This window comes from Melozone crissalis, unplaced genomic scaffold (assembly GCF_028551555.1).
Source record: "Melozone crissalis strain CALT ecotype California unplaced genomic scaffold, PUWL_Pcris_2 ptg000002l_1, whole genome shotgun sequence".
NCBI lineage: Eukaryota > Metazoa > Chordata > Aves > Passeriformes > Passerellidae > Melozone > Melozone crissalis.
The window spans coordinates 28,758,570-28,830,658 of NW_026535780.1; the positions used below are offsets into that span (position 1 = coordinate 28,758,570).

The following is a 72,089-nucleotide window of genomic DNA, read 5'->3' on the forward strand; positions in this document are numbered from 1 at the left end:
TCTCATTCTTCTACCTGCCAAACAGTAACAGTGAGCTCTGATTCCCACTGAGGAGAGGTTTACATGCCAGGGAAATGGAGGGGATAGCAATTTGAACTTGTGTCCCAGGTCTGCAACTAGTGGAAGCAGTCCTTACATCTCCTGAACAACTCAGTCCAAATCCATGGAAGCAAAGGTGCTAGTTTATTCACCAATTGGCACTGGGGAGGACTCTTGTCCAGGTTCACAAGCTGTGTTATGACCACCACTGGGTAAAGCATTTGCATTCAAAAAAAACAGAGCAGGGCACAGGAATATTAAGCTGGGGCAGGATAAATGCAAGAAGAATGTCCCATGGATTTGAGACTGGTATTTTTCCCAAGAGTGCTTCAAGTAAGTCTGCATTTGCTGTGCCAGAAGTCCCTTAAGGATCACAACATAAATGTGCAAACACTGTGGCACAGGATCTCTTGCCAGGGTGTTCTTCAGAAGCAGCTCAAGGCAGTGTGTGTGATGTCCCAGTATCTGCAAGGCTCTGTCTCTGTGGAAGATACTGCAGTTCCAGCACAAGCCCTCCTGATTTAGGGGCCCAGGTTGCCAGTGGTGGGCTAGCATTCCCAAAGAGACCCCTAGCTCCCTGCTGAAACCCCCATCCACCTCCTGAAATGTCCCAGTCACACAGTCTTACCTAAACACATCTTCAGCTGCCTAGCACACAGCCTTGCCCTAATCTTAGCCATACACAGACAAAAGGCACTAAATTCTATCATCTGGAGCAGGAAAGATAACAGATAACTCTGGGTGTGACATACAGAGAAAATGCCACAGCTTCTCAGTGCCCCTATAAAAACACATTAAATAAAACATGCGGCAAAATGGAGCTCTGTCTGTGGAATAACTTGTGAATTACTGGCCAGTTATTTTTCCTTCCAAAACTGTACAGCCCAGAATTCCAACAAATAAACCAGGGATAAGAATGAAGAGATGTGTAGTATATTTCTTTAATACCTCTACAGAGGAAGGGGTTAAAAACTGCAGAATCAGGAAGCCTTTACTATTAATATACCAACCTTTATTAGCTGCATCTCCTATTGGTATTGTTTCTTCATAATTACATGCCTTTTTAATGAAAGAGAAAGAGACCCAAATCTTCAACACATGGTGTGACATTCAAGAATATGTTTCTGAAATCACAACAGCCTATTAAAGACCAAGTAATTCAACAGTAGTAATTGAGGATGCAAGGCATGGAGAGTCTCAACAGTCATGTTTAGCTCGAGTCTTCATCACCATTCTGAAAAATGTCACTCTTGAATATTTTGGGAACAATTTGTTAATGAAATTTAAAACAATAAGAACAAAGATCTACTACTGGCACTCACTTTTTTGATCCATTTTCTGTAGGTTAGAATTATTTCAGGTCTTTTTTTAAAGCTAGTGGTGTTATCTCTGCTGAGGCAAACAACACAAACCAAAGGCAATAGAAGTCCAAACATGTCAGAACAAGCACACACATATCCATTCAAATTTAGCCCTTTAAAATGGATGGATAAAACAAAAAACACAGTACCTGCACACTGTCCTTACGAAATACTGTGGCTAGATCTTCATGTAATATATAAGCATACATTGTTAAAAAAAGAAATTCAAGTCTCAGCGTGCACTGACTGTTTTGATTTGCCAGGTGATGGTTATTGGGCAAACTGCATTATTAGATCATATCTTAATTGTAGTTTTTCTCTTTCTTAACCACCCCCTCCCACTGTAACCACACACAGATCACACACTCAAGGAAGAAAGACCCATTTGTAATGGTTTCCACTACTATTACAACATAATTTGTAGTCTTCAACAATAGAAATGTGTTTGGAATTATTTCAAGGCAACTCCAGGCAGCAACAAAATAATTTTAAGAAATAATTCAAATATTCAAAGGGGAAATCTCAAAGTTCAAGTTTCAAATCTGCAAATTAATCTTTTGCTTACAAATAAGCTAGGTACGGTAAATTGGGGCTAAGCAGGCACAGGTTGCAATATTAGGCCCACAAAATCCACACTTACAATAAGAATTCTCTATTTAAAACCATTGTATTCAAACAATTTGTATAGATTTTTTAAAATTAAATAAATTTTACTTTAATTAAAAATTAAAATTAATAAAAAAATTAGGTTTTAAGAACAGGATTCCTCTTCAGGATAGTTTACCATCATGCAATAAAGGCATCTTCTTGATAGTTAAGTGTTCATCTCATAAGGTTTTTCAAGTGGATGAATTAGAATCAAGTAAAAGTTGATAAAGTAAAACCATACCAAGGCTGGAAAGGTATGATTAGCAAAATCAAAAAGCCCTGAAGTTCACAGAATTCATCATATTTAAGTAAGATTTCACACTGTGAAAAAGGAGTCAGGTTTATGTTATGTAGGAAGGACACAGAATATTTCTTCCTAAAATAAACATTTAATCAGAGAGGAGATTTCACAGGAAAAACAACAGAAAAACTAACAAACTCTCCCCTCCAATACCTCTTTCAGATGCAGAAAAAATGTCTTTTAATTAATTTAGGAACAGACCTAAACCCTTCATTGGATCTGTAATTGAACACAGACATTTATTAATCCAAAGCAAGGATAAAAATAACCTTCAGCACTTGTATCACATTTCCAAGATTTAAGACCTGGTAATAATTCCTCAGGTAGTCTTCTGGTTCTAAAAAATTTGTAGATATTTAATTTTACTCCCTATCACAGTGGCTCCAATTAAGTTGCTGTGACTTTTCAGGTTGATTTTCTGGCTGCCTTTAAAACCACCAGTTCTTTTAAAAAAAATAAATTTAAAAGCATATTAAAAGAAAAAAAGGAAAAGCTAAAAACTGGAAGAAATTGAGTATTATTTCAGGGACAGTTTGCCTGAAACCAACTCACTAACCACATTTTCTCAAAACAAATAATGGGCAATGAAGGAGAGGAGAAAATTAAAAAGTTCAATAAATGCGTTTCTGTACTTGTATATATAACATTTTAAAAAGAAAGACCACTAAGACACATAGGTTTACTCAAATCATCAAATCATAAAAAATATTTTATTATGATTTTGGAAAATAAACTCCTTAAAGCACAGCACCAAACTGAAAGGAAATTTCACAACCCTGAAATACAATGAAATTGTCATAATTTCAATAAGGGTTAATATCGGCAATGACTATTGCTGTTACCAGAACTCCCCTCCTCCCTAAAAAGTCACTTATTAAAGTAGGAAAAGTAGAAGAATATGCACTGACAGAAACTAACAACCAACCCCTTCTTTCTTCTCTGACAGCAACTAACAACCAACCCCTTCTTTCTTCTGTGCCTCTCTAAAGCAGGAACAGGATTTTCATATTTTTTCCTGGCTGAAATATTAATTTCTCCCACATTCAGCCTCATCTGAGGCACTGAAACAAACAAGAATCTGCTCAGAACCTGGCGTGGTGAGGAGCACGGTCCCGCTGGAGCTGCCACCAGGCAGCGATGTGACCCGGGGCACAGCCCCGGCTGGGTTTCGGGCACACCCCAGCACCAGCAGACACCGCCCTGGGGAGCTGGGGCACAGCCTGATCCACGCACCGGGCTGGGGACAGAGCCCTGGCAGCCGGGAGTGAGGAGCCTCAGTGCCGCCATCTCCTCACCACCGGCAGCGCTGCCCTTGGGAGACCTCCCCTTCCTCGTGGTGTTTTCTCAAAACACAGTTATTTGGCATATTGCTCTTGGTAAAATCTTTATTGGCATCATCCTGCACAGCAAGACAGGAAGGGAAAGTAATTACCCCTTCTATTCTGCAGCTTGATAACAAAACATTCCTGTGAGTTTCCCACATGCCCACAAATCTTATTTTAATAGTTTTCCAGAAATGGTTTTTCTCTTTAATTCTTGCCAAAGAAAAAGAGATCCATACATTACATATGAAAGAACTGAAGATCTAATTCCACATTAAAACCTGTTTATCAGTCAGTTTGTGTGGTTTTTTCAGTGCTCACCTCAATGACTGGCAAATGATTTGAACACAAAAGGTACCAACAATAATTTATAAAAAGTGAGTGTTCTAGTGCCAGGATAATATTAGGTCCTTTGGTCTAGCCCAAATGCAGCAGATTAGAACTTACCAGACCGGAGCATCAATGAGAGTTTTGGGTGCACAATAAACATAACTCTGAATCCCAGCTAAGTAGGGATTCTCCTGTGGGTTCAGATTTATTTAGTGGAAGGAATAGGGGCCAATATGTCTCTTTTTCTCCCCACCTTCCCCCTGTTAGTTACAAAAAATTTAACAATCAGACATATTTATTCTTAAAAATAATAGCGTAACAGTGGTCATACTTTTCTGAACTCCACCAGTTTGCGGCAACTGGAGCACATATTTTTTATTCCAAAATGACATAAAAATATTTATGGCTTTTTAACTAATGTTATTCAATAATACTAATGGTACTGTAAATTTGCAAGAAGCCTAAAGTCAAATCTGAAGTCATGATCAAAAGAGCTTTTCAAGCTGACAAGCAACATCTGGAATAAGACAGCAACAATCCCAGACATACTTAGTCTTTGGAGAACTGAATCGTAACAAGAAATTATGTGCTTTGCAATCATGTAGTTCTCATGTAGCAATATCAGTATTCTGGTAGAGGTTAATATGTAATGCCTGCTTTTCTAAGAATGAATTTGACCATGTCAGCATGATCTCTAAATTTAAACTCGTTTGGAGAAATTGTCCTCAGGAAATGTATTGAATGTGACATATGTTCATACACAAACAGCTAAAATTACTGGTGCCTTTCAGTTGTTAGATACACAATTTGCAGTACTCTCTTTTATGGCTTAAAAAGTTATTTTCAAAAATAGTGTGAAAGAGAAAACTACACACATTTGCAGCAAAGCCCTGTGTTGGACTACATCTTTCCAGAGACTGCTTATTTGGTATCTTACTTAGTCAAATTATCTACGTTATAAAGCTAATATATCATCTACTATTAAAACAGTCAGCTCTGTAAATTCTCCAGGTATGAAAGTGAAAAGGGACACCTAATGCCTTGGAAATTCTACAGAAATATTTCGGCTTTATTCTACCTCTAAAGGTTTTACCCACAGCCCCAGACAAGCTGCACCTAATTCCACTCCAGAGGAAGAAGTCTCTATTACAGCTCGGCATCAACTGCGTTTTGCAAAATAGGTAAAGAGATACCAGTCATTTAAACAAGGTAAGACTCAGCTGGGACAGACTTTTATATGTTCAGGACTCTTTTCATGATTTCTTGATTAAAATGAGTTGTTAAGACAATAGTCAGATAATCAACCTTAAATTCTTTCATTTAATTTTTCAACTGGTTGGTGTTTGGTTTTTCCTTTAAAAACATACAGAATTCTTCTGAACACTCGAATTTGATCTTTTGGCAGGTAATCTTTTCGGAAAGAAGCCCCAAAATAATCCTAAATAACTAAAAGAAACACTTTGAAAACCAAATGAATATAGGGATTTAAGATATTTTTAAAAACACGTAAAAGTTACAGACAAAGTTTGAATATTTTGCATACAAATACATCAAATACAAGTTTATGCCACGGTCCAGGGTTAGGTCACATAAGAGGGATTGACTGGATCTAAACACACAATATGGGGCAAAGTACAGATTACACCATCTATTTGACACTTTGACTGAATAAAAAGTTTCCCATACATTTACCAGACTTCATCTTAAAAAAAAAAAATCAAATCCTGCCACTACTGAAGAAAAGAGCAAAACTCCTGTAAAAGACTCCAGCACCACCTTTCAGTCATGTTTTCATTAATGCATTAAGCTATTATACTGGCTTCTTCCATCAATTACATTATTAAAAGAAAAAAATTAAATTGAAGCAATTACCAGTCTTTCTGATGTTTCAGCCAGAAAACTAACATAAACAAAGAAGTTAAAAAAAATATTTTGCACCCTGACAATCTGCATAAATGATCTCATTTTGTGAACACACACGTACTGTTGTAAGAAATTGGAAGAACTACCTGCCTAGAAGGAAAGTTGATTTTGGTGACACAGTTTTGTGTGACTGGAGCTTCATAGTGCAGCGTTTTCAAAACATTTGACTATTGAAAGTGCAAGTCTCTAAGTACCAGACCACAGAACTGATATTCACAAATTTGTTTGCATTACACCAGGTGCTAAAGGTGCTAATCTCCCCCCATAAGAAGAGTCCTGTGGCATTCTCTGAGTGGCACATGCCAGCAAATTGAAATGCACAGAGATGTTTTCAGACAATATTTGACAGAAGAGAAAACAAGAAAACAGTAAATGAAAACAAGCAAAAAAGCGACACTTTAAGACACAATAAGAACTAGATAATTTAGCCATGAAAGAGGAAAAATCCTTGTTCAAATTCAAGAACTGAACACTACATCACATCCAAGCTGGCACTCATTTAAGGAACAAGCAAGCACAGGCGCTCCTTGTGTTGATACTGATCCCTGTTCTCTGCCCAAATCGTAGTCACAGGTAATCATTAGTGAAATCAAGCAGCTCAGAGCTGAAGGGTGGAAAACCTCCTCTCTCTTGAATCTTGACAGAATACTTCTGAAGAAGAATTGACTAAATTCTTTTTCAAAGAAAAAGAAATGAGAAATGTATAGCCAATCTAAAGCAGAGTCTAATTCACAGACAATAAAGGGGACGAAGGACCTCCTCACACAGGAAGGAAGCAGCACAATTTCAGTTCAAGAGAATGGGAGGAAGCCATCCTGAGCATTCCACATATTTGCTCCTTAATATTCTCACCTCACTCTCTATCTCCCCTTAGAAAAGCACTCATGTGAGAAGAAAGAGAGGTTAGGGAATCAGCTCTCTGTGCTCATGCAGAGCAGGAAAAGTGATGCAGAACTCAAAACTCAGAAAGTTTTTGGGCAGGATATGTGAAGGGAACTCTACTAAGATATTTAATACCCTGTTTTATTCCAAGCCTTTTGAACTGCACATGAAAATTTTTGCATTTTGAATTTACCAAGAAAAGCACATCTTTCTACATGTTTGCCTTAGAGAATTTGGGTGTCTTCCAGGCTGAAACACCTTCCTGAGCCATCCACCATTCTTTCTCAATCCTTTCAGATTCCACAAAATGATTTTGAGGGGGAAGAGAGCAGGAGGGTGGGGGGGAAAGGGTGCAGACGACAAACTGTGCAGAAACCGTCCATCTTTCGCTTCTGAGCCCATGCCAAGAGCCCGGGGTAACCCTTGACCGGAGACAGAGCCCTCTTGGCAGTCCCGCCTTCCACAACCCCTCCAAGGGCAGCTGAGGGAGCGAAAGGGCAGCGCATCGGCTTTCAAGCTAAGCCGCTCCCCTCTGAAAAAGACACTCCACAACACGCAGTGATTTTTTTTTTTTCTTTTTTTTCTTTTTTTTTTTTTTTTCGCAAGGATATCCTCCCCGCGGATGAGCGGCTCTTTCCACGCGTAGTGCCAAGATCCATCCTTCCCTCCCCGGCCGCACACACGGCACTCGCTGGGCGTGTAGCCGGGGCTCTATGTAACCCCGAGCGGCACAGCCCCTCTCCGCCACAGCCGCTCTCGGGGATGCCGCCCGCCCCGGGGGCCGCGCCGCCGCCCCTGCCCGCCGCCGGCCCGCGGGCAGCACCGCCGCGGCGGAGCAGAAAGTGAAAGTGCGGCTGCCGGCGGAGCCCCATGGGAAAGGCGAAGCGCGGCCGTGCCGCCGCCGCTCCGGACAGCGCCGCGGTGCCCCCGGGCGGGCGGGCGCCGGGGGGCTGCTGAGCCCGGCCCGGCCCCTCCCGGCCCCTGCGCGGCGCTCCGCGGGCTGCGGCCGTCATGGCCCACGCGGCGCCGCCACTATGACCGCGGACCCGTCGGCGCAGCTCCCCGACAGCCTCCGCACGGACCATGTTCCATGGTAAGGAGCGCGCCCCGCACCGCACCGCCCCGCTCCGCTCCGCAGGAGGCGCCCGCCTCACCTGCCCCCGGGCCGGCCGCGCTCCGCTCCGCACCCCGGCCGCGCTGGCTGCTCACCTGCTCCGCTGCCTCCGAGCCGGCCCGCCCGCTCTGCCGGCGCGGTGCTTCCCGGTGCCTTTTAAACCCTTGGTGACGGCTGGGGAAATTCCCGGTTTTGCTTTTTTTTTCTCTTTTCCCCGTAGAATGAAAGTAAAAGAGTCCGGTTCCCATCACGCCTGCTGCCGGGAAGGGCGGCTCGGGAGTGGCAGAGGCAGCGGGACAGCGTGGGGCGGGGGAGGTGCGGGAGGCACTGCTCCGCGCCGGTCCGCGCTGCTCCCACCGCCCTTCCCGAGGGCACCTGCCTTTCCATGGGCACCTCCCTTCTCGTGGGCACCTGCCTCCCGTGGGCACCTGCCTCCCGTGGCCACCTCCCTTCCCGTGGGCATCTGCCTCCCGTGGGCACCTGCGTGCCGTGGGCACCTGCAGCCCCGCGGGTGCCCGGGGAGCAGGTGCGGCGCAGCGCCGGGGGTGCCTCGCCCCCGGGCGGGAGCGCTCGCCGCTCGCCCCTCCGCACGGGTGCAGCAGGACCAGGAGGGAAAAGAACGGCAGTGACCCGTCCCGTTCCCTGCGGGAATTGCGGGCTGCGGAGAGGGAAAGGGGACAGAGGGAGCGGCCCCCGCCGAGATTGGGGTTGTGAGACACAGGGGCTACTGCGAGGATCCCGCTGGGTGCCGCCGAGGACGTGCCCCCGGGTATATGCACAGGAGAATGTTTTAACGTTAAAAAGCCAAGAGGTTTTGGTGTTTTTTTTGTTTCCTTTTTTTTTTTTTTTTTTTTTTTTTTTTAATATGTGGAAATACTGGAAAACTAGCTCTTCCTGGATTTTCTAGGAGAATTTTTGGGGCTTTCCAGATATGACTTTTGAGTTTCTGGGAGTTTACTGGAAAAATGGGTTTTTACCAGTAATGCTGTCTTTCTTTTGAATTGCTGGCCATATGGAGCGCCATAAACTCCCATTCTTTCGAAGTTACCCAATTTCAAGAAAATCCCTTTCAATTTTCAGTCTAGATCTCATAGAATTTTTTAATGACACATGTCTAATATTTTTTCCAGAGGACTCATTTAGGAATGTCTGAAAAATTTTGATTACCATCCTGCAGTGGCTCAAGGGACCTCATGAGTGGGCAACATGTGATCAACTTTTATTCTGTAATTTCCTCATTTAAAAAAGATTGGTGATCTGTACAATATTTTATCTCTTATCTGTACTTGTTGCTGGGCAAGCCAAGTTTAAAGTGATGGAGTCAGATTGTTTTAATTTAGAGGATTGCTATTTTCGTCCCTTCAAGTATGTTTGTGAAGCAGCATATCCAAATTGTTTGTATTACCCTACTGGTGAACAAGCATTGCAGTTCATCTTTTGCACTGGAATCAAGAGGTGCAATGGGAGATTGGAAAAATGTTGCCCTATTGTTGAGTTCTTCAATGTTTTTTGTGTCTTTTAAAATACTAAATCTTAGTCCTTCAAACTGTTAAATCATTCAGCAGAGATACAGTTAGCATAGAGATTTACAAAGATAAAGCTCTGTGGAAGTCAGGTGTGTCCACTTGGAGCTTGAAGATCATAATAGTCACCTTACAGAGTTTTAAAATTTACTACATGTAGCATCCATTTAAGATTCACTTAGCCCATCAGGTTAGATTTCTTGAGACATTAATAGACCTCGGTTGATCAGTATGTGAAAAGGTCAGAAAATCTACTTTTCAACCCATGAAATTTCCAATTAGAATTTCTCAGGCAGCTTGCTCAAGAATTCTGTGATTCAGCTTGTACGGGTAAAATTTTTCCAGTCCTGTTTCTAGGACAGAGGTGTACATAACCACACGTTCACATGCAATCTATCAGAAAGAGAAGGCTTCACTAGTCACTATGCATTCTTCTTTGAGGATTCAGTCTGCTGTGTGTGGTGGGAGCTGGCTGGGATGGGCTGTAAGGGACTGTGTTTCTTTTAATGGCAGTGAGTATGTGGTGTGCCTGTGGTTCTTGCATTGCAGAGGATAAGTGGGTCAATGCAAACTATCGTCAAGTTTCATTGCTGTTTTATTAGTTGCTCAAAATTGCTCTCTGAGGCCATGATTTACTAGTGATGCCCAGGTCCAGAGGTGCCCATCTCTTGAGTGCTGGACTGGCTGTACCCAACAGCCCATGCCTGACAGAGAGGAAGGAAAGCAGCAGCTGGAGCCAGGGCATCCCCTCTTCCTTTCCTGGCTCCTGTCCCACAGCTACTCTGTGTGCAGTTGTTGTTCTTACTCAGTGGTGAAGATGGGCAGAAACACTACATACTCCTCCAGGAACTTGCTGTGATCTTTGCTAGTCCTCCATCATAAATTTCTACCTTTGTTTTTCCCAAACCTTCAATTTAAGCATTCTCCTAGCCAGACTAGCAATAGGCCAGAGTCCAGTTATTCCTGATCATGTATTATCACGTACTCGGTCTCCTTCTTTCCCAGCACCAGGTGAGTCACCTGCGGCCTCCTGTCAGTCTCTTCAGGCTCTTTTGATGTTTTGGTCTTTTTTCTCTGCCCATCCTCACAGAACACATAGTTTCCTGGTTGTCATGCAAAGACAGAAGACCAGGGGTCAGAGCAAGGGAAAGCAGTCCAGTACAGGGACAAAGAAAGTGATGGGCAGTGAAGTTTGCTCAAAAAGATTGCAGAAATCTTGTGGAGAAGGTTGTGTTGCTGCTTTATCTCATGTTATGGCCAGTAAGCATGGATTTGTACATTTGGTCAGCCTGAAAATGTGTTTAAACACGCTTTTGTTATGGAGGTGTGTTCATGGGGATTTGTAGAAGTTGTCAAAGGAAAAATGGACAGTCAAGATCCAGCTGCAGGTTAAGACACTTGAATGTCTGAACATAATATGATTAAACACTCCTCTACATGTGTCCAATGTGGTTACGGTCCAATAAAATACCATGTGAATTCAGTCAATGCTGAGGATGAATTCAGCCCAAGCAGTCACCAAGTAGCTGGTCAGCTCAATAGCTGTAGTCTCTTATCTTTCACCATGACATTTTCTGAAAAATCCCTTCGCTAGGATTTTTCTCCTGAGAAGCTGAGAAGCCTCAGAAAAGAAATGTAAACAATAATTATCTGATTGCTTGGAATGTGGTCTGGAGGTGGCTTACCAACAGGTGCATCTTTGATTGGTTCCATGTGAATTGATTTTAATTAATGACCAGTCCCAGTCGAGCTGTGTTGGACACTCTGGTCAGTCATGGGTTTTTCTTATTCATTCTTGTCTAACCTTCTGATGTCTCCTTTCTCTTTCTTTAGTATAGTTTTAGTATATAATTTCTTTTAATAGAGTATAATATAAAATCATAAAATAATAAATCAGCTGTCTGAGAACTTGGAGTCAAATTCTCATCTCTCACCTGATCCTGGGGACCCTCAACAATGCCACAACACTTATCCACACTGGCTGAATCATCTTGTGGTATGGGGGAGTTTAGACACCCAAAAAGTGTCTTAATCTGGAGATGAATCCTTCCCTCTAGCAAGGCACAAGTCATTTGGTTGTACAAAGATCCCTTTTAAACTATTTTAACAGATTACAGAATGTATTTGTTAATACAGCACACAGTCTGTGACATTAACTAACATGTACCTTACTGTTCTTACAATCCAGCCTTTTTTAGATCTACCTTACCAGTTCTGCCACTTCTCCTTGTTCTGTCTCCAGTGAATGCATCTACTTGTGCAATGGGAAATAAAACAACAGAAATCCGTGTGAAGTATGAGAATATACTAAGTCACGACATCAATGAGCTGGTAGGTAGCAGCTCTTGGGCTTCCAAAACATGCTGATTATTTTTAGATGCTAACAATTATTAATAAAAGTTCTAATGTTAAAACATGATAAAAGACCAATTTACAGTCACACATTATGCTGGAATGGTGGTTTTGTTTGAGGAGGTGCAACAATTCAGTCTCTTTAAAATCTCTGAAATCTGTGGATAGTGCCTATTTGCATGTACAAATAATGTGATACAGTTTTTTGTGCCTGTGCATTATGTAGACACATGTACTATTTGGCCATACATCATATATTTGATTAGAAAGTACTTTTTTCTAAAGTAATTTCATTACTACTTCTCTTTATATGATTTTATCAAGAGAAGAAAGCATTACAGCTGTAATTTGTTCTACTACTTAGAGTTCTTGACTGAAGTTTTGTGTTGTCCATTGAATACAAATGCACAGTGGCACAAAATTCATATGACAGTAAAAGTTTGTTTGTGTCCTAATAGGTTTCTTTGTACCTATTAATATATCTTATTTAGCCAAAACAAATTATCTTTTCTAGATGGCAGCAGAGAAGAGCTTAACATTCTCATGTGTAAATCTCCTCCATTATGGCTTTATCAGCCACATTTATTATAGCTTTGCAAAATAGTTTCTTAACAGTTTACCAGTCCATGCCCAAAATTTACCTTACAATTCTTCCTCATGAATTATTAGCAATTAAATTAATCTGTCAAGAACAGTTCCATGGGGGAACACTTAAAACAGTTGTATTAGTAGAGGCATTCCCACAAAAAATGTGATTTTCCTGACAGATTGTCACTAAATGAGAATTCACCATACTGTTGCAGTCTTAAATCAAGATCTATTTGCATGAAATACAAATAATATGCAACCTTTTTCCAAGGGAAAAATCAGGGAATCATTGCATTTCTTCACACGTATGAACTACCACCATCCTTCAGAGCATTATGGCAGTGGTCTCCAACCCAAGACACATCAACCCTCATCTGGAAACAAAATACCTTTAGGGTCAAGGAATGATCTTTTAACATTTTGATCATGTTATGTTGGTTGAGGATATGAAGAGAGAAGGGTATTTCTCTGCAGATAAATGACTTTATCCTGAATGAGGCATCAAATTTAGAGAGAATATTAATGGCCATATTAGAATAGAGGAGTATTCCCTTTAGTTTGCTGTTGTATTTCTGACAAAGAACAAGTATTCCCTAGAGAACAAAACCAAACTCTCTTGGTGAGCAGTTAGAAGATAGCTGACCTGTAAGAGGAAATGATACGAAGGAATAACATCCTCTGGGAAGCAGATCCTGCTGCCTTCTGGTGCTGGGGATCCATGAGGTGCATCCTAGCCCTGCTCAGGGAGGCTGGGGGACTCTCCTGGCCTGGATAGGGCAATGCCTTGCCACTGTCCTATTGTAGGATGGAGCTTGATGTTATATATCAAAATAAATACATAAATAAAACCTTAATGAATTAATATTTGTGAAAACTAATGGGAATGTACTGAGCTCTGAAGCTTTTACTTCCTAGAAGACATACACAAGCAACTACTATGTAAGTTTCTTAATTTTTTCTGCCTTTACTTTTCACTGTTTAAGAGAAATTAAGAGTTGTTTCCTGCAACTGCAGAGCCAAAGTCAGTAGCTTTCAGTTCCTCAGCCAGATGTTTGGAGCAGCTGTGGGTTTGCTGCAGAGCAGGATAGTGAGTCATATCCTAGATCTCTGTAAGGTAATTAAATTTTCACTAATGCCTTTTCTGAGCTCAGGATTTCCCTTAGGTTGGTTTAGACACAGCCAATGAACTACCTTCAGATGTGGTTACTGTACATTATACTAAAGGTGATCTGAGGAAGCTAGAGAGGATGGGAAAATCTCATGGAAGTTAGCAAATAAAGTGACAGATCTATAGCTTCTGTATGATTATATATATACATATATATATATATGTAATTATAAATTTTGGTGCTGTGACTGGAGCAATACCTGTTGTGGTGCAAGAAAAGATGTGCATTAGCTTCCTGATGTTTGTGGTTTGGGCTTTTTAATTTGGTTTTGCTCTTTTGTGGTTTTTCCTTTGTCAGTGAATATTTGATTCCCTACACTCTTGGTTTTAAAAATGCATTTTGGATAAAGTTCTGTTTATCTTGGGTGACCTTCTGAAATTCAGGCAATTTCTGCAGAAAAACTTTAGGAATTAACTGTCTGATGTGCTCATACGCATGGCTAAGTGAAGAGATCTAAAACAATACTGTTGTGAGCTGCCTTTTTTAAAGCCTTTTGGCTTAACTGGAATGTCTGGATACAGGCTGAAGACAAAGTTTCTATTGAGTTGACTTCCATTGTCATCTTGATGACAAGTGTGAAAGTGGAACAAAAAACTACAAGAGAGGATAAAGTGTTGATAAAATATTATAATCAGGCAAAAGACCATGTGATGTTGCTTAGGCCATCTTCTGTTATTACATATACAAAGTGGGTGCTGCCATCTGTTTAGAGCTGAGACATGTATTTATTGAGACAAACATTGACAAACACTGTATTCAATGCTACAATTCAATTGTAAGATTTAAACATTGCTCTGTGTCTCAAAATTTCCAAAGAACAAAGCAATTTAATAGAATGTGAAGATTTAAATTGAACAGATTTGTGTCCATTTCTGGGCTCCCCAGTATGAGAGAAATATGGAGCTACTGGAGAGAGTCCAGCAAAGGGTCATGAAGATGCTGAAGGGACTGGAGCATCCCTCTGATGAGGAAAGCTGAGAGAGCTGGGGCTGTTCAGCCTGGAGAAGAGAAGGCTCACAGGGATTTCATCCATGTGTGGAAATAACTCAAGTGAGTGGGCAAAGAGTGCAGAGCCAGGCTCTCATCCACAGTGCCCAGTGATGGGCCCAGGGGCAGTGGGCACACACCAGCACACAGGAGGTTCCTTCTGAACATCAGGAAAGAGCTTTTTACTGTCAGGGTGACTGAGCACTGACACAATACTTCCATGTCTAAACATATATGATATTTTACAGGTAAATATGTCTGCAGAGAATTATGACTGGTGCTGCAATAAGAAAAAATATGAAAATATCAAAGTGTTTTTCTGCAATGATACTGAGGTAAAATTTAACTTTTCAGAATGTAGAGAATACAAGCCCAAGTGAGTTCTTTTTACAGTCCAGGATAAAATAGGGTGATAGGTTAGTATTTGGTTTTAAAAGTCAAATCACAGTATTCAGGGTGGTTTGTTTTTTGAATCTGAAATTATATGTGTTGAGTAAATTGATATTTTAAACATTTAAATATTAAGCAATTCCATATTTAAGAAATATGGGGTTTTATTGCCTACTATGAAGATTCTTCTATATTTTTTAAACAAAATAGATACTTTTCTTTTTACCAATGGAAGTAAATATTTCAATTTCCCAATCTCTTTTTAAAATTTTTTTACAGAAAGTTTTATTAGCTAAACTTTTCACTTCAGACCTGAAAGCTTTACAATAGTAGTTTGGGCAGATCTCAAATGCCAGAAAGCACAATTGTCAGCTGTTGCTACAGATGTTTTCACGACTTGGTAAAAGGACTGCCTGCATAAATCATTTGTTTTCCTAACTGCATCAATTGATTTGATTACAGCTGTGATTTCTCCCTAACATACTTATGCTACTATTATTACTACTAAAAATTGCTGCTTTAAATATCTCAAAAAGATGGCAGGTAAGTCAGATTACTTATGTATTTTATTGAAAAAGATGTATACTATGAAAACAAGAGAAACCAATAGTAATTGATAGAGAGTTTGGGGTTTTTTAAAGATAGACCAACATTGCAAATAATTAATGGTGCACAAATGTTTCAGGACATATTTTCAATGCTCTCTTGACAGGAAATAGAATCACTACAGAGCATGGCGTGCAACATGCTCAGGTTCTTTTATAAGCAGAGGATCAACAAAGCCTTTAGACAGAAAGCAGCATTTGTCTCATGTGGGACATTACAAGTTCTACAGTGTAAATGTGAAAGACGTAAAAAAGAAAAGGTGAGTTGTACTCAACTTTAGTGAGTAATAGTTTAACTACTTGCCTTATTTTCTAGAGCTCTTCAACACAGACTGCTCTTCAACACATCTGCCTCTAAAAGATACAACCATCTTGCACATGTTCCATGCCAAAGGAAGTTTCCTCTGTATAGTATTTGTCTTGTAATAGACATTAAGCCCAAATCATCTGGAGGTCTATGGTGAAGATACCTGCTCTGGTCCAGTGGTGAACTGAATTTCACTAACTAATTCTCCAGTGAGAGACAAGGACCAGACATGTGCAAAGAAGGCATTTAAACTTCTCTGGAGTATTGTCAGAGTTGTGACTTCTCACTAACTCTAAGAGTAATGTTTAATTTGGTTTCTCTCAACAAACAATTAGGGTGAGATTCTCTATTTTCTGTAATATCTTTGGTCTTTATTTTAACCACAATCTCTCAAATTCAACAAGAACAATTGGGTATGATAATATTTAGGTTTTTAGTCTTTGGCAGAATCTTCTTTTTGAGGTGCTACTTAAATGTAGCACAGTGTTCTACCAACTGCTGTAGCAAAGGAAGAATGTTCTTTTAAGTGTGGCTCAGTGTTACCTATTGAACACAAAAATATTAACCAGCATCAAAAAGTCTCCTCATAGGCACCAAAAATATAATGTTTAAACAGATGGATTGAAGGCTTCATTTAGCTTTTTATTTTTCTCTTTGAAGTAGAGAGACAGCCTGGGACACGATCTTCAAAGAAATGTTGGTGTTTATATTTTGCCTTGTTACCTCTGGTGAATCCAACATTTGCCTTACTTTAAAGGTATCCCAGTCAAGTCACAGAAGTCAGTGTCACCCTTGCAACTTCTGCCTAACCTTATGGATTCCTGCTTTTATTTAAAGATTTAATTTTAATTAAAGTAATTTAGAAAAAAAATATGAGCAGTCATTGAATATGAACAAGAACTACAGTAGTTTTGTCTGGCTGAGATCTTGAACATTAGAGCACAGCATCAGCCCCTTTAACTGTTCTGTCTTGTTCCATTGGTCTTGACACATACAGTCAAAGTTTAGCTCACAAATTAATTTTCTCAGTCCTTCAGACAATGGAGGATAAATTTTAATCTGTGATGGAGGATGTACATGTTCTCGGTTGGACACGCTTGTTTCAGATGTCCTTATTTGCTCTGAGTTAAAGCCACATTCTCACAGTCCCATGGGCAGGGTCTCTCCAGTATTCAGGTGTAAAGCAATTGGTTTCCTTTGAAAGGTGGCTACAAAAATAGAATAAGCAGTTCTCAGATAACAATTCAATCTGTTCTCTTTCAGGTTTGCTCAGATGTATTTAGTTTAGAAGATACAGAGACAGGTGAACAGTCTAAAAAGAAATGTAACCAAGAAGTTTGTGAACTGAAAGAAAATATATCTAGCCTTCGATCCTGCTGGAATAAATTTGAAAAAATAATTTCCAGGTGATTCCAGGTGAATCCTGCTCTTTTCTTTCAAAGTGGCATTACTTGGTACCTTTGCATTTTATATGCATTCTTCAAGTAAACTTGCTCGCTTATATGAACACTTTATGCCAGAATTCTGATGGGAGGCTACTGTACCTTGTTCCTGGAGATGACAGAAACAGAAATGGCTGAACCAAGCTGCCGAAGTCCGAGAAGTGGAAATATAAGACCAGCATTTGAAAAAAAGAACTCTGCAGAAGTCTGTGTCCACCTTTTGTGCTCTGGAAACTACCCTGAATTTTCCAATTCTTTGAGTAACTTTATAGTACTGTCATATGAAAGCAGCCACTTACATGTCTACTGGATTTTACAAAAAAATCATGGAATCTGCAGGTGAAGAAAAAAAGAGTATGAAAAAGTAGCTGGTTTCTTTATATCTATGCAAAACACACCAAGGATCAAAAGTAACAATTTACCAAAGCAGCAGATTATCTTGGATATGTTCTCCTGACACAGAAGTGGTTTTGGTGTGGGTCCGATGAGTCTGCTAACTGATTTGGGTTTGGAAAAACAGGGAAAAAGTTAGCTTTTTGAAAAACTGAAGAAGGGTACTGATTTTTGAGAGGTGCAGCATGCCTCTGCTGGCTGAAGCACAGGCAAGACTGAATCCTGTGGAAGAAGAAAAAGATGCCTGAATGTAAGCTGTTCAGTTGACTGGAAACAGCACTACACTCATTCATTTTATCAACCCAGTGTTAGCTGCAGGAGGAGCTAGAATTCCTTAGCTTCAGATTGTGATTTCTCATATGCAAATATTTTATGTAACATGTTTTAAGATGTTAGGCAAACATGACTTAAAATATGTGAATATTGTCAGAGAATAATATATTGGCATTTAACTAATAAAGTGCTCATATTTTATTTTGAATAAATAGAAGTATTTTTATAGTTATTACACTTTTGCAGTTTCTTACTTTGATATAACTCCTTTGGTAATAAAATATTTGTCTTCTATGAAATTGGGCTGTTCACTTTTTGACTACCATTACTCGTTTTTTAGGTTTTATTCAGAGATAGTCAGTCATTTGAAGCCCAGTTTCAAGTTCTTATCCTGAAATACCCATTTCTTAGCTGCTTGTAACCTACCCAATTTAGGTAAACATTTTCATACCTGCCTTGGACTGAATACTTCAGGAAAGCTTTAGTTTAGTCAGCCTGTTGTTTCCTGGTTTGAAGTAAACTAACATAAATTGTTTTATCCGTGCTAAAAGAATTTTTCTGTAAAACTACTCTGTAAAAATGTTGGTATTCAGAACAAACACCCTAAAAACCAGTAGGATGTGCTTCAAAGACATGTTTGCTCAGTTGATTGTAAACAGCACTAGTTTATGTATTTTACTGGAATAAGATTGCTGTACTGAATCTGAGAGGGAAGAGGTTAAGAGCAAAGCATGCCATGCTTTCCTGAAATACACCCTCTCCAACCCCCCATGTATTTATGGTGACGATGAGGCAGGAGTGGTAGCTTTGTAAACTGTGACTGAGAATTTCACATATCCTCTAGCTCTTTGTACAAGAGATAGCAACTTGCTCCAAACACCTTAAAAAACTGAAACCAACCCCAACCCATAAATCTTTTATGGAACAGGGAAACATTTCCCAGTATCAACTACAGATAATGTAACCACAATTGTAAGGACTTCACTGGAAATCCTTTCTTCTGAAAGAGGACCCAGGAGACTGCGGATTCAGTTCGTCTCCGAGACTGAAGAACAGTTGTTTTGCTATTTTTTTGGAAATTCAGCAATAGTTCAAAGCCAGCACTTATTTCCTAATAACCATTTGGCAAGCAAAGAGCAGTGTGAGTTAAAACAAAAATACACAGATGCAGTATTAGCTACTACAAAACTGAAAGGTCAGTCAGTTTAAGTTACTTATGCAGCAGTCCACAACTTAAGTCTTGAGAGAAATAAAGCACTTCCAGGACTACCCTGGGCCAAAGACCAAGGGTAGATCCAGAGCAGAAATTTAAATGAAGTGATTATGAAATTGTGGATTTCTTCTGATTACTTCTCTTAATAAATATCCTGCCTGTCTGATTTTTGTTGCCAAATTTCCTGTTCTCACCACTTACATGTAAACATTAACTGCTAAATGCATTGACTTGTGCTCTTTGATTTGTTCCTTCAATTTGAGAACTTCCTCAGGTTTCCTGAACTTACAAATGTGGCACTAAAGCGCTTTTCAGCAACTGGCAAAGGAATGAAAACCGTGCATGGTATCAATCACCATCATGCCTACCTCCCTGCCACCTTCACTTATGCATTTAGTTACTTATTTGGCCACAGAAAAGAAATGAGTAGGTCAAAACCATGGTTTAGAAGTACATGGAATTTATGGGAAAGTGTCAAGGATAAAAATAGAGGTATTTAAATGGAAAGGATTTTCACAATGTTGTTGCAAGAGGTTCAGGTTTGAGACCATCTAAAGAACCTGCACAAGTCCATGGGACCTGATGTAATACACCTGTGGGTTCTGAGGGAACTGGCAGAGGAAGTGTCCAAGTCACTATCCATGATATTCGAGAAGTCCTGGCCCTCCAGTCCCTTTGGATGGCATCCTGTCCTTCAGCTTGCTCAGGGTACACTCAATCTCACTGTGTCATTGATGAAGATACTAAAAGAGCACCAAAACAAGAGTCTTAAAACAAGAGTCCTGAGGGATAGCACTCAATACCAGCCTCCACTGAACAGTCTACCCTTCAAATCTGTATCTCTCCAAGTACATTAAAGAGCTCAGTAGAAGGAAGTTTCCCCTAAAAAAAGAATGATAAAAGGCATTGATCTCTATTCATCCATATTTAGCAAAAAAAAAAAAAAAAGGCAATCCAAACCATTATTGAAATTTCTGCTCACATAAATGAATTTCTGAAGAAAAATATAAACAACTTTCCTTTTTTTCTTAATAATTTCATCAATACAACAGTGCTCTAATGTCATGAAGGAGAACAAACCCAGATCAAGCTAACTATCCCTTACAGTTTTATTATTAAGAAGAAAAAAAAGAAATACTAAAGATGTCGCAGTGATGGGCTCTACATAAAGTAAATTCTCAGTATAGCTGGGGAAATAGAGGAGATAGAGGGTTAACTTTATATAAGCAGATCACACTGATTTAAATATCTGGTATGTTTTTCAAGGTGACTTAGGAATTCAAATCTCATCTCACTCAATTAAAACCCCTATTCTTTTTGTACCTGAGATCAGACATCACAATACGACTGAAATTATATTACCTACCTGTATGCTATGTTATAGAAGGTAATTTTACATGAAATTATATTACCTACCCGTATGCTATGTTATAGAAGGTAATTTTACATTTGACTACAAAAAATTGCACATCACAAGAAGCTTTATTGGCATATTTGCTTTATTGTTAACAAGTGCCAAATTAGCATTAGGTGGTGATTTACATTTATTAATTAAAACAGAACTGACACTTTAAAATAAACATAGTATAAAAAGTAAGAGGCAAACAAATCAAGGAATTCTGGCAAAAAAAACACCTCACTGGATGGTCGCAAACAAATATTCCATGTACTGAGGGGCAAGGCAAACATAATAAATGCAATGGTGAAAAAATTAATCACATCCAACACATGAATGAACACACAATTTAAAAATGCAGAACATTAATAAATAAACTTATGAAGAGAAACATTTATGTGTCATATGAAGGATGAACACCAAGAGTTAAAGCAATCAAATAAAGTAGGTTTTGTAACAGTTGTACTGTACTCAGCACTTTACAGATCCCACCCAAATCCATTCATGGTTCTGCCAGAAAGCCAAACTGAAATACAGAACTATGGTAAACCATGCACTTCTGTTTAGAACATGGGTTCAGTATTCAGCCATATTAAACTGAGCATTTCATTTGCTGACTAAAATGTTTAGATTAGGAAAATATAATTTCCCTATTGATTATTTTTGTTAAGAACGAACACTTATTAAGAGAAAATATGAGGAAGCTGCTTTCTGGCAAGATGAAGTAGAATGGGACTGAATAGGATCCTCCAGAAATGTATATTATTCTGGACTGATGTAACACCAAAAAACCAAACCCAAAACAAAACAAAAAATGAACTAGTATGCAAGAGTAATCTCTTATACTGTGAATACTGGAACGAAAGAATCAACCAAGTAACTACTGAATTCAGCTAATGAAGTCTTTTACCTAACACTTCTTCCAACAACACAATTAGGTCACTCAAACCTTACTTAGCAAGATGGAAAAAAAACAACCAAACCAACCAGCAACAAAACAATCACAAGTTAGAATAAGCTGTACTTGAAAGGCTATTAAACTATTTTCACCAGTCACTGAAACAAATTTTACCAAAGATGAAAATTCCACCTTCTCATACAACCCATTTAACTATTCGTAGCTTAGTCAAACTGGATAGAAATAAAATTGAAAAAAGTGCTCTTACTAAACACAATTTCTTCAGCCAAGATTAAAAACACTCATAACAGGTTTGTTCTTTGCAGATATACAAAGTCTATGTGATGGAAACTAGCACTTCTTGTGACCTTTGTAATACATAGACAATACCATTCTATTTTATATGCAGACTGTTTACACAGTCTACATCAGTGTGCACGTATCTTGTTTATTTAAAGTACTGCAGTCACACCTCCTCCCTCCTGCTGACTCGGTAAGCAGGCATCACCGAAACGCTCTCCCTGCATTTTGGGCACCAGCTCTCAGCTGTGATGGTGAATTAGGAGCTAGTCCCTTGCAGATGGCAGAGCACTTCCATGATGCATAAAGCCTGGGTCAGGTGTTACAATACACCCTGTGCCTTGCCCTGCTGTGAAGGCACAGGACGTGTGGCTGCACTGGAGCAGCCGCTGCCCCAACACGCGGGAGAGGCTCAGAGCTGGAGCACCAAGGAGAGCTGCCCCTGCCTGACCCCCTCCCAGCCAGGGAACGCTCAGGCGGAGCTTTCCCCCTCCCTCCAGTCTCTTTGGCAAATTTGAAAAATTCTGCCTTTATGTCAATTTCATAGTTACAACATGAAATGGGGGTGAAGCACTTCCCTGTGCCCACCTCCCTGCAGTGGTGTGTAATTATTCATATAAATACATATTTTAATTACTGTATATTTGGAGATTCCAGTTCTGAAACTACCTAGGGTGTGGGCATCATGCATAAATATAAGCCAGTGTAAGGTACATTATATAGCAATTAAGCTTTATGCTATGCTGTTTTTACTACTGAAGCTGGCATTTTTCATAACTCCATTGCATTTTATCAGCATAGTTCCAATGATCTTGCACTACTTCCTGGCACAGAGAGGTCCTTCGTAAAAGAGAAAATCACAAAAGTAGAATGGGAATGCAAACTCCCTCAAGCCAAACACCAAAAGCAGTCTCTTCTTTTTTCTATAAATGGAATTTTACTGTTGACCTTTTACCCCCCCACCTTCTTTAAAGAATGGAAGAACCTTAGTAAGAACATTAGGAAGATAAAATGGCAGACAGTAAATCTGTCATAAGGTTATACACTGGTATGGGAATCATCACAACGATTGCATCACTATATTTCACTATAAACAGACAGTGCATAGTTCATGTTTTTTCCTCCCATGAAAACCAAGGCATAAGGGTGTAGAGAAGACTAGGGCAAGAGGGTTTGGATGTAGATCACCAATAAATTAAATTTGGGAACTTCCTGACACATGTAATATACTAAAGATTGAAAATTCAGTCCAACTCCCTGAATTTTTTTTCTTTAAATATAAAAAATTTGTTTCCCACATTCAGTTCTTTGGGGATGTAATGAAAACCAATCCACTGTATGGTACAAACATCCACTGAGATGAAATTACACCGATCTGTGCTGATACCTTGAGTAATACAGGCTAGGGTCTGGAACATCGCAGAATTCAGAATACTATGTCATTCAGTAACAAAACCAGTTGATAAACACAAAATATATTGGGCCTTGTAAGTTTTACCATACAGCACCAAACTACACAGTCAAAAAGAATTTCATTGTCTGCTTATATTTACTGTGGATTACAACACAAACACATTATCCAGTTTTACTATCAATAGTCAATTTTGTTTCATAGACCTTCTTTGTAGGGCCAGATAAAAAGATCAGTCTTAAAAACTTTTTTTCTGTTCAGGTTAATTCCCTATCTAATCCTCATGATAAATCACATAAGTGTAAATGAAACAAATTATGAGCTCCTCAAGTAATTTACTAAATGCTGCATTGAAAGCAAAGAATCTCACAGAAGCTCACAAAGCAGAAAATACAGTAACTGTATGAGTATTGATTTGAAATTAGGAGATCTGCCACATACAATTCAAAGGAGAAAGAGTCAATATGTTTTTTCCTGGAGTTACAATAATCCTGGAAAACCTGAAAGATATTTAGTGCTGTACTAAATATTCCCTTTGTAGAAAGTATTTTTAATAAATGGAAAAATGCATTTTACAGCAGAAACAACTGCAGCTTCATCAGGCAGGAGTAAATTCACTATCTGATCAAACCTGTTCTGGATTGGTATCTTTGCTGTTGGACTCTCAGCTCACAATACACCAGTCTGCAGACCTCCATGGCCCAAGTCCAGGGCAAGATCTCCAAAGCAGGCTTATCTAAGTAAAGAATGTAGAATTCCAGTTTTTTCTAAATACAAACATGAATGTGCCATAATATGGATCCTAGAATCTAAACTCCTAGAAAATAAACTGGCCAGGATTTGTCAGTTCTAAATATCATTATCAGTCATCCATCCTATCATGCTCAGTAGCCAGTTTACACCAATTGTGAAAAGATTACACTGAATGAAGTATAATTTATTTAAAAAAATGTATAAAAAGTGCAAGATATTCACTGAACTTATTTTAAAACATGAATAGCTTGTGGCCTGCAACAAAACTACATAAAGTCTCTTGAATCACTCACTCTTAGATTGGTATCTGCTTTGAAGATGTTTTTCTTCAATTATGCTTTCTTCCAAATTGGCACCATTGATAACCACAATTTTTGAGAATGTAAGCAAGGACCATAAAACTATCATGGAGCACTACATTATATTTTATCTAAGTTGTAAAGAAATTAAATTAATTGAAACTAATGGTGTTTGTGAGTTGAAAGTACCAGTTTCTGACAAAAAATGTATTTACTGTGGGAAAGGCACAGTTAAGTTATTTCAGATTGTTCTGTTACAAATAATGAAGATGGTGCAAGTACTTCAAAGCAAAACTTCACAAAATAAATTACAACATTAAGATACAAGTTAAGTGATTTGGCTTGTGAATGGTTTTATTACTAAATGTGTAATTTAGTAATTTACTGAGTAATTAGTAAAAAACCCTACAACTTTGAGTCTCTTCCCTTCTTCCCAATGGATTAATGTGAAGTCTATTACTAACTTGAAGAAACTGCTGTTTTGGGATCAGAAATACATAAAATTACCAAAAAAATTAAAATTCAGGTATTGACACATATAGCAGTGAAGCACAGTTACTCCCCTATTCATTCAGATGTGTAAGCTGTGTTATTTTCACAGGAATAAGAATAAAAAAGACTCACTACTTACATCAAGACCTACTGCTCTAATAGCATTCCTTTTTATAGAACTATAATTTTTTTGGTATTGGATACATCAAGAAGGCTGTTTTCAAAATAAGAGTTCAACATGTAGGTAGGATAAGCATAGACTTCGACTTTGCTTGATGAAATGAGGGAAAAGAAAAAAACTAGGAGGACCTTTGGAAACAGGTCAAAGCACAACACCTTTAGATATGGTGGAGCACAGAAGGAGGAAGACAAGTATTTTGAAACAATAGGAACTTAATAAAATGAATAATAATAAAATTAATACCATATTTTTCCTTATAAATACATAAAAATATTAACACATTTTTACTGAAAAACAGAACATGGAAAGCCACAAAAAGAAAATCTTGCCTTTCTTCTTAGATGCAAAGAGAATTCTCAGGTAGACTTTCCACTTTGATTCTTTAAAAAATCCTAGGAAGCAACTGGAAAGTCCAATTAACATATTACTGTTAAAGAGTTTAAAGATCTAAACTTTTTACACTTTTATCTAGGAATTTATAAGGAGTTCCTCATGTTTTTTTCACTTAGAACACAGCATCTAAGTTACTGTCATAGATGAAAGAAATGCCTCCACAGAGAAACTTTTGAAGCCCAAGTTTTTCATGGCTAGTTCCCCATAGGTAAGCATTACCCTACATAAGAGATTTAAAAAATCCTTTGCCTAGTAGGATTTACAAAGAAAAATAGCATTGAACCTCTTCTGCTACCAAGGTTATTTAAAGCATTTTTACCTTACTTTTAAATATTTTCAACTAAGAGTAAAGAGTATTTCCTTGAATGGCACAGTTTTAGGTAGCTGCAATTTTATATACAGTATATATAATTGATTATAAATAACTTTGTAACCAGAAGATTGCACTCAGAAAATTACAAAGTGATGCTTTGACTTTTTCAGCATGAAGTCTAACTGGATGGAGTACTCAAGCTTTCCATGCACAGTACATAGCAGATGTTCCAATTTCTTGTTTCTGCTTTAAAGAATGTGTTCACACAGCCATTCTTCGAATTCCACACTCACAGCAGAACTTTGCCCATTCCACTGGATACTTCGTTCCACATTCATGGCAGAACTTGGATAACTGCACAGGTGAAATTCCTTCGCTGCTTTTTGCACTTCCTCCATTCACTGAGGATGCGCAGTCTCCATTGTCATACCCAGTTTTCCCATCAGACCTGAAAATTCCCAGATGAAGAACATTCTCTGTTAGTCAGTTCAGTATAATAATGTAAAATTAGTATAATCCTTGCAATGAATATAGTTACTGTTACTGTCATTTTAATTCCATCACTTCCTATAGAGAGTGGTATATTTTATATACAATGCTACCCAGGCTCCCATATGTATCTCCAGATACCCACCTTCCCTGCAAGAAAATAAAAACCACCAGAGTTTGAGGAGCAGGATCAAATATTTCATTGACTACTTAGATCAACTGGAATGTTTGAAAACTTAAAACTTAGCTTGTCAAAAAAGGAAGACTAAACCAGCAATACAATTTTCATCCTACCTTTTAAAAGGGCAAGACAATTTGTGTGCTTAGCATGCAGATTTAATTCAGTTTCTACTGAAATAATATTTGGTTATTTTTTCAACAGCTCCCAAGCAGTCTTTCACATTTCCAACAGGGAAAATGCACATCTGAGACAGCTGATGACAAAGGCGTGCTGTCAGATGATAAACATGCAAAATATATCGAGCACCTTATACAAACCAAATAATATTGAACATCAATTAACTGCAGAGAAGAATATATTCCCTAACCTCTTTTGTGGTAGGTAATCCCCTTTAATGAAGGCTCTATCAATGACAAAGTCCACAAAGTCAAAAGCTACCTTAAGTGAATGTCTGAATTGCTAGTTTTCCTTCTGTTTGTCAAAGCACCCGTGCTCATGGTTCTTGCCACACCAGGAGGGGTTGATGTCCGGGTTTTTGTTGCGCCTCTGAAATAGAAGAAATATCTGATGTTTTATACGCACACAGAGAAATACATCCAAATATATATGTAGATATATACACACATATAAAAGTGCATCAATCTACACATTAGTTATCTGTATGAAAAATAACTCATTTCCTACCAGCAGACAGAGGAGCTTTGGCACAAACTTGCATGGTTTAAACTGTTATGAATTGAACCTTATAATGACAAGCTAAATGAAACAGTAAGTCCCTTCCTGTTCATGTGTCTTACTTACTAACAGGTAGATCCTGCATTATTGGTTGCTCAGTACATTCTAATGTCTACCTTGACAAATTGTAAGTCACTTTTTAGGACTGGCAGGTCTCTTAGGGAAATAGAGAGCAGATGACTGCGGCTTTTAATAGTTTAAGATCTGTAGAAAGGATACCATATTTTCAATACTTTGTGACCAATATGAAGTGAGTGAACAAGACTTTTTTTCTTCTTAGATAATGATGTAAATACTTTTTCTTCAAAGCACAATTATATTTATGAATATAAGTAGAAGAAGAAAGTGTATCCAGGTGCGTATTAGGGCCTCAATTTTTTCTAAACTGTCACAGTGTTCATGAAGTTGGGATCAATAGTATGACCATACAGATATGGAAACTGCTCCCCTCTGGACTCATAAGTATTATGAGAAGTCAGTATACAATGATCAGCACATCCCAAACACTGAGAATATCTTGCTGCTGGCTTTGATGAGTAGAGGAACATCAGAATACCGCAAGGAGCACTAAGAAAAATAAATTGGAAGGGGCATCATTTTATCATTAGTGATCAAGGACAGAAGTTTTCCTCATTGCCCAAAAGAACTACAATTCACTGGGATTTCTTCTTCTTTGGCAAATTTTCAGACTATGACATCTTGTGCATGACCAAATTTTTCTGTTCTCATTCTTGAACACCAATACATAAATAAAATTTAAGTTGGGACTCACTCAAGGACATTAAAAAAAATTAAAACAAGACTCCATAAAAAAAATTAGTCACCGAGAGACCATTCACTCCCTTCAGATAAACCTAACTGCTCCTTTAAGAATTATAAACTGCCTGGTCTTGGTTTGGTTTTCAAACTACATACAAGGAAATGCATTCAACTCCAGTAACTTCAAATGCAACGCTGACACAATTAAGGAACATGTAATAACTCCTTAATTATAGACATGCTGCATAAAACATTTCCCCCTTCATATCATGCACATGGAATAAAGATGGCTTTTCAGCTCCTTCTATCACTTCAACCAGTGGAGAAGTGATAAAATAATTAAGCACAAAGGTGGAAACCAGCAACTAAATGCAAGATTATTTAAATTGAAATTATATCTAACTAAAGTATTCAAGTTTAAAAATAATGGCTTCTACTTGTAGCAGGTACAGTGGAATGACCAAAGATTATGGATCACTGGGCAGAACACTAACTTTCTCCATTAGTTTCCCTGTCTGCCCCTTTATTTTGCAAGGAGATTCTAAAGATGGACTTAACTGAAAAAAAAAAATTGTGCAGACTGAAAAGCACTACATCAGCTATATCAGAATTAAACTTAGTAGTAGTTATGTCAGTCTTTCAGGAGTTACAGAATTCTAGAAAGAAGCTCTAAATGTAACCTAAGTTACGCTGCTGTGATGTACAGATGCTCAATACTCATTTTGTGCTATTTTCCCCATCTCATTATACAGTGAAGAGGGACCTTTGCTTAAAATTGAGTAAAACTCTTTAGAGCTCCATAGTAGAAAGAACATACTGGACTGTTACTTTACCTGTTATGGAAGACAGAAAAGCATATAAAGAAAAAAAAGAACATTATGGGAAACATAATAACACAGAAACATTATGGGATCATCATGGATCAGGGATGATCACGCAATGAAGCTAAGAATAGAATTGTGCCTCAATTCCTGTTCAGACAGTTTAAAGTAATTATTCAAAAATTATTACTGATGCCGTTTTCTCTGCATTTTCACCTTGGGACCAACATGCTACTTTTTCAAAACTAACAACATTAATTTCCTAAATTGAAGTCTCTTCAGAGTGTACTTTGAATCAATTTTTAACATTATGTTAGGAGTCCCACATATTTGAAATAAACGGATGTGAAAACCAGTCCACTATTCTTCCCTGTATTTCAACTGTATCAAACACCCTTATCTCACTAAGTACTCTGAAAATTCACATGGTGCTTTTGTACTAGGTGTATACTAAAGAAATGTCAGAGAAATCAGTGTCTTAATACAGCATTCAGGCCACTGAGCTGGGGAGGGGAGGACATCGAAATACTGAAAAGCAGAGTGCAGAGTCCACCCTGTATAAAGGAGGCAAAGTCTCATTAACAGATAAAACATGGTTCATTAAAGGTTTAACAGGACATCTTCATTCCAAGAAAACAGCTTCTTGCATATTTCTGCAGTCTTTTTCCACAACTAGTTTTCTAAAAATATACAAGAAACCTAAAATATGTTTTCAGAACAGAAACTTCCCTTCCAACCTTACCCCTTCCGTGATTTCTGACATTTTTGATGAGCAAATGAACACAAGGAGTAGGCTGCCACTGTCTACAACTTTACTCAGTCTAAATCTGGACACAAAATTAGCATCAGGTTTCATGTATGTTTGGTGACAAATCTTGAAATTGCATCCTTAAGTAACAATCTGATCTCTAGAGACAGTTGCCTTCCAACAAAGTCCGGTATTTTTGGTTATTTCAACTTGTCCCACCACAGCTTGTTTTCTTCTGATCTGCCCCATCTCTGCCTTCTCTATATCCTAGTCCACTTCTGTTACTTTTCCTGTTTGGTTGGGTTTTGTGTTTTGTTTTTGAAAAGATATATAAATTCCTGCTCTACACTGTATCGCATGAAGTATGAATAGAGCCTGACAGCAGATGAGGCTGTGTACGAACACCAGCAGGAATTCCTAAAATCTAGACATATTCTGAAGAAATTTATTATCCACTTTCTATTTTAAAAGAAGTAAGATTGAAAGTGACTACCCTTCCTAAAGCAGCTCATGTTGTACATCTAGTTGAATTACCACTGCTTGCAAAATAAAAATCTGAAAGTAATTTGTAAAAGAAGCCTGTATTTTTCTATGTATGCATGTATGATTTGGTTGAATTCTATCATAAAACACTGATATATAAATCTTGCTTCTTAGAGTGCTTTCAGATATCCTTAACAGTTGTCACAGTTACCCACAACAGCTCATAGTTCTGTGTAAAGTCATAAATAACTTTCTGCTGACTAATGGCATGCGTCCCAAAGTCCAGAAACCTTTGCCATAAACTGCAACCACCCACACAGCTATGCTCAATTTAAGAAAGTTTAGGAACTATTCACACTTGCTGAATGCTGTTGGCATGCAATATACTGAATAACTTATTGCCTGTAAGCCAGATTTAATTCTTGAACTAAGTAGATACTTGAGTAACAACAGGATTGTATGAAGAGCAGAAGAAATGCCTATAACTTTTAAAGAATTTTTCTTGAGAAGAAAAATCAAATCACTGCTCTATGCATAGGGCCTGTTTTAAGCAATTGTAGTAATCCACCAAGCTAAATTTTCAACATCTTAATAATGTATTACAAAATGAAAAACGGAGCTAATTTTTGATGGTTCACAGGATTTATAACTCTAACCAAACATGCAAAGGAGCAAATAAAAACAAAGAAATTCTGTTTGTCTAAGAAGAGCTCCCATTCTTTTTATTGCTTTTGATTCTTCAAAACCAAAGTCCCTGTCTCAAAGATACTACAGCTTTGGTTACAGCATTAAGAGATTCAGACACATTTCTACTATGTAAAGCATTCCATGTATGTGCCATATAATTCATTACTTATTTCTCTTTTAGAATATTAAAATGCAGCCTATTTGAATTTGGCATCTTCCAAAATACAACAAAAGCTTAACTACAATTTAGTATCTATTTCCTTTCTAAAAGGTTAGAATAATTGGAATAACCTTCCTTCCTAACTTAGACCTTATAAAGACTTCTGAATATCCAGAAATTTTATATGAGGTATGTTGGACTTAACCAAAGACTTCACCTTTCATTACAAAGTCTGCATTCCTCATATTTTTGGATCATCACAGCTACCTTACAGATGTAGGAGTTAGAGAAATATTTGACCTCAAGAGAATAAAATTACAATTTTACTTTGTCAAAAACCAGTATAGTTATCAGGCATAAATGCTTACTTCAGCTTTGCATCATGCAAATCAGTTTTAGCTCGGGTTTAGAAAGGCACCAGTTCATTACTTTTAATCTGCAATCAAGATGCAAATTTGTTACTTTTAATCTGTAATCAAGCACTGACAGAAGAAATCAAATCTGAGGGAAACCTTCATCTACCCTGTCCTATGAGGCTGTTTACCTCACTCTGATACTAATGATATAATCTACTCTTCTCCCACAGCATTTATATGGAGGGCATACTGGCAAGCTGGTGCTCATCAAGGACACACTTTTCTCCTCAGGAGAAACATTTTTGCAAAATAGATAAACCACACTGATTTGTAATACTCACTTTACTGGCAACAACTCATCTGGCCTTTTGATGGTACTGTCTGTTTTTGTATCAGTGTCATAAAACCTTTGCAGATCTCTTCCAGTTCACAGTGGTGGGCCTAACTTGTCCATCTTACTATTAAAATATATAAAGGGGTGTCTCATAAAGATAGTGCTATATTGCTATTCAAGTTATGCAAAAAAAGAAATTAAAAATACTCACAATTCAACAGTTATATTACCAAAGAAATCCCACTGACTTAAAAATAAAAAAAAGAGTACAAATCAGACTTAAATTATCCAGCAAACAAAAGGGTTTCTTATTGCTTTGATGAGGAATGGATTTCATAGACATTGGATTAGGTCTCCAATATATTTTTTAAAATTCTTTTTCCAACAAAACACTAATGCCAGTTATTCTCAAACTCTGCACAATTTATTCACATTTTGTTTCTTTAAAGAACAGCTTCCATGACATGATACAGCTTTCCAGCTTTCATGCAACACATCTAGAAAAGGGGGCTCATAATTACAAGTCACAATAAATTTAAACATTAGAAACATTTAAGAGATGTATTTGTACAACTCTAGAATTAGCAAGATGAAAAATTTTTCCTTTTTCTTTTTTTTTAAATTTGTAATAAGAATAGAAGACAACCTGAAAGAAACCCAGCTTTGTTTTAACAACAAAAACCTTATTCAAAATAGATAATACTATATACACAGCCAATAATTTAATACTTATTTTTTAGTATTATGGATAACATTTCCAAACCAAAAAGCATAAATGAAAAATCAAATTTTCAAAACATTTTTAAAGAAAGGCAATCAACAAAATAATAAAAAAAATCCCTCACATCATCATAAGGAAAACTTTTAGCTTTTCAGAAATTGCAACTTAGATTGGAAAATCAGATCTTCAAGTTAAGTTCTGCATTTTTATCATCTAATCATCATAAAGTAAAACCTACAAATAGCATCCCAAACAGATGCTGTAGTTCAAACCAATTAACTCCTGTTTGACCCAATATATACTCTCTACAAACTCCCAAGAAACTGAGAAGCAAGACTGAGGTCTTTGACACTGTAAGACACATACTCCAACCTAACAGGATTTTCTTAGTTATTTTTGAACTTTAACAAATTATCAGCATAATCTGTGAACTCCAGGCACATACTGAATAGGACATCAAAGAAATATCCTAGAAGCCATCATAATACTGTCAAAACAAAGCACTACAGTATTCTTTCACACCTTAACAAAACCAAAAAACCAAAGTTGACAGCGCTTTCACATTTTGATGAAAAAAAAAACGTGATTACAAGAATTTTTGAAATGCAAAGATCTTGAAGACAACTACTTACATATCCTGATTTCATTGAACAAAGTCCTGTAAGTTACAGTCTTCATAAAAGGAACAAACTGCTTTAAAAAGATAATGCTTTTAAAGGTTACAAATGCTTTATGGCAAACATGTAAGTGGAATTTAAAATTTACTGTTATTGATTTGGTGTGCTGCTCATATTGTATTTCAGCTGTAAGACAGTAGTGGATGTATCACTAGCAGACATGATTCCCACAAGGGAAACATTAACATTAAAATGTAGGTTTCATCCCCCAAATAAAACAAAAATTAAACATTAATTTCTAAGGGTTCATTTGCCATATTAAAAAATATAATTTCCAAGTCTCATTACAAAAACCCAAACAAACATACCTGTTCACAAATGAAACATGTACAGACAATCTGTACACACAAAAGATCCCTGTCTGGTCACAAACGGTGTCCGGTTCTGATGGACAAAACAGTTTGCATGTGGGTGTGGGGTTCACCTGTTGGCTTATCCTTAGGTTAGGAAGAACCTACGCAAGTTTTTCTCCTGAACATCTGATTACTTCTGACAGCCATATACCTCAAGAAATGTAAGACACCACTAACCTGTATACTGTAAAAAAATGCATGTCAAACTTTGCTTCATAACATGATATCAAATTATAAGCCTAATGACAGATAACTTATATAGAATTAATTTTCCTTTTTTCAGTTCTTCAATATCAAAGGATAAAAATCTATTTTCATCCAAATGAATGAAGATTTTCCTACCGACTACAATAGTCATATGCAACTCCTCGCTCGCTTCTGTATGACCCAGAAATGATGCCCTTATGCAACACTTACATTCATACTGGAAGGATTGTCTGCGTCCTTTCTCTGTCCAGGCAGAAAAAGAAAACTCACAGCAGAACTCAGCTGACACATCCTGATCTACTCACACAAAGCCTGACCGGCACTAGCACAGCTTATGTTGATGATACTGTGCTGTGTTCTCTCAGTAGTCCTTCACTTGGGGAGCAGAATGGGAGAATTCAATTTTTTTTAAAAAAAGGACTGTGCACAGTGAAAATAACTTACAATAACTGAGGTCGTAAGTTAGGGTTTCACTCCTGCCTGTACACAGTAACAGTGCCAGCTGCTGCTGCGATGCTGCACACAGGCAGGGATTCAAAGCTAGGGTTCTACTCCCACCCGTATACAGTAAAAGTGTCTGCTGCTGCTGCTGCGGTGCTGCACACGATCTTTACAGGCAGGGATTCAAAGCTAGGGTTCTACTCCCACCCGTATACAATCAAAGTGCCTGCTGCTGCTGCTGCGGTGCTGCACACGATCTTTACAGGCAGGGATTCAAAGCTAGGGTTCCACTCCCACCCGTACACAGTAGAAGTGCCTGCTGCTGCGATGCTGCACACGAGGTTTACAGGCGAGGATTCACAATAAGGGTTCCACCCCTGGCCGTGCACAGTAGAAGTGCCTGCTGCTGCGGTGCCGCACACGAGCTCTACAGGCGATGGATGGGTAATTCCGAGCTCCCTCCCTGGACCGAGCTCCCCCGGCCCGGCCCGCGCTGCGCCAGCGCCACCTGGCGGGCACGGGCGGCACCGCGCGCTCAGCACAGCGCCCCCTGCGGCCGCTCCGCGCGTCCCTGCACGAACAGCGACCGCGGCCCCACAGAACGCAGCGGTGTCCTCATCACTCGGTACGCAGAATTCATCCTTGATACTGCACAATAAAATTGCAATTCTACTGTTAAGCTTCTCTTCTATTACGTCTCTGGGAAAATCCAGAATTACAAGAATCTGGGCAAAGATGGAAGGTTACACACTGAAGTAATACCAAAAACAACCAAAGTTACAGCTTCCCTTACTGCAAACTGCAGGAACTTGTCTCTTACAGCAAAACCTGAAATTTAACCCGGTCAAAATAACCAGGTGTGTAGGCTCTTTAATATTTGTCAAGGAGAAAAGAAAAAGTGATTGATTAACATTCCATTTAAAAGATTGCCTTTAAAAATAAGCCCACACAACACAGCTCAGCAAATTGTTTCACTATCAATTCAGAAGAGCACAACATCTTATCCTCCAGCATAAGCTCTGTCTGATTTCAGTGTAACAGAATCCCAAATCTCACACTAAGGCTTCATTCTACTGGTTAAATCATAAATGTAGTAAAAGAAATAGATCTTGTTTAATCCTACTGAAGGGCAATGTTCAAAAGTTCTTCTATTTTAGAAAGTAATTCCAGCTGCACTTATCTATAGCCTAAATTGTAAGATGTTTTAGTGTTTAAAATCTGCCACTGCAGTATTAATTACTTTCACTCTCATGCAGGACATTGACTATCAGTGTGACTATCCCTGCTTTGGTAAAGTTCTGTAGGTATTTCAAGAGAACCATATGTATTTCCCCTTCATGCCCCAATACTGAGGCAGAAGTTGAGATGATTAAGGCCAAAATTGTCACCAATCCAACAAATCTAACTTTTCCATGATGTAACTGGCTCCTACACCTCTTTGCTTCAATATAACTTCTTACAAATTTGTCCCCAGCAGTGAATACAATGAAGCTAAAAAAAGAAATGCCAGGTCATAGATGCAACACTTAGGAACCAGGCACATGTAACAGCCACCTGTGGAAGGCTGGTTAGTACGAGCAGCAAATGCCAGAAGGGCAAGTTGGAAAACAGAAGACAATAAGTTTTTCAGAAGGACTGCAGGCAGAAACACATTCATCACACCCATACTCTTTAAATGTGGAAATTGTGTAGGCAATTGAGGTTATAAGCCAAGCTAACACTCACTGTCTTTCAGCAGAGATCATTATCTGAGAGCTGTGCCAGCCAGAAGCCATCTATTTGTGCTTAGCAGAATGCATAAACAAGGAGAACCTGGGCAAACATCTCCCCAGCTGCTATTTGGCTTCATCATGTCACAGATTCTTCTCCAAGCAACAGTGGAGAAAATGGAAGACTACTGAAAACAAAGTCCAGTAAGAAAATGTGGAAAACTGCCAGACTTATTATGTCAAGATACAGAGATGCTGTGAGTTTCTGGGGAATTCATAAGGCTGAGCAAAAATGTGAGCTGAGTCACTTGCTTATCTTGCACCAGGCTGGAGCAAGGCTTAACAACTGAGTGATGCCTGGGGTGAGGCAGAGGTCTCTCAGCCCAGTGGTGTATCAGGGAAGCACAGGAGTGCTCCCAGACCTCAGTATCAGCCTCACTCCACCTTAGCCATCCACAACCAGCCTCTGTCACAAATCTGCTCCTTTGGGAAGATGATGTGAGATGGTAACATCCTGACAGGAGTAATGCCAGGTGGTCTTCACTGCTCCCTCACCTGGGTGGAGGATGATGCTGAATTATTAAGGATCTGCGCTGCCTTTGTTACAATCAATTCAGCCAAAGGTATCCAAAGATAATTAATACATTGAAAAAAATGCCCCTAGCAATATGGAAATGAGAAAAAAAGCTGCTTCTCCACCAACAAGGATCACAGTAACTGGTAAGCAATTATATTTGACTACAGTAATACCTCCACTTTTCCAAAAAGTCTAAAATTGGTATTTGAAATCCTCCATTTTTAGAGTATGAGAACATCACTTTACTTCATAGACAATGGCCTTGCTTCTCTCTCCCCTCCCCAAAGCAGGGATGACTCTTTGGTAAGATTTGTGCCTCTGGCTGCATCAACAGTATAGCTGGGAACTGTTATAGAACATTTTGGAGATCTACTTCATTTATCATCAGCAATCTAACAAGAGTCAGTGATCTGCTGCTTCAATAAGCTACATTATTTGTGAATCTGGAATTGTAAAAGTTCTTATTGAACATAACTAGCCACAGTGCCTAACTGGTTACAATCAGAAATGAAGCCACGCTGCACTCAGCCCCTCTGACCTCTGAGGAATGGCTGGAACACCAGGGGGTTTATTTTCTACCAAATTTCATATGCTTATTGCAACACAACTGACTGGTAAAATTACATAGAACTTCCTTGTTAACAAGTGAAGATCAAAATTGCTGCATCCTCACTGATATATACAGACTTCAATTAGGAACGTTCAACAGGAAAAAACCCTCCCCAGACAGCTGGATTACACCACTGCATTCAGAAACATGCCTTCAAATTATTCCAGCTGACTTTTTTTACTGTGGTTTGTAGACCTGCTTGTTTGCCACTCATCAGTAGGTGCTAATTCCACTTCTAAAAAAAATGGAGAAATAAAGAAAATCACTGAGCAAGGGGCTGGGATTTTCTGACAGTCACAGCATAGATGCCTACAAATGGTAGTGAAGCTGACTAGTGAGACACCAGGAGAGGGGAGAAATAAAAAAAGAAAGACATCTATCAACCTTATGAACTCTACATGTGACCTGTGTCTGAAAGAGTGATCATGAGTAGACAGAGCAGGGAGGGACAGAATTGAATCCTGATCTGACAGGGCATTAGGAGGGAAGCATGACAGAGCTGTAATTCATATTCATGCATAACCTGTAAAATTTAAGAGTGATAAATTAAAAATCCCTAGTTTTCTGTAATTGCTGTCCAACCCCACGAGTTTTCAAAATGTCCTTTTTCTTCCTCATGAGCTTAAGACACTGGTTTTCTTCACATTATACTGTCTTCATCAATTGGATACTCATTTTTATAGAAATAAATCTTTTTCAATCACCAATGTTATAATTGCAACCACTTTTATGTTTTGTGTTTTCAGTGCTCCTTGGTGCTCCTCAATTTCTCTTCAATCCCCTCCACAGATTTCTCTATGAGATTCTGTGAAATGTCTACCCCTCCAGCAAAGCATGAGTCACAGCCTTGATCACAACAGCACTTACACTGAACAATAATAATCTTCATGTAGCACTCCTTGCTGCTGTAAGTGCACTGGTTTTGTCTTATTTGTGCTCACTAATTAGTTGCCTCTTAGGAAAGGGAAAAGAGAAAGTCTCCATCCTTTTGTGCTAAGAGAGAAGATCCTGTCACAACTGCCTTCTAGTCTATGGCAGAAACCTCTTTCTTATATTTCCATGCAGTGTAGGAAATTATGCCTAATATTTTCTGCTTTTTTAGGACCATTCACTTTTACCAACAAAAAATTCATTACTCCAACCACCTCTGCCTATTCTTTCATTTTTAGTATATTTTATTTTTATCTCTTGACCTCCTTTGTTGTTAAATCAACTTGATAAAACCTTTGCCTTCTCCAATGTTCCTTAAACATTAGCTATATTTACAGATAAAGGATAAATGCAAAACACTGTACTTCCAAAGCTCATAGGAAAAAAATAAAAAGTAAGTGAACCAAACCACAAAGACTTCTAAAACTAGAACAACATAAACATGAAATAAAGCTTAAATGACAGTATTAGATGGAACTCACCCTGCCTGTGGGTTCACCGCTCCCGGTGAGTTTTTATGACCTGGTGATAATGTCTGAATTTTGCTCCCACTGGATCCAGATGAAGACAGTGCTTTACTTGAAGAGACACCTTGCAGTTGTAAAGCAAGCACAAAAATATAAGAAAATGTAAGATTTTGCTGCTGAAATGATACAATTTATTAAAACATTTTAATTGCAAAATTCATAACAAGAGTTTTAGAAATACAGAGATGTGAGTCAGTATCAAGATAATACAAAAAGAAAATGTTTCAGGAAATGTATAGAAAATAGGTAATTGAGATAAAGTATTTTATTCTAAGAAAAGATACTGTATCTCAATTACTTTGCTCAGGAAAAAAAGGGAGAAGAAAAGTCAAAGTATGTACAAACAGAACATTTTTGATATCTGATGATATATGAAACCCAAATTAGACTGCTGTTTGCATCATTCTAATATACATGCCTTGACTATGTATTTTCACCAATTTATGATCATATTCAGCAGACAAATTAGTTACAGAATTAAGCATGAGAGAGATCAGTTTTTGATACAATCATGCATTACCACCCCAAATGATTTTTCATACTCAATCAAAAAAAAAAAAAAAGACCTGGTATATAAACCAGAATCCTAAGTGCTCAAGAGTCTTTTTAGACAGATGATAATCAATGCCCCTTCCAAATTTATTTTAAATGAGATTTTACAGACCACTATATCAAATAAACAATCAATTTTTACTGCATAGTTTGAGAATTATTATTTAGAAAAGACATGGAACAATTCACAGCATCCATTTCATACCTACAACAGTTTTGCTAACACCACTTGGCTGTGGTAAGCGTGACGATGGTGATGGTGTTGATCCTACAGAAGGCATCTTCTTAACTGGAGCAGGTTTGTACTGTAACAAAATACAACCTAGAAATTTAAGCAATTAAATCAAGCTATCTCTATAACACAACAGGTAGTTCTTTCAGGTACTGTGGGAGAACAGATGATACTAGATGATACTAGCAGGAAACATTCCCTAACTTAGTGGTTTTGTTAAGATTAAAAGCATCATCTCATTATCAATTAATTTAAAAGCGAATACTCAAAGGTAGAATTATTTTTGTCTTTGAAATCCAAATCTTACTTTCACCTGTGTGGTCTGGACCAGTCCCTGCACTAATTCAAAATACTGTGTAATACACATGAATCCCTCTAAAGCCTCTAATTAACCACTATACTGCTGTCAGTTGTCCTGTAGTCAGGTACCTTTGTCTGCCCCTTAAGCAAGTCTTCAACTGAATTTAGAAACTAACACAACAGAAATTCAACTTCCTTTACAAAAACTGCATCTCTCTTTCCTCCTGTTATCTTTACTTGTTATTTGAACATTTCTCAATTACATTTATGACTGGTTTTCATTTTGCAATTGCTGCCATCTGACTTATGGATCTCTGCAGTTTAAGAAAGCAAAAGCCTCATTCATGCTTAGTGTCTAATTTCAGAGTGCAAATAATAAAATTACAGAATTAAATAGTTCATTCTTTTTAAAAGCAACACACTATTTAACCAGCTTAATTTGCTATTGAATGCAAGTTACAAGTTAAGAAAAGTGTTTTAGCTCACCTGAGTTCGAGCAGGAAGCTTCCCTTTGGTATCAGCTGCCAATTTCCCCTTATTGGTAATACGTGCAGCTTGCTCCTTACAGAAATTGATGTGCCTGTCAGCTGCATTTTCATTAAATCTCCTCTGACAGTATGGACACTGAATGTAATCTTAAAAACATAGAAATATAACATTAATAATCTATTTTAAAAATGACAGCGTTTTAAAGTCTTTTAAAGACCAGCCTCCTCTCCAGGGGAAATGATAGCTTTTTGAATCTGAAAATGAAATACAGATTGCAAAGTAAAAGCATATTCTGATTTGATGGATAAGAGTAGCTGAGGATTAGAAATAACCTAAGCAAAATCAGAAACACTTTAAGTGATGCTATTGTGCAGAGAAGGTAGCCAAAGAGGTAAAAGGACATGGCACAGAGATCAGCTGGAAGGAAGTAGAGAAGAAGCTAAACAAACAAGCAATCAAAAATTTAAAGAAATTATTAACAGTTCTGTTTGTTCAAGATACGGGAATACATTAAAACTTTTCCCACACAAGCAGCAAAAGACAACAAATCTGTTTTTTCTGACAAACTTGAAACAACTGAGAAATACCAACTGCAATACTGGAAGTGATCATTATAAAAAAATTAGAAATTTAACAAATAAAGAGAATCACAAGAAAATCAGCCAAAATAAGGAGCTATCTCTAGAGAGATGCAAAAGAAAGTAACCAGTGGCCATGTTACTTCTGCAAGATTAATTTAGTCACATTGCAAACAGCATTACACACATGAATCTTACTCTCATTGGGGATAAAACAGAAAGAGCTACAGAAATGCTTAATATATTAAAAGATACATAATCTGTACACTGGAAATACACACCTTAAAATACAGTGCCCTTGGAAAACGATATGTTTGGACTACAGTTTCAGACAACTGTGTATTTCAGTGCCCAGAGATATAAATGCTGTATGCTTTGATTAGACCATTCAAAACCATGCAAGCATCAAAAAAGCTTGACATCAGCAAAGCAGGGTAAATTAATGTGTTTCTAGGTCATTTTAGAAATGTATTGAAGAAAATGAGATGAAATCCAACAGTCACTGCCTCCAAAATTACAATTAGGTATCATAAAATCTAAAATAAGTTTTGGATTACACGTTACTAGTCCAAATGCAGATCAGGCTTAAATACTTGTTCCTTTAAATATTCATAAACAGTTTTGACTAAGTTAAATGATGTAATGGCCACCAAACCATGAACTGCGACCCAAGAAGTGTGAGCTAAGGACAGAGGAAGAACACAGAGAAGTGACAGCATGGGAATCTCATGGGGTAACAACAATATTTTTTTATTTATTTATTTTACATATATTCTGCTACTGTCAGAACACTTGAACATCAACTATACCTTAGGAGACAAAAAAATCCAGAAACAGAACTGTAATAGATATGTAGATAAACCAAAATTATTCAAAAGAAACAAAAAAAAAAAAAAAAAAAAAAAAAAGGAAAAAATAAAAATAAAGCAGCTGTGAAAGCCCTTAGATAATATGCCATTATTGGCTAATGCACAGTTCAATTTCCTCAGAAATCTTTCAAAGCCCACAAATGTATCAGACTAGAGAGGATGAATGTATACTTTCAGGAATCAGGAATTGTTTCATCCTTTTGTAAACACATAGTGCCAGTCAGACACTTTGCTCTCTGAAAGTACTGCTCATACTGTCCAGAAGAACCTCTAGGATTCAATGTAAGCTTTATAAAACAAAAATTAATCAAAATAAGAGGGCAGTACACATACAGTCAAGTTCAGGGTGACTTAAGGTCCTTCTTAACCTGAGGCCATTCTGCACTTTCTCAGAAAAAGTGGAAGAAGAGATGAAAGATGCAGCAATACTTGCCAGCTCAGAGCAGTTAAGTAGAAAGTATGAATATGAGACTCTTTCCATTAAAAGGAAAAAGACTTGCTGCTTATTAGAAACAAGTGTGCCCAAGACAGAGCTGAGTAGGAGAGGAGGGATACACATGGTATGTTCACAATCTTCCCACTCTCCTACATGATAAGTAGAAAAGGAGCATCAGTAGCTGCTCCTGCTGTATTTGTGAGAAGAATATGCACTGATCATTTTGTGCATGGTCTCTTCATTCCTGGTTTCCTCTTCCCAAGTCTAGCCCACTGCAGTGGATTGAAGCAAGGAGACTAACAACTACAACTAGACAGATTATAGATATGCTTTATAGATTATTAATGATTCTTTCCATGATCAAGCCTTGTGATTCTCATCCACAGCATTTCCAATTGGCTTTAAGATGGCTTTACTTTTTAAAATTAGTTATATGGTTTTTCAGGATTTTGAGTACAGAATGATGAATAACACATCCTCTTAGAATGAATGCATCATTACAACCCTAATGCTGGACTAACACATCTTCTGCAAAGAAACAGGGTAGAGAACACTTCACATCCTCACTTGACCACAGAGATAGGCAGAAGTAAACACATGTTTTTTTCCAATCCTGCTGGAAATAGCCATTCAGCTAATCAAATGGTTTAGCTCTTAGGACAAGAGGAAGAAATTTATTCTTCAGCCTATTATCATATCCCAGAAGTTAAATGAAAGGTGTATTTCCTTCTCATTCACATCAAACTGCCTGAACACTTTACCCAGGCTCAGTTCAAAGATACCCAAGGACTGTCCTGCCCTTGCTAACTCCACACATCTCACATACCAAAAACACACGAGGCATTAAGGAATACACTGCATACATTAAACTAAATGTGAATTCACCAAGAAATGGCAGAGATTACATTTGAAAAACACAAAAGTGCATTCCCACAATGTAGATATGCTGTGGGTGTCAGTTAATCAAAAAGGCAATCTGCTACTGCTGTGAGCACAAACAAGGTATTAAACAATTTGTCCAGCCTGTGGTGCACAAGACAGTAGCAAGCTGCAAATTTGCCCCAGCTGTCTTTCGACACATTAAAAACAAAGTCATGGGCTTTGAAATCTACACAGGGTGTGAGCCAGCCAGACCCAAAGTCACAATCCAGCATCGGCACAGGGATAGTAAGTCATCTTCAAGAACTTGTGAGTGTTGCATTCCAACAAATTTGTTTTCAATTCAAACTTCTTCACATTAACTTAAAAATCTCTAAGGAACTTGACTGTTTTACATACCAGGGTCATATGATGGTGGAGGTGGTGGAGGGAGTTTTCCACCGTCTTTGAGATTGAGTCCTTTGGCTGCTCGTATAGTTGCTATAAATTCCTCATGCTTTCGTCTCCAGTTAGAAGGTTTTTTGGGTGGTTCTGGCTAAGAGGCAAAAAAATAAAGCTTTCTATATTTGAAGTTTTTACTTGAAGCTAAGTATGCACCTTATTTTAGCACATAACATCATAGTTAAGATTTCTTCCAAATCTTAGTTGATCTAATTAACACGAACTGGCAGCAGAAATAAGTCTTACTAAAATGCACACATAGTATGCCTAAAATGCTCATATTCAGAGTAAATTATAACATACCCGTGGCTTAAGAGGTTTTACTGTGGGAATGTCAGTTCCTTCTGCTCTCTGTCGGCTGGAATCGAATGTCTTCCTTTTCTTGGCAGAAGTTTTTTGGCAAATGGGTCCATGCTTTTTCTGTAAGCAGAAGCGAAATAAAAGGAGAATACAGAAATTAGCTTTGAAAACAGAACTTATTAACACATTATTTCCCTCTTTCTTGATAAAAATATTAGCAAAAAATCCCCAACTCTTGATGAATAAGCTCAGACTGTTTTCCCTCAAACATTTATGCCAGCCACTACCTTTAAAACAGAACTACAGGAATTCAGAGATGTATATAGAGAGTCACAAAACCACACGTGATAATGAAGAAATGTTGAAGGTATCTACATTTGCTCCTTACACATAAAAAACTGATGATAGGTAGGCAGCTTTTGGTGGCCATTTGAGTGGCAAAACAAATCACAGGTGTCTGAAATTCATATTCACATTTAAGGACAGGCTGATTTCTATTAGCAATGGAGATGACAGTCATCTCCAGGCAAACAAAACACTTCATTTACTAGCTGACACTTAAAACTGCAGAAGACAAGGATTGATTCTGTAATCCTAGAGAAGATGCTTTTAGAGGCATGTATTTCAGAAAATGATGGGATCTTAAAAGAAAATTAAACCCCTTCTAAGGAGCTTCAAACCTGAGCCAACTGGAATCAGTAATTACTTGGGAGGGGAAAAAACACAAAACCCCTACCAAAACAAAGCACCTAGATCCATTTTATTTAGCTATAGTAAGCCCTGCTTAACTTTCATATCAACTTATCAAATCTAAAAGACAACAGGGCTCACACCACTTACCAGTGCTGCTGGAAAGAAAGTTCTTCCACAAATCTTACATGGCAACAGATCTCCAGTTTGCACTGCAACCTCACCTTAAAAATAAAACATACTTCTTTAAGAAAATTTGATTAATGACTAAACATTATTTCAAAAAATGCTAACCTCATATACACTTAGCCATAATAACATCTGTTACTGTAACACTATACATCCTTTGACTTGTGCAGAGGCTATGCAGATGAGAAAGGCAAAAATTATACCAAAGTCCTTAGGTACTTTTGGAAGCTGTCAGGCCCAGCAACACGTCACCAGCAATTCTGTTTACTTATAATACATAACTCTCCTCCCTTAAAAGGATGCAGATCAATATGGAACTAAAAAATCCCTTGTAAGTCCCAATGACAGCTGAAATACACATCAAGAATAAAGCTGGTTAGTGGGTATTTCTGTGCCTTTGGAAAAGATCTAATTTAGTATCAAATACAGAAAGGACACATTCCATGATTTATTTTGCTCTACTAAGACAAACTATTCCACTTTCCCTGGTAAAGAAAACAGTCTTGATGCTGTTTTTACTATATATTTTATTCAGATTATTACTGATGATTTACAGAAGTATTTCTGATGTTGTTACTCAAGCTTTGGTAACAAAAATATAAACAGCACATTTGACATACAGCAGATCCACAGAACCAGACAAAAGACCAACAAGTCTAAGTATCAAGACCTGTGCAAGCAAATATATTTATATGGCATGCATTATGCAACAGAGTTGTGGCAGAGACAAAAAACAGCATCAATTATATCCAGTAGTATACCAGAGGAATACAGAGATGTTTTTATATCATGTATACATCAAGAAAGAAGCAGTCAATTTGGATTATGTTTGAGATGTACTAGTAGCTTTCTCTGTACTCAATCTGACTATGGCAGACAATACAACTGCCTCTATTAACACCACATTAAAATAAAACCACTGCAAATTGACTTGTATTTTAGGTGAAGCAGCATCTTAAACTAACAAAGTTATTAACATAGCAATGTTCAATCATTTCATCAGCTTTTGTTCCCAGCTTCCCAGTACAAAACTGTTTTCCATCTAAACATACACATTTGCTAACTGTGTGACCAGTCCTAAAAAGTGAATCATTTAATTAAATACTTCACAGCAAACATTCAGACAGCCATGTTTCCCACTGAGAACCTTTTTTGCCAAAATGCAAAGATTAAAACTGAGTAAAAAGTGTATTACAAATAAGCAATTATTGTCTATTTCTGATTTTTTCAATTCCTTAAAGCAAATTCACCTCCAGTAACTAACTGTATGCAATGTAATAGTTGTATGAACATACTACAGAGCACAATGCATTTTAATAATCATAAATCACATGAAAAGTGCCGTTTAAAACATTTAGTCCATACCTTTAATTAATTTATATACCTTTTTCATGTAGATATGAATACAACTATCCTTACCACAGCACAGCAGGACTGCACTGACAGTAACCAAGTTCTTCAAATGGAAACCGTAATCAAGTTTCCTTTTGTGCCATCTAAATAGCTGTGCATTTAGATGCACACAAGTATGAAAAGTAGGAAAAAAGCAAAACAGGCAGATGAATCTTGTTTTTTTTCTATTCATGTATTTGAAGTGGACTTGAATGCGATGAGGATTTACTAGGAACTTGTTTATTAACTGTATTTTTTCAAACTCTTTTTTAAAAAATCACGTTTGAAATTTTTTCCATAGGTCTGTTTTCTTAAATCCACAAGCCTGGGCTCATGAACACTGGTACAAAGCTTAGATGGCTGGGGATCTGCCCTCACCACTGATCTGAATGAAGGGTAAGCAGCAATGATTTTAACCTTTTCTCAATTAGTTCACTCAAAAATACAAAATATGCACAGATTTGTTTATTTTATTACTTCATTCTTCAGACTCCCTAGCACTCTTAATAATGATAACCTACATCACTGCAAACTCACTTTTGCTAAAGAGTTCAACTTCTTTTTATGACATCATTCTGATAGAGCCCTCAACTTTGCAGAAACAAGTGGGAGAGGCATTTTCCAAAAATATGAAGTGACACTGTTTGTGTCTTCAATAAATTAGCTGAAATAAATCAGAATTAGTGGTCTTGATACAAGGTATACAGTATGTGATTAAGAATTTGGCTGAGAAGAGAATTATTTCAAATATCTGCCTTTGTAAAAGAAGCTACATATCACACAGTTTTCTTCTGTGTTGTAGAATTTGAGCTGGTGTTTAAATTCCACATGAAAAGAGGCAGACTTGAGAGCTGCTGACCTGAATGAGCAGTATTTACATATGACATACCAAAGGACAAGGAATGCCAATTACCACTTAGTGCAGCTGCAGTTACAGAGCTGGATTTCCTCACAGCATTCCCACCTTCCCCTGGTGCTGGCAGGTAATCACATCTGCCTAGAGCTATTTCTACTGCCAACACCTCCTTTGTAACACAAATCACTGACCCAAAGCACATAAGGAAGTTCTTTTTAAAAAATGAAAGTTCCTGAAGTTTTGTTGAAAATGGGAAGCCAAGTGTCTTTTATGAAGGGGCACACTCACCCCTTCAGCTTAACTCCTCTGTGATTTTCCTCACTTTCAAAGCAAAAACACCCCAAAACCAAATAAATCAAAACCACAAAACCTTAACATTTCTTTCTAGGAGTCCATGAGTCTTCCCTTACAGAAGGGTTAGCAATGTTATCCACATGAAATTTGATAACTTAAAATTAAGGCATGGGAATAAAATTTTGAAAGTAGCAATTGAGTTAATTTGGGCTTTGTTTTATTTTTTTAAAAAAGACATTAATGTGTGATATCTACTGCAATTTTTTTTTCCTGAAAAAGTTAACTGAAATAGTTTTCAATCTGGGATGCACTGCAGAGAGGAGGTTAAGGAAAAAAAAAAAAGGAACACTCAAATCAAGAATCAGAAAGAGGATATGCTTGAGAAATTGGTCTTGAGAATAGAAATTGGTAGTAAGATAGTGTCATGGCAATTTTCTTCAGTCTCTTTAAATTTAGCAACAATGCAAGACTTTTTAAAATAATTTTATTTATACAGCAGCTACACTTCTTTTCCTTTTTACCAACTTTAATATCGCTAATCACCAGCAGTTGAGATGCTTGTATTAAACATGAATGAATCTAGTTAACTTGAAGAAGGACTGAAATATTTATTACTGTTTATCTAATCAAAATGCACTTCGAGAAAAGATAAATATGATCAAAATTGTTATGTGAATACCACAGAACACTGAGATAAGCCCACAAGATGCTGAGCTTTACGTCCTATTCTACTGCCTTCTTCAGACCAGGTCTCAGACAAAAACACAATGCACAACCTACTATGATGCTTAACCAGACTGGAAGCTCATTAGCAGGACTACAACAATCTTATCATTCATGTTTGTAAACTGCCCCTGTCAGGGCTCCTCCTCCTCCAGCTCTACTTCCAAATCACTGGGTTGGTAGCTACACAAGTTACTGCACACATCCCTTCTGAGTATGGCTACAGTCTAGTTGCCTGTACTTTCTGATCTTGAAGTTAAGAGTTCAGTTGTAAAGTCTGGGTGGACCACTAAGTCTGACAGCACAGCTACACAGTCTCCAGATGTTTCATAGTACTTTCAGTATTATAGATAAGCTTAGACTTCCTTGAAACCTAGATTTCAAGAGAACAACTTCATTCTTTGTCTTCTCTCATATTCAAATAGCACAATTGATTAACAACAGAAAGGGCAAGCTGCCAGTTCTATTTATCTTCCTCAGTACAATGTGGGGACCCATCAATACATACAAGTTTGATCTGACACAGTCACAGCCATAGCTGTCACAGTCACCTGTCCTTGCTGTCATGCTTACAGATAAAGCAGTTGTGTAAATTGACTTCACACCTAGAGGGAGCAGAAGCCTCCAGTATTGCTGAATAACTGAAATTTTGTTACACTTTTCTTATCTGGAGAGCTCTATATACCCAAATACGTGGTTAAACTTAGATACAATTTGCAGAAAACAAGACTGCACCTTGTAACAGTATTTCATCAGGTTGTAAAATCTGACTGCCCATCAAAACCTTTTATTTATGGCAGCAGTGATAGTAGTAAACTATTTAGGCCAGACAACAGCGATAATCAGAATCATCAAGCCTCTCTGAATTCAAACATGCAGGAACAGCCTGGTACAATTCCCTGCCTTGGGACTACTTGAAACCAACAAGTAATCTGCAAGTTTGAAAGTCATCACTTGAAGAGCGCTTGCCAAATTATTCTACTAAACTGTATTTATTGCTTTTAGCATAACTCCATTCTCATCTCCAAAAGCAAGGTATTTGTCACTTATGAGTACCACATATTTATAGTGCAATAAAAAATGCTGTTCATTCCCCACATTAGTTAGAATCTGCATTATCAAGCCACAGCATCTGCTTCTCTGAGGACTGCCCAGTCTCTAACATATGTCCAACAACCAATAACAACTGGGTTATATTTTTTAATCAACACACTAACTAACCATAGCATAACCAATGGCAAATACTACAAGCAAGAGCCACCTAAAAATTAAACCAATGCAGTGACACAGGTAGGGAACACTTCACAGAATCATAGAATTGTTTGGGTTGGAAGGGGACCTTGAAGATCATCTAGGTCCAACTCCCCTCCTGTGGGAAGGAACACCTCCAACTAGATCAGGTTGCACAGACCCTTGAACATTCCTTTAAATGAGAGCATTAATTTTTTTAATTTATAGCATTAATTTTTTAAAAGCAGTTTTGAAGAGAATTAAATAACATAATGGAAATATGAATGTACCAAAGTAGGAAAAAAGTATTCAAATTACGATCAAAGTTTTGCAAATTTGCATTATTTTGCCAAAATGAATTTTGAAATGAAAATGCAAGTAAGGTAAATACACTGACTGTAATTCTTAACAACAGACAGTACTTGCTATACCTTGGTCAAGTCTGCATGATAAATGATACTGCGCATGTTTTATCCCACCAAGCACATCCCTTCTCACCTGTGCTATTCTGCAGTTTGCAGGAAAGACAGAGGAAGAGAAAATCATAGTAAGTCCTGCTTCTTAGTATTCAACTATCCATCTACTTTGAAATTTTTAAGCAGGTAAGTTTCGACAATTGTCTAACAAATAGCAAATCAATCTACTTTTATCTATCTACTCCCAATTTTATAGGAAAGCCTCATGAATTCTCCTGTTCTCCTGCATTGACAATCTTGTATAAACCTGTCACTTCTGTTTCCAAAAGATAACACCTTAGCACTGTAGCATCCATTCCCTCAAGCTGAAAAGACTTTCATAGTACTTCTGCACATTTTTGTACCAGCTTTTCAGTCTGACAATGCAAATGCATTATATTTCAAAAACCCTGTTATTGCACTGAACATGAAGGAGTCTGATGATGGCAAATTTCGTTTGCATTTCTTGAAAATAACACATCAAGGTGAGACCCATTGCCTCAAAGTGACAGCCTGGAGGAGGATTCTGTATAGGTTTTTTTGGTGACTGAGAAATGAGTTCCATGCAGTCAAGAATGATTGTAACAGCAGCACGCACAACTCACATCATAGTGAGTTTACTATACCTTTTACTGTAACTGTCTGTCCTTCTTTGCTTCCTTCCTCATATGAAGTGTAACTTTTAATGTGAAAATGTGCCACTCACATTACACATCCTTAAAAATAACCAGCTCTCTCCATGGCTGTTTCTCATGGGACTCTTGAAAGCAGATCCCTGAAGTCACAGACTGCATTCCTGAACTCTGGGGCTGAGATCTATTTACCCAGCTCCCTCCTCTCAGGATCCTGAATTCAATCATCCTACAGTCACTGAAGGAAAGGCTGCCCCTGACCTTTACACCTCACATGTCTGTGCTTATGAAGTACTGCAGCACTGCCTCCCCTTGCCAGCTCCTTGATCACCTGGCTCAGGAGTTTGCCATCAATGCATACCAGAAGCCTCCTAGCTGCTTGCACCTTACTGATTTGTCCATCCAGCAGATTAAAAGTCTTTTCAGAGGTTAAAGTCTCTCATGAGGACCAAGGCCTGTGAATACACTGATCTCTCCAATTATGAGGGAGACTTCATCTTTTTCCTGATCAAGTGGCTTTTAGCAGACAGCCACAATAGCTGTTCCCACACTGGTCTGCCTGCTAACCCTGATTCATACTCCCCAGGTGGTTCTACAGCAAAGCTCCATTGCATTCTCACTGCTCTCCCACGTAAAGGGCAACTTCCCCCCATGCTGTCCAGCTGGTTCTTCCTGAAGAGCCTGTAGTCATCCACCACAGCAGTCCTGTGTAGGTCTGTGAGCTGTCCTACCACCTACACATGATCCCAAACAGATCCTAGCCCTGCAACAGAGAGCAGACCTCTGACTGCTCCCATTTGTTCCCACACTGAGGGTTAATGTGCAGGCATTCTAGAGTCACTCAGTCGTGACGGTCACCCAGAAAAATCTATGAAACCTTCCCCTGCAAAGCCTACAGAAATGCAACTCAACCAAAATGGTGAACAAGAAGTACAATTTGACAGATCTGAATTCCAGATAAAGCTTGTTAATAGAAAGCCAGATGATGTAAGATCAACTAGAAGCACTAGAAAGCATGTGACCTGCAAAACCTATGTAAATGTTACACAGTTCTGCTCTGGCTTCATAAACACACTGTTCTCCTGTATTAGGCTACAGGCACTGAGAAGATGTGAGGGCAGTCGGGCAAACACTTGCCTTCTCACACCAACCTTAAACCAAGACTGTCTTGCCATAGTGATCCCTAAAGCAAATCTGGGCTCATGCACTCTACAAGTGTAATTGGACAGAGCAATCCATACCTAAGTCTGCTTGTTTATCAGAATCTTAATTGGCAAAATATGATGTGTTAAAAAAAAACTGATAATAAACTTAATTTATAATATATTGATTCCTAGTTTGCCCCTCCCTCAGGATTTCTTTAGAAAGCAAGCCCACTCCTCAGCTGCTCCAGTCAAGTGCTTACCATAGTCCTGAAACAGGTTTCAATGAGATGCAACACCTGCCTTTGATGACAGTCACACCGTGTTGTGTGCAGGTAAAACATGTTCATCTTTCCACTATATTCAACCAACAGACAATTAGTAGATCAATCTAGCTTTTGCAATTTAAGTTAAAAATGCAAGAAATCTAAAAAAAACTATAGAAAAGGGCATAAAATCTATTACTTCTAAGAAACTGAAGAAACTAATCGGAAACATTCCAATTCCTGTCTACACACATTCCTGTCTACTTCCTCTCCTTTAAAGGTGAAACATATTCTGGTAGTGCACTTCTCCATATTGTATCAGCCTAAACTAGCTTTTGGGATTTTTCCTTAAGTAAAATAACCATTAATTAAAAAAATAAAAACATTATGGCCTTAAAAAGAGTGAAATAAATTGACCAGTTATAGAGTGCTCAATGTCAAATTCAGATCACTTAACGGAGGTTCGAGTATGCCCAGTGAAGCATCAGTTCAGTGCAGACACATTTATCTTTGTGTTTAAATGGCTACCAGAGACAAATAACTTATTTTAAAAACTTATTAAAAATTATGTACATTAATATCAGTTTTGCATTTCAATCTTTAATAGTTTCCAAGTTGCTGATTTAAGAACAGTGCACAATAAAACAAATTCTTTCTTCTGTTTGACAAAAGATACACCTATTAAAAAAAATAAAAGCTGAAGCCTGAAGTCAAATGGAGCTAAAGAAAATGGCCACCAAAGCAAGGAAGCTGCTGCATGGATCCAGTGACGCAAGACAAAGATCAACTCTAAAAGGAAAAGAGCACTCACATTAATATTATTTTTAAAACCTAATAATTTTCTATACTATTAAGCAAAAAAATAAGATTGGGCATTCAGAAATTCTGACAAAGCAAGAATAAGCACTTGCTCTCAAGAGTCACATTACTAACATAAAACCCAAAGGGGGGATCTTGTGCTGTCAGGGGTGGAGCAGGGCATCTCAGACATTCCCCATGCCAGGGACAACTGCTGCCACAGCACAGACCCCAGCTCTCAGCAGAAGATGCACTACAGAGAGACCTCGAGGACACACCCAGACTGCTCAGGGTGTAGTCCCTAGGCAGACCAGCAAGGGAAAGCTCTGGGTTTGACACTGCAGGCTATTTCCTGAGGCAGCAGCCAGCCAGCCCCTTCCAACCACAACCAGCCTTCCCTGGCTGCTCGAACTGGGGCTGGGCAAGCGCTGCTATCACCTACCACAGAGAGCTGGGCTTCTGCCCTCGGACACAGCAGCCCCTCTGCCCCTTATTCCTCCTGCCCTCGGACACAGCAGCCCCTCTGCCCCTTATTCCTCCTGCCCTCGGACACAGCAGCCCCTCTGCCCCTTATTCCCTCTGCCCTCAGACACAGCTGCCCTCTGCCCCTTACTCCTTCTGCCCTTGGACACAGCTGCCCTCTGCCCCTTATTCCTTCTGCCCTTGGACACAGCTGCCCTCTGCCCCTTACTCCTTCTGCCCTTGGACACAGCAGCCCCTCTGCCCCTTATTCCTTCTGCCCTTGGACACAGCTGCCCTCTGCCCCTCTGCTCCTTATTCCCTCTGCCCTCGGACACAGCTGCCCCTCACTCCTCCTGCCCTCGGACACAGCAGCTCCGCTGCCCCTCTGCCCCTTATTCCTCCTGCCCTCGGACACAGCAGCCCCTCTGCCCCTTATTCCTCCTGCCCCTTATTCCTTAGGCTGGGATGGGCTGTGAACAAGTGTGGGAAGTGGCATTTAGCTGGCTCAAGCAGCTGTTGTCGGCATCCTCCCAGAAAAAACAACAGACTGGAGAGAAGCAGATCAAACACCACCATTGGACTGCTCTGGCTTAAATGAAGTCAGGAATTCAGTGCTTGGTTCCATCTCGCAGAAGCAAAGCAGAGAACAACAAACAAGCCAGCGTGACAGCTTTCTTCCTGACATCCAGCAGTGAAAGCAACAAGAACATGCTAATCCATCAAAAACGGCCCTGAGATTCACCACATGGTGAACTACTCATGAACGGATTTTTAAGCTCACCTTAGAGATCACTACATTGTCAGACAGAGCCAGTCTGTGGCTCTATTTTCATCAGTAAATTAAATGAAAATTAAAAACCAGCCAAGCAGCATGCAAGCTGCAAAGTAACAAATGTTGAGGTAGAGACTTTAGACTTAATATCAGATTTGTCATCTCTAATGACAAGTATGCACTCATTACTTTTACAAACCTTTAAAAGTACAAAGTTGACTCAATCTAGTACTACAACAATACTGATAAAAAATAACCTAATAGAGCAACAGCCTTAAAGGAGCAACAAAAGTAAACTTTAGAAGGAACTTTAAAGTGACATAGAAACATACTTCGCCATTTCACAGAACATTTAAACTTGCAGAGAGTGAGAAAATGCAACTGTGACACTGAAGATATTATTTAGCTTTTTAAATGTCATTAATGCAGCTCCACATGCCAACCATTACACATTCATCTCTCCACTTTTTGGAAAGATCATTATAAACTGGGTAGAGCTCTTTCTTATTAATAGCATGCTTATATAAACCAAAGTAAAACAGATCTCTCATCTATAATGCTGATCCTCAGCAAAGTGAAAGCACCAGCACCTTTCTGAGGCTGGGAAGTCCAGGACAAGCATCTTGAGCCTGAGGGTGTCTGCCACCATCACAGACTCACCAAGAGACTGCTGCCAACAAAGTCCTGCCCTTCCCCATCCCCACGACCCTCGCAGGCACAGCTGCCAAGCTCCCACTGCCCCAGCCAGCTTTGGGACATGACATTACTAAGCTCTAATATAATGAGGCAGCAGGCCGAGCCAGATTTCAGAAGCTGCCCATACTTCTATGCCAGATGGGTATGACTGTGCAATTGCACATCCAAATATAAATTTAATCCAAGATGGCAGACAGCAACGCACTTCTGAGTTGCCAGTGGAGCAATGACTGAATAAAAGCGCAATATCCAATGAAATAATTTATTATTATTGTTATTGGCTTTGCTTACATTTCTTCTGTCCTAGGGCAACCTTTCTACAAAAACTTAATTTGAGCCTAAGCTAATAAACATGAACAGAGACAGCCTAAACTGAAAAACTGTAAATATAAGAAAACCCACTTGCTTCACATGTTTTGAAGCAGAAAGAGAAGTATTTTATTTTGTGGTGATTTAAAAAAAATAAAAACATGGCATAAAATGGCCCATATAAATGCAGAAAATTGTTCTTCAGTTTCAAAAACTTCTGCATTCAAGGACAGTGGATAACAGTGTGAGATATGAGTGTTCACAAGGCAAGGATAACTGGAGTTTTAGACATAACTTATGTCCTGTGATAGTCTGAAATTAATCTCAAGCATTCAGAAGAATAATTTCACATGATGGAAAAAATGCTTTGACAAGCTCTAGCTTTTGAAAGAACTTTCAAGAAAAGGTTAAGTAAAACATGAGATTTCACCTATGATTTAGCAGTTCCCTCCACTCAGTACCTCCTGAAATACAAGCCATTTCCAACAAAGTCAGGAGCTGGACAAATTTTATGAAAAAAAATCACAAGTTTTTTCAGGATTCTGCTGTTATCTGTAGAGACTTTTCTCCTACCCCCTGTAATTAAAGTGCTAGAGCTTACACAACACAGCAAGCATAGGTGGTCTTGGTAAACTAGCACACAGCCAAATCAATTGATAGATGTACTGCAGATGATGTGCAGTCTCAATTGCAGTCAAATGCACAGCTTACTCAAAATCAAGGCAAGCTCTTCCCTTCTGGAGAGGTAACACACCATCGTCCTGAGAGCTGGAATGCCTGATAAGGCATTATTTGATAAACACTTGACACTACGTTTCAAATTTCAAAGGCATTAATAGTCAGCAAAGAATGCCAAGTGAATCAAAGAAAGCTCTTGGGATTTTAATGCCAAGTTATGTCCAAATTTAGAGTCTTGATGAAGTCACTAGGCTCAGGAACAGGGTCTGATTACTGTAAAATCTACTAAAGACAGAGCACAGGTATTCTGTGAAAATTACTTCAGTTGTCCAACTGTTCCAGAAGGGATAAAGAACAAAGGCTAGTTTGTGCATACTCCTATTTAAGCACTCAGTTACCTCTAGAGAAGTAGAGCATGAAGACTTAATGACTGTGTTGTACAGTTTTTCAGAACAGGTATTTTTTTAAAGTAGTATGGTTAAAGCAGCTTGCAAAATGTAGTAATGACAGGCCTACAAAAATGCCCAGATTGCAGGTTGTAACTTCATGAATTCCAAGCTGATATCCATGTTATGATGGACAACATCATCGATGAAAATGATGCTATCACTCCAGAGAGCAAGAACGTTTCCATTAATTGAACCGGCACAGGATAAAGTTGAAAATACCCTGTCAGCAAATTCATACCTAGTTTTCTTCACCGCACCGAACATTTCCCTAGCACGATAAGCGGATCTTAACACCCACCTCAGCCATCTGTTAGCAAAAAGAAAAACAACCACGGGCTCCTGGCAGAGATGCCCGCACGCCGCGCCGCGCCGCACCCAGCCCAGCCCGCAGGGCCCCGACGAGCGGGCTCGGAGCGCGGCCGCCGCAGGGAGGGGCCGCCGGGGCCGCGGCGGGAGGGGAGGGGAGCGGAGCGGCGGGAGACAAAGCGCGGGGAGCCCGCTCTGCCGCCGCCCGGCCCCGCCGCCTCCCGTCCCTGCCCGCTGCCCCCCCGCCGCCTCTGCCCCGCCGCCCCCAGCACTGCCGGCCGCGGGGGCTCCGCCAACGGGCAGGACGGCGCCCGGGCCCCGCTCCCACCGCCGCCACCGCCCGAGCACGACGCGGCCGCAGCACAAAGGACCCGCCCGGCCCCGGGCGCCCGCCGGCTGCCCCGGCCCCGCCGCTGCCGCTCACCTTCCATCCCCTCCATGGCGCGCCCCCACCGCCGGCTCGGGCTGGGCTCGGTTTCCGACCGCCGCTGCTGTGGCAACGCCGCCACCGCCCGGCCCGCCAACAACCGCCGCTCCCATTGGCCGGGCGGGCAGGCGGGCGGTGGCCACGGCCCCGCGGGCGGGCGGCCTCTGCCTCGGCACCGGCACCGCCCCGGCCCCTGAGGGGATCGGGAACCCCGCTCCGCTCCGCAGCCCCGCTGCACCCCTCCCGCCCGCTGAGGGGATCGCGAACCCCGCTCCGCTCCGCAGCCCCGCTGCACCCCGCCCACTGCCCGCTGCTCGGTACGGGGGTCGCCAGCCCCTCTCCGCCTCGCCGGGCCCGGGAGATGTCACCCGCCCTTAGGCTGCGCCCTGTTGGGCTCCCAAGGGAGCAGGGCACCGGGTGCGGGCATCTCCCTGCAAAAACCAGGCGTATTCTGACTCAGGTGCGATCTGACGGGTCCTGAAGCCCGTACGTTGAGGTTATGCTGTGATCAGCGATCTCCTTCCATGAAATACAGGATCACAGAATCGTTAGGGTGGAAGAGACCTCTGGGGATCGTCCTGTCCAAACCCCTGCCAAGGCAGGATCACCCAGAGCAGGTGATACAGGGACGAGTCCAGGTGGATTTTTAATATCTCCAGAGAGGGAGACTCAATGACCCTCCCTGAACACGAAGACCAAAGCGAAGCACACAAGGAGAAATAATCGTGCAGTCGGCAAAGCATCCAGCGTCTCTGGATGAATACAGGCAGCAGCTCGGATGGTGTGCGGGTCCCTCCACCCTCAGCATCCAGTAGCTGCACAGATGGGTGCTGATGTGTGGCCTTACTGAGTGTCCCCTTGCTAATGAGAAAACTAGGGCAACTACAGGAAAAACAGAGAAAAAAATGTTTTCAGGTTCATGTCCTGAAAACAGACAATGTGTTCCTGCACCCTTTCCCCCCCCTATTTTCTTAACTGAAAGAGATGCTAATTAAAGATTAGTTATCTTGATGGAATCTCCTGCTACAGGATAACATTTGAGCATGGATGTTTTTGGAAAATAGTGCTGCTAAATTGCCGTTGGTTAATGAATATAAATAATGCTTGATACATATGGAAATTTTTTCTGATAGTTTTACAAAAGGTCTCCACATTTTTAGCAACCAAAGCATTTCAATCTTTCTTTCTTCAAGCCATTATTTTAGAATTACTTCTTAAGAACTTTTATTTGTCTTTCTCGTGGCAATATGCCATGAGCAACCAATAAAGTTTTTCTGAAGTACAGTAAATCTTACAGAAATTACTGCTGTCTTTACAGGCACATGCAAATAATTTCTTATGCTAGACAAGTTGGTTGATACAGATTCACTTGTCCATAGAATCACAGTTACTGTCCTTATCACAGCACATCTGTGAATGCAAAACAAAGAAACAAATACATTAAAAGTACATTAAATTGGAGATTATGGTCATGTTGTCGTTTCTGCATCCCCTTAGCACAGAACAAACAGATCCAGATGCTGCATGCCAAACAGCCAGCATGTCTAATGACTAATATATGATTAAAATCATCATTTGAGACCAAAAGCATGGGTACATATGGTAGTGCCAGCTGCAATTTTTCTAGTTAATTTTAGTAAAAGTACATTTCAAATTTGCCTTTGGTCTCTAGAGTTTACACTTATAAAATTACAGGCCATGCCAGAAGTAACTAGTTCGCCACCAAGTTGCAAAGTTCTAAACTTTGCAAATGATCCTTTGAATCTTTGACACATAACTTAAACAAGCATTTCCTGATAAACTTACAATTTGGACAGTGTACCAGAAGTGCACTTCCTTTCATAATATTTCCAGATGTGGATTGCAAATCCAAAACCAGAGGAGATGTTCTCAGTTTAGTGAAGGGTTTCCTATTAGAGGTGCATTTTGTTTGGTTTTGTTTATTGTTTCTCTTTGAAATTTTGGGTTATTTTTGTTGAAAGCAGGGACATATATATAACAGGGGCATAATAACTTCAGGCCACCTGCCTCCAAGTGTCTACAGTGTGCTGTTCACATCTGAGGTAACTGTCAACTTCCCCAGCACAGTCTGTAGAGATTTGTCCCTGTTGTTGATATGGTCTATGGCATCTGCCTGGCCAAATTATCATCTGTTCCAGGGTAAGAGAAGTGAATCACCAATACCTGCCTCAGAGCAGGATTCTGCTGAAAAACTGAAAGATTCTTTTGGCTCTTGTGGCTGGTGTCCGAACATGAGTTGTGCAACTGTAACTGTGGACAGCACACTTAAAAGGACTCCTGATGCTGAACAGGAGCTGTCTTTTAACTGTGGTGTCGTGTGGGGAGCAGGGGACAGGTCCTCTGTGATCACAGCCACTGTGCTACATGAATGCCTTCACAAATTTACCTTCATACTGACTGAAAAAAACCCAAACCCATGTTTTCCTTCTGTAGACCTACTGTGCCAAACTCAAGTCTTTGATGCAATGACATTCCTATAACCTTTAGGATTTTTTTTTTCAAACCATATGTTAAATTTATTAATTGCTAGTTAGCATCATGTATACTTGTGCCAAGATTTATTTCTGGCTTATGTATTTTATTGTTTATCTCTTTGATGCATTTATAGGGAACCAGCATCCGTTCTGTTTCAGTATTTGGCTTGTCAGCCTAAACAAAATAGAGCTCTTCTGCACTGTCTTCAGAATCTATGCTTTCCGTTTCCATAGCCACCATGGTACCCTGTATTGGACCTATTCCTTGTTAGTTCATATTTCATGTCTGATCAGAATCTTAAACTGTCCCGGGGAGGTGATCTTATCGCATCACCGAGACCTCTTTGCCTCTGCTGGGAATGTTTCTATGAATACATCTTAGGTTACATTTGCTATGCTATGGTAAGCCTGTAGGCACCAGTGTATATTTAGCTCCTCTTCCATATCAGTTGTTTTGTGGAGTCAGCAATGATGATAGAAATTTTTGCCTCTAAAAAGTAATGCAGTCTGAACAGCTTCCATCCTGAGTGTTCAAAGTCCTGAGTGTTTCTGAGAAGAATCAGGAAAACACAGCCCTAAATCCAAAAGCTATATATTCCTTACTTGAACTTTTTTCAAAGAATTGAAATATAAATGCTAGCACAGCCATGCTCACCTGTGCCCAAACTCCAGAAGCAGTTCCAAAGAAGAGAGATAAAAGTCAATTCTGAGGTTTGCTCAAATATTAAGCAGGTGACACAGTTTCCAAAAATACTCAGGTCTCCTTCTGCTGGCCAGTAAAGGGACAGTTTTTCATTTTTTGTTGGTTAAAAAAGGAGCCTGCCCACGGGGATAAGTTGCAAGAGATAAATAATGAGTTTGTGATATATTAGAAAAACCCATTTTCCCTATGGTATGTGGGCATAGATAAAAGTTACAGGTTAGTCTAGATCATTGGTTGCATAAGTCAGTCTTTTTCAAGTGCTTAGAGACGTGGAGTCATGGCCTAAGATTTGAAAGTGTCCTGAATTTCAAAACTTAGGGAAGCAGTGACACCAAATCTTTCTGTCAGAATCTGTCAAGGCCTCTTGCAGAAGGACTGGAGGACGGTCCTCACAGGTCCCAGGTGTACTGCTGAGATGTAAAGTTGTCTTTTTGCTTGTTTGTGACCGGCAGATGTTTATGGCTGGCACAGCCTGACTGGCAACAATGAACTCATTTCCTATATGTAAGCCCTGTTTGTCATGTAACCACTCTTGTGTGAGAGGTGCCTGGAAAGGTAAAGGATATATTTGGTAAAATGTAATGCAAAAAGCTCTGACATTTAGAAATACTCATAGGTCCAACAGTCACTCCACATGAAGGGGGTTTGCTGTAGGAAATGGGCTATGAATCTTATAAGCAGTTTAAACAGGCCAAGAGGAGCTGTGGAATAAATATGTCTACCTGTATATATCAATATAGAAAAATCCCTATACTGTACTTTTCCAAATCTTTAGTCACTTTAGAAAAAGATTCCGGGATCCAGAGTTTTGACAATACCTTGCCCCTGGTTTTTGTGAAGCAGTGCAAATAATTTCTTTGGGGTGGAGGTGTCAAAAAACTTCTAAGTCCTGTAAAATGATCAGAATTTCATTAACATTTCAAATGCTCTTTTTCACCATTTGAATCCCTGTCACAATGACTAAAATCTTTATAAAAAATCAAAACCTTTCCACTATCTTTCATGTTAATAATGAACACTGGATAAAGAAGGATCTCCCAGAGCGGTATTTTAATTAATATACTTTGCACTGTAACTAGCTTCTGGGAATTCAGATATGCTTGCACAGGGGGACTTTAAAATTTAAATATTCCTAATAAGCTTTTTCTTACAGTTAACATTAATTGAGGACTACAGACAAGAATGATTACTCTCCTACTAAAATAATTCCTCAGTTGAATTCCTGCAAAAATGCCTTTTGTTCTTTTGTGGGTTATAGTCAGAATTTATATTCAGGAATGGAGTATTGTGATTTTGCTATCAATCTTTTTAGCTACCCAATTTTTTTTCAGTACAGTTCTGTAGTTTTGTTTGGTGTGGTTGTCCCAGATTAGACAGAACAAGACCAGAAACCACAATAAAACCTGGTAAGCAGTACTGGAGTAAACAGCTTTTGCTCTCTCAGAACATGAACTGCTCAATTCATAAAGCTGATTCTAAACTGAAAAAAAAAAAGAGTAAATGAGTTATAATAATGCCCAAAGGACCAAGAAAATATGAGTTTAAATTCTTGTTTGTCAGCTGTTGGGTAGATCTTCTTAAACTGAGTAGCCAGTAATAGAAGAAGACCAGGGACTGTGACTTTATCACTGGATGTAGTATCTCTGCTGGTTTCTTTTTTCCATATATTGGCTTTTGCAACCCGTATAACAGTCTTTTATATGTTGGGATGTTATCTTTTACAATTCTACTAGCAGGGTAGTTCTTAAAAAATAAGAGGGCAATTCAGAATACAGAATATGGAAGCTGAACAAATTGACTTTTGGTAAATCCCCTGGACTGTGTTTATTTTCCAACACACTTTCATGCTTCAGCTTGCTGGTTTAGGACATAATCTGTTTTATAGGGCAAAACACAAGCCAAAAGTGAGAGATTACTGAGAAACAAAACAATGCTGCAAAGTTGATTTTGCAAAGCCAGAGAGTTCCACAGAGCACTTTATGTGTTTGTCTTTCCTAAATGCTCAATTAGAAGATGGACTTTGCTAGGTAGACATGTAAAACTGGGGTGCATCTATGTATTCTATGATCAAATTCATCACCCAGCTGGTGAAATACTCTGCTCTTCTGGAACCCTGCAAATGCCTTGCACGGTGAATAAAATTAAATTTATACATATGTACCATGATTCTGTCAACAAGATGAGGTGATTTCACCCTTCAAGGCAATTCTTTTTTTTAGATTAAGAAATTAAAATGGCTTTATAAATTAATCTACGTTTATATTGTAATTTGATAGTTTATTTCTTCACTATGCAGAGGAACAGGTCATATTAGACAATGGCAAGACTAGAAATTCTGGCTGAACGTAGATTTTGTTTCAGAATAAAATATTTTGAAGGGGTAGATGGGAAACTTTCCTTTTTTATTTATTACCTAAGATATTCAGCTTCTTTCCCAGAATGTGATCTTGTGATCCATCTGTTCTTCAGCAAAAATCTGGACATATTATGCAGTGCACATCATCCCTTATCACACTGTGAGATATGACTGAATTTGCACATTTGCAGTTCTTTCAGAATACTTAGCCATTAATATGCCAGTCGAAGACCTTCTTAAATCATTTTTACCTAATAGTTTTGCAAAGAAAGAAAACACTAAAGTTTCATCTAGTTGTAGATGAACATTTAGTTTTGTCTAATCCAAGTATCATTAAATTGAATGTACTTTTCCTTAAGTTAAACAAAGAGCCCAGTGAGTGAATTCTCCAGGCCTGTTCCAGTTGTAGCTGATTTCCCTGGGATTGTCTCTTTTTATTTTTCCTTTCAAAGCCACAGCCTCACTCTCTACATTTCTTTGGCCTTTCTTGCTCTATTTCTTACCAGTAATATTTGTGCATGGCCAAGCTGAGAATTCCCAGTTCCTCATAATGATTTGTGATTTTTCCCCCAAATGCTAGATATCTGCATGCCCTGTGTTGTTTTCTAGTATTAAGATGTGTCAGTGATTACATCTACTGAGAGTGTGGGATGAAAACTGATGCTCCAGCCTCTCTAACACCCAGCTCCACAGGGTATTGCAATCAATTTCTTTTTAAGCATAGATCAATGCACTAGAAGTTTTCAGCAAACTGAAAATAATTGTGACAAATGTGGTGGCCCTCAGTCTGAGCTACTCTGAGATGGCTTTCTCTGTATAAATTTGCTTTGCTCTGTAATTAAATGCTTGGAAAAAAAATTAATTTCACCATATGATACAACTCCACTGATCTTTCCAGCTTCATGTGAGAACTTACGGAAGAATCTTGACACATTTGGCACATAGTGGATTGTAAAACATTACTTGTGGTGATGAATGGTTGCTCATGAGTGACTTTAATAATTACTGTAAATTTTAATATAAAGAAAAAAATGTTGCATTTTATTTTCTAATTTGCCATCTGGCAGGAAGTCTTCTGTGTCTTTATAAAAACTCACCAAATATACACAGGTTTGAGCAAGAAACACAGAAATATTAGTCCATGCTTTCACTCTGGGGAATGGGCCCATCAAACTGAACCATACTGGAATATATCAGCAACTGGGCTGTGGCATAATTCTATTTTTAATCTCAGAAACAGAGGGGACATATGCTAGGTTAGAATAATTTTCACAATGTATTTTTAAATATTTCATGCCATTTGATCAAGCTGTAGAATTTAGAGATTTTAAAAAATCTTTAATTATTTGATTCACTGGTTAATATTTGATAAGACATAGCTTTTCCTTGATTCTTCTTTGGCTTACTGTGATATTTCATATTGATTTAAAAGATTTACATACATTGATCTCAGAAATTGAGTCAAGGTTTCTGTTTTTATTCAACAGCATGAGACACACTTTGAATTCAGAGCCTGCTTAAAGTGATATTTGCTCTAAGATACTGAGTGTAAAAAACCCACTATTTATATATAATAGCTGTTACTTGTGAAAATAATATCCAGCAACTATGGAAGTTTCTTGATCTCAAGCCATTACTGACACTGGCAGAGTAAGACATGGAAAGAGGAAATGAAAGCATGAAAAACCACAAGCAGAATGAAGAGGTGAAATTGTCCCCTCTGCCTCTTGTTCACAATCATCTTCCTTTTGCTTGAGGAGAGGTAAATATTTACAAAATAAAAGCTTAAGTATGTGATTTTGGCTTTCATATCATAATGGGCAGATTATTAATGAAGGAGATTTTGAGAATCAATGTAAACCACTTTAAGATGGAATTTTTGTTTCTTTCATTTTCCTGATGCCACTTCTGTGATATTTGTGAGAATTTTGTTGATTTTAAGTGGGATTCCATTTTATTTTCTCAACAGATTATATATAAAATAAGGTAAAATGGGCTGGGCAAAATTCCTCCAATAAGTACTTTTTTATTTTGTGTCTCTGTACATCAATATTTCTTATGGGCCTCTTCTTAGTCTTTAACACATAAACATGTTTTAAGTGTTTAGTGGATTTTTATGTCCATTTGGGAAGGCCATTGAGATCATAAACATATCGGGTGGTGCCAAGTATTGTCAATTAAAGTGCAAAGGTGTCAGTCAGAGATCAAACATAGGGAGTACTGAAAGAAGAATAGTGTTTTGCTGGCAGGCACTGCTGGTTGTCTCTTTCCTTATTGAACCCTCCCTTAGATTTTTCTTTAAATACTTTTGGAGAACTAATTCTATAAAACGTCTAATTAAAACTGAAGGGAGAAACAAGGAACTGAAACTCAGCTTCAGGCCCGATTTTGTATTTTCAAATATGCTTTTTGTGTGCACCTAACTTCAACTAATCCAGCAAAAATCTTTTACAGCGCTGGATACTGCTTACACTTCCTGAAAATTTTGCAATATAGAGTTCTCTTACCTACGTCTCTGTCTACCTCCCTCTGATTCTAGGACCACTTCATTCAATTTCCACCAGTGTGAAACTCTTGATTTTTGTGAATCTAATTCATTAACAATAGAACAGAAAGACCTGGCTTAGCAATGCTTGCAACTGGTAGTTCAGGGAGCAACCCCACTGAATTCTATTACTCCTCTGAATACTTTAAAATCAGTCTCTTGTGTTACTTTCATGGCTTGATTTTCTTTCAATATTTCAGATTAGGCTATTTCCTAAGTACTCTCTCCAGGTAGTCAAACATCTATTTCCAGAACTTTGCTCTCAAGAATTGCTCTCAAGAATTGCTCCTGCAACCTCAGGTTCTTCTCTCTCATTATTATTTCCCTCACTGTTTTCTGTATTGTAAGCAGAATCAAATGAAGCCAGCTCCTCATTTGCACTTCTGATCTGGCTTGTATGACTATGTCTGTATAATCCCTTGTACACATTTTATGCACCATAAACAAAATTTGGGAGAGCAGAGTCAGTAGAAACTATTTACTTACCTTTTCCTAAACAAAACTTATGCATGCAAATGTGATTTGACCTTGTGAAAGGAGATTCTGGGGCATCTCAAAGTACCCCAAGTTCTCTCACCTGTCCAGTGTGCAACAGAAAATCACCATATGCCGTTCAGATAGATGGAGGCTCTTCAGCCATGCCTTGAGGTGGGGCTGTTTGCACTTCAGAGAAATGTGTGACTAAGTGGGTTCCAAAGTGCCTGCAGTACGAGCAGACAAATGAGGAGATTTGCTTAGAGCATGGTGGCTGAGTCACTGTAAAGCAAGGCCCATTTATGTCTTGCAAGTCAGCCCTTTGCAAGCCTGCTGAATATAGCCTTTAGCCCATATTTACAGATAGGCATGCCCTCCCTGCTGACCAGTCCTACAGGATATGTACCTCAAGTCTTGGTGTCTTCACCCTCATGGCAGAGAGAAGGAATGATATCCTGGGCTGCACTGACAAAGCATTACCAGCAGAAGGGAGGAAACTGCTGCTCTGCTCAGCACTGGTACTCAGTGCCAGTGAATACCACACTGGAATACTGCATCCCATCCTGGATAGCTCAGTGCCACATAAATGTGGATGAACTGGGCCATCCAGTGGGGGGCCAGCAGGATGCTGAAGGGACTGGAGCATCCCTCTGATGAGGAAAGCTGAGAGAGTTGGGGCTGTTCAGCCTGGAGAAGAGAAGGCTCACAGGGATTTCATCCATGTGTGGAAATACCTTAAGTGAGTGGGCAAAGAGTGCAGAGCCAGGCTCTTATCCACAGTGCCCAGTGATGGGACCAGGGCAGTGGGCACACATCAGCACACAGGAGGTTTCTTCCAAACATCAGAAAAGAGCTTTTTACTGTGAGGGTGATTAAGCACTGACATAGGTTACCCAGGGAGGTTGCAGAGTTTCTATTTTTCTAGATATTTAAAATTCACCTGAACATGGGCATGGTTAGCCTGCTGCATGTGGCCCTGCTTGAGCAAAGGGGTTGGAGCAAATGACATCCAGAGGTCCCTTCCCTCCTCAACCATCCCGTGATTCTGTGATTAATTTAAAACACGAAAGTCCAGCACAGTTCCTGGCAGAACCTGAACATCCCCTTGTACTATTATTTTTCTGTCAGAACTACAGTGTTATATGAATGACTAGATATCTCTTAGGTCATTCAGTTCCTTACGTTCAGACCTCAAACTTTTTGGATGTTGGACCTTATATTTGAATTGCCATTTTTGCTCTTTCCAGTTTTGTACTTCCCTCAAAGTCCTCCACAGAAATCTCAAATGTAATTTCCATCAGCTGATGTGTTTATTCATCCATTATCTTAATCAGTCAGCTTTTGTGTATGTTATCCTATAGCTGTGTGCGTGCCAGTTCAGTTAATATGCTTGATGCATAAACATCTGGTTTGCTAACATAATGATTATTATTTTTGCCATAAACAAAAACAAGAATTAGAAGCAAATGCTGCCACTGACATTCTTTGAGGTAATTGGGTTTTTATTTGCCAATGGCTTACAATTACTGTGTAGCTATTTTTGTATATAACAGCTTTCATGATTCGAGTAGAAGGGATGAGGTCACTGTTTCATATCTATGGAGATATGGATCAGCATGCAGTATTCTACTTGATACAGTAATTTATAGGAGCTCTGCATTGTTTCTGTTTGTACTATGAATTCAGAAATCTGTACTTGCTATCAAAATAGCATATGCACACCCTTTAAGGCAAATTCTCCCCTTTTATTTTTGCTGAGAAATTTTTGTTTGCAGAGAAATTCTTTCTTTCCTGGTTCTTTCTTTCAAGGCTTTTGTTTTCACATTTAAAACTCCTGCCATTCCTAGTTTGAGGAAATGCCATTTTAACAAAAAGCATTACTTATTTATGAAATATTCCTATTATTGCTATGGATCATTAAACCACCATGAAAACACCAGAGAAGCTGAATTTGGATGCTGCTGTGGTACAGATGATTTACGTCCTTACGCTTCTTTTAGTAATGCTTTGTGAAGTGATATTGACAGACACAAGGTTTTCTATGTGCCATATGATTGTAGGCCTTGGCAAGTAAAGTATTTTAGCTTCACTTTCAGATAGACAAGATTTTTTTAAAAACAAAAATTTTTCTTTTCGCAGTAATTCCAGTAAGCTACAGTTCTTTTAAATGAACACTCATCTTTGTGTGAGTGGAAGGACATCCCTTAAAATATGAAAAAATTTCTTGGTCCAGTGAGATGCATGCTAAATAATCAAGACTGCAAAGTACCATCCAACCAAAACTAGATGAAAACCTGGTGACTCGATATGGGTATGCATTGTTGTTGAGTATCAGAATAACAAAACAAGCTTATTGTGCCTTTTTCTCAGAGCAACTCCATTATTACAGAAATATTGTTAATAAAAAAATATAAATTCTTCTCTATGCTTAAGAAGAGATGTGAAATACCATTTTTATATGTTTTGATCATGCTGTGTAAGCCTATTAATCTATCTGCTGTGGAGTAGAAAAACAGACTGCAAAGTCGCTTTTTTTTTCAGCCTCTGCCTTTCATTTTGCAAGACATGAACTTTTTTCCCTTAATAATAACTAGAAATGTTGTTCTTAAAAGGCTTGACCTGGGTGCTTGACTTTTTGTCTAAAGAAGGCTACACCCACATAATTGGTGTAGAAAAAATATGACCCTTTGTTATCGGCAGATGCTAACGCTCTGTTTTATCTTTTCATGGGTTCAGTATGTGCCTCCAAAGCCATCAGCCTGAGATATGACCTCACATTCTTACAGTTTCTTATGTTATTCTGAGATTCTTACAGTTACCCTGCAAACCTTTCCTTCTTTTCAAATAGGATTTTGCTTGAAGGAGTTGTGAAGAAATGTTGCTGTTCTTTATTAGAGGTGAATTCCTAAATTTGTAAAGGTTCAGTGCAGTTAGGAAACTTGTAAGCAGGAGTAGAGAGTGAAACAATGATGTGGCCAAATGCCATTAGAAAAATTATATTGGTATTTGTCTAACAACCCTCTTGAAATCCAGACAGGCCCTTAAAAAGTACTCCTTTTCCTTCTCACAGCAAAGGCATTCAATCCCAGAGCTTTTTAGTAAGGCATGAAGGGATTGCTCCATACTCTCCCCTTCTATATTCTTAAACCAGTAAGACTTTGTTAGTAAGGGTTATCATTCTCTATCCAAGTCTTACTAACAGGTTACAAAAAGCAAATGTCACCAATTACAACTGTCATAACTGCAATAATCTATTTAACTTTTTCATTGGTGAGTTCTTTCATGGTTGGTAACTTGGTCAAGATCTGTGAGGGGAACAGAGCTCTCTCTGCAGTTGTCTTTTCCATGAAAAGTGTTTACAGTAAAGCTTGTGCTGCCAAAGTGAATGTGTAGTCCATTGGCACCTGAGCCTCTGCCCAGAAAGGATGCTCTGCCTGACTGGCTGTGCTACCTTTCTACTCAGGTCCCCAGAAGCATAAGTTGTCTTTGTTTTGGTACAGAGCACTGGCTTACAGGACAAGCTTTGTAAGTGTCCTTTCCTTAGTGCAATAAAGTCAAGAAAAATGCTTGAGGAACTTGACAAGAAATGGTTTTTTTGTAAAAAGAGGAAGAAGAGACTGACATGATCTTAATAGGCATCCATCTGCTATGTGACTTCATAGCTTGTGGATGTTATGCTGCATCCATCTGCTATGTGACTACAAATGGCTTCCTGAAACTCTTAAAGAAAAGGATCTCATTATCTCACTCCATAACTCAGGCTTGTAAGACTTAAAAGATGAAAGGGGCCAAGGTTAAGTGTCAAAAACAGAAGATTCACCTGCAGCTATTTAGGAAAAAAAATGCTGACTTGTCTGTGTAATTCTTGGAAGATGAATTGTCTGGGACGTCTGACTTGCTGTTGGAAGGTCCAGTCCCACCTGGAAGAGAAAGGTAACATTTTCTGTGACAAGCAGGACTGAAGACAAAGCCCAAGACTTCTAGAACCAGAGTTGCTAATGACACAGTTCAAAAGGAGGAATGAGGCTGGGAAAGTCAGAGGAAGGGTCCTCACAGCAGCAAATAAAACCTGCCATTGTAAAGAAATCTAATTCTTCTGCTCTTTTCGTAAAAACAGTGCTGTAAACCAGAAACTTGAACTAGAAGTGTGATGTTTATCAGGTTTCCAGATAGGATAGAACTTGAAGACATGTAGAAGATGTCTGTTGCTAATGCCTACCATTATATTAAATTAGCTAGTTCCATGTATTATATATATGCATTAAGTGGTCTTATTTTTTACTGTTATATGGATTTCACCACAGTTCCATTTAGGTGACTATTTTGTGAGACAGTTTTGCATAATCAAGCTGTGATGAAAGAAAAATGAACTCAGCATTATATCATAAAACAGTAGCAACAACAATAATAATAGTAATCTCCTCTCATGACTCCTTAAAGTCTCAAAGCTGAATGTCAAATAAATATGAGGGGAATGAAAATAATCAAGATTTTGTTTGAAAAATGGGGATTTTGTTTGTGTTTCAAATGTATAGTTTGCTCTTCTGAACTTTCAGAACAATATGCTATTCTCAGATACTGCCATACAGCTGTAAACAGTAACAGTATTTGTAGTCATATGTTCAAAGAAAGAAGTGAGCTTTGAAATACCTTCACTGGATTCTGTTAAGAATAATTTTCTAAGATACAGACATTTTGCATTAAAGGGAACCCCAGTACACCACTGGACACCTTCCCGTCCCCTCCACCGGTGGACCTGTAGTAGCAATTTTCAGCAAATGCCCTAAGAATAAATGCATCTATGCACAGATTTAGATCCTGATAAAATATGAAGCTGTTTTACAGCATGGATTTGATGCAGAAATTACAGGGTACAGTTGACTCCTGCCCTAAAAGGCAATAAATAAATGTAATACTCACTTCAATACCATTGCCCTAAATTTACATGACAGGAGCTGAATTTGCCTCAGCAGTCTCACATCTACTCAGGAACAATAGATTTTAGAGAGATGGAGTCAAGGGAAACTGCCCAATTTTAAATTTCTTTTTTCAGCTGACCACCTAATTTCAGTTTCTCACTTCATCAATTTCTCCAGTCATAGATTTATGCTACATTTTTCTGTCACATATATACCTATTTATATGCACATCAGATAAATCTTTCTGTTAAACACAGCTGTAAAAGTTATATTTTTTTACTATTAGTCTTAAATGTATTTTCTTAGTGAAGAAAAGGTCTTTATTTTTAAAAGTGTTGTCAAAATATTTGTTTGGAATACTATAAAAGCAACTGCCAGGTCAGAAAAGGACTAAATCAAATTAATTTGGGGATTTGTTTTTCTTCTGTTCCCAGATTTCATTCTTCCAGTTGGTAAAGATGTTTTGGGATTTTTTATGAACTATCAACATCATACATGAAAAAGACAGGTTGTGTTATTAAGTTAAAAATCCTAGGATGGAGAAGCAAGGAGTAACTGACAGCTTCAAAACGAGCTGTTTATCACCAACCTCACCCAAAATTAGCCTGGAATATTTATGCTAGAAGGAAATCTGCTCTTGGATGCCAATGCTCAGTTAAATAGGTTTAAGGTTTAATAGTTTAAGGATGTTTTATTATTCTTGTTGTTGGACAGAAAATGTTGGTTATATCTAAACTTCAGATCAGTTGTAGCTTCCGATCTCTCCCATGAGAAGAGTTAATAAATCTTGGACTGTGCTCATAAGGAGGATGCAAAACTTGCAATTCCTCATCCTTTGAGGATGCCTAGGCCGACCCTGGCTTATGGGCATAGAAATGTGATCTGCAGAAGTCATGTGCCTCTACATAAGCCTGTAAAGAATAGCACAAGATGATGTCTAAGACCTGCTTGTCAAGGATGGAAATGTCTCCTTTTAAGCTTGGGATGCCTTTCTCTTCTTTGGCTTGACTGCTTTTATTAAGTATGCAAATTCCTTTGAGTAGCTCCCTTTGAAGATGAGATTATCAATCCTAGTCTTTTTCCTTAAAGAAGATAATCAGTGTAGTTTTGGATCCATTGTGCGGTAATCTAGTGGTTATGGCATTCACCCAGGAGAAGGTAAGTAAGGATTTAAATTTCTTTTTACACAGTAGGGAAATGCTTTTAAAGGAAGTCTTGAGAATCTCAGCACCAGAATACTTTCTTGTCCAGAAGGTAGATGATGGAGATTCAAAGTCTCAGAAAAAGCATGGGAATTATGCTAATGCTTTGATGCCATGGATCACAGATTTATTTTTCAAACTGTTGTGGAAACAGGCACTATTGCTAAATCCTTTAATAAAGTGGTGAGCTAGGAAGAATGAATGACTGTTATATTGAGACACAATATATTGTCATGAGCATCTGGCCTTTTTTTAATGTATGCTTGAGGTACTTTCTTTAAAGAGCAAAATGCCCCAAAGATCCTGTGACTTTCAACAGGAAAGAGATCTCACTTTCAGCCACAAGGGGACATGGCATCTAGACCTTGAGCTACGTTTAGGACTCTTAAGGTTTTGAGTTTTGACTTTAAAAGATCATTGGTAAAAGCGATGTATAGCTGTCCAAAAGAGTAGGAACTTGACTTTCTGGAAGAGCAAAGGGTTAAGGGAGCAGTACTGAGTCTTGTACTCAGTGGCTGTTATATTCAGAGCCACTAAATGAGCTTAGTCAAAAATTATCCTTGTGCAGAACAATTCCCTCCAATGTTTATTTCAGCTCTCTGGCAAGGACAAGTGAGCATATTGGCTTATGGCTACAAGATGGTGATTGAAAGAGAGGGCTAACCTTTCCTACGTGTGAAGATTCAAGGTTATATGCAGCACCTTCACTTCATGCACAGCACATTTGTACTTCCTTGTGATGCAGCCTGGCAGACTGGTTCACAGAAATCACAAATTTTAAAGCCCAAGCTGTCAAACTGCACCCTGAAAGCTTTTAAGATAAAATTGCTTCCTTGTCCAGTAATGTGTCTTCAAAAAGCTTAGCGTATTATCTTTACTGGAATATAAAAACTAACAAAGACATTTGAACAAAGAAAAAAAAAATCTCATCCTACCTGGACTTGTTAGGTATTATAATGCTCAAGAAAAAAAATGTTCTGCTTTTCCTGTTGATGATGCTGAAAAAATAATAACTAAACTGCTGTGTGATTATAGTTGGTGAGTAGAGCAATTTCTCTGCTTGGGGAATTGTACTCAGATTATAGACTACAGATATATGTAATATATACATATAATATCCCTATATATCTATATGCTTATATCTGTATACAGCTGGCTAGTGTATCGCTATATGGCTATATCTAATCCATATGATTAGATGGAGATATAGATATAAATAAAGATATATAGGTCTAATTGATGCACAGCATGGTTCAAGAAACAAGTACTAAAATAGGCACCTTTTACTATTCTGAACTCATTCAGATGTTAATTGGGCAAAAAACCCTATTGTTCCTGGCTGACTGGTGGAACAGATTGATTTTCTTAGTCCATATGCCCCCACGTTCTGAAACAAAGCTTCAAAGTATCCTTCTGAAACCCTTCCAAAGTGTTCCCTGTGCTGTAGGTA

General features: G+C 38.7%; 2 protein-coding genes across 2 annotated transcripts; one reads left to right on the forward strand and one right to left on the reverse strand.

Moving 5' to 3' along the window:
• Positions 1-7,825: 7,825 nt before the first annotated feature.
• IL7 (interleukin 7) lies at positions 7,826-18,082 on the forward strand. The gene is made up of 5 exons (XM_054291685.1): positions 7,826-7,899; positions 11,632-11,774; positions 14,788-14,874; positions 15,642-15,794; positions 17,105-18,082. Exons 1-5 carry the CDS (start codon positions 7,890-7,892, stop codon positions 17,249-17,251), a joined length of 540 nt encoding a protein of 179 aa, XP_054147660.1. The 5' UTR covers positions 7,826-7,889; the 3' UTR covers positions 17,252-18,082.
• A 6,974-nt stretch (positions 18,083-25,056) lies between these two features.
• Positions 25,057-57,418, reverse strand: ZC2HC1A (zinc finger C2HC-type containing 1A). Its single transcript, XM_054274901.1, has 11 exons — positions 57,396-57,418; positions 56,534-56,827; positions 55,943-56,289; positions 44,020-44,093; positions 43,183-43,299; positions 42,838-42,973; positions 39,674-39,822; positions 38,861-38,960; positions 38,059-38,167; positions 26,707-26,814; positions 25,057-26,046 (listed from the first exon to the last, which is right to left on the reverse strand). The coding sequence occupies exons 1-11, from the start codon at positions 57,416-57,418 to the stop codon at positions 25,860-25,862; spliced, it is 1,644 nt and encodes a 547-aa protein (XP_054130876.1). The 3' UTR covers positions 25,057-25,859.
• Between the last annotated feature and the right edge of the window lie 14,671 nt (positions 57,419-72,089).

Coding starts and splice junctions, on each gene's coding strand:
- IL7 (XM_054291685.1), top strand. Junction 11,775..14,787: donor GTCACGACATCAATGAGCTG/GTAGGTAGCAGC, acceptor GATATTTTACAG/GTAAATATGTCTGCAGAGAA. Junction 14,875..15,641: donor TTTTCTGCAATGATACTGAG/GTAAAATTTAAC, acceptor CTCTCTTGACAG/GAAATAGAATCACTACAGAG.
- ZC2HC1A (XM_054274901.1), bottom strand. CDS start 57,418: ATGACCATAATCTCCAATTTAAT. Junction 56,290..56,533: donor GTGATCCTGCCTTGGCAGGG/GTTTGGACAGGA, acceptor GGGCCCGGCGAG/GCGGAGAGGGGCTGGCGACC. Junction 44,094..55,942: donor CGCCATGGAGGGGATGGAAG/GTGAGCGGCAGC, acceptor TTTATTTTTAAG/GTGAGGTTGCAGTGCAAACT.